The 72,089-nt window shown below is 42.2% G+C and overlaps 2 protein-coding genes and 1 long non-coding RNA gene across 3 annotated transcripts; all 3 read right to left on the bottom strand.

Moving 5' to 3' along the window:
* Window positions 1–35,055: 35,055 nt before the first annotated feature.
* LOC121553984 lies at window positions 35,056–37,072 on the bottom strand. The gene is made up of 4 exons (XM_041867400.2): window positions 36,986–37,072; window positions 36,285–36,614; window positions 35,605–35,774; window positions 35,056–35,265 (listed from the first exon to the last, which is right to left on the bottom strand). The coding sequence occupies exons 1-4, from the start codon at window positions 37,047–37,049 to the stop codon at window positions 35,104–35,106; spliced, it is 726 nt and encodes a 241-aa protein (XP_041723334.2). The 5' UTR covers window positions 37,050–37,072; the 3' UTR covers window positions 35,056–35,103.
* Window positions 37,073–43,461: 6,389 nt separating this feature from the next.
* On the bottom strand, window positions 43,462–45,533 carry LOC123486129. The gene is made up of 4 exons (XM_045217344.1): window positions 45,447–45,533; window positions 44,746–45,075; window positions 44,066–44,235; window positions 43,462–43,726 (listed from the first exon to the last, which is right to left on the bottom strand). The coding sequence occupies exons 1-4, from the start codon at window positions 45,508–45,510 to the stop codon at window positions 43,565–43,567; spliced, it is 726 nt and encodes a 241-aa protein (XP_045073279.1). The 5' UTR covers window positions 45,511–45,533; the 3' UTR covers window positions 43,462–43,564.
* Window positions 45,534–52,371: 6,838 nt separating this feature from the next.
* Window positions 52,372–56,291, bottom strand: LOC123486131. Its single transcript, XR_006659259.1, has 3 exons — window positions 56,169–56,291; window positions 53,680–53,744; window positions 52,372–53,236 (listed from the first exon to the last, which is right to left on the bottom strand). It is a non-coding gene; the product is annotated as an uncharacterized LOC123486131 (long non-coding RNA).
* Between the last annotated feature and the right edge of the window lie 15,798 nt (window positions 56,292–72,089).

The following is a 72,089-nucleotide window of genomic DNA, read 5'->3' as shown; positions in this document are numbered from 1 at the left end:
TACCAAAAAGACAGTGAATTGTCCTGAGTGGCCGAGTTGTAATTTTGACTTAAATCTACTTGAAAATCTAGCAATGATCAACAACCAATTTGAAGAATTTTGAAAAGAATAAATGGGCAAAGTTGCACAATCCAGGTGTGGAAAGCTATTGGAGACTTACCCAGAAAGACTCACAGCTGTAATCACTGCCAAATGTGTTTCTACAAAGTATTGACTCAGAGGTGTGAATACTTATGTAAATGTTGTATTTCTTTATTTCATTTTCAATAATTTAGCAAACATGTCTAAAAACATGTTTTCACTTTGTCATTATGGGGATTGTGTGTAGATGGGTGAGAATTGTTGTTGTTGAAATCAGGCTGTAACACAACAAAATGTGGAATAAGTAAAGGGGTATGAATAATTCCTGAAGGAACTGTATATTAACTTTTCTATTCATTTAACAAATATCCAGGTAGAAACCTTCCCAGTCAATGGTAGAAACAAACTAATTGTAGAGTATGCTACAATTAGTAGCGGCTCAGGGCGGCAGGTAGCTTAGTGGTTAAGAGCGTTGTGCCAGTAACCGAAAGGTCGCTGGTTCTAATCCCTGAGCCGACTAGATGAAAAATCTGTCGATGTGCCCTTGAGCAAGGCACTTAACCCTAATTGCTCATGTAAGTCGCTCTGGATAAGAGCGTCTGCTAAATGACTAAAATGTAAATGTAAAGACCGTAGCCCCCTTCAAAAGGTTGTCCACTGTGCGTAAAATGTGATTGACATTCTGACTTGAAAGAAATATTGCAATGCAATGCCACCCCTTTCACTTGGCACCTATGCAGCACTTGCACTAGAGAAAAATATTCAGTAGCTGCCAGGGCATTTTTGCAGTTAATAAATTGCTTTCCTGCAGTCAAAATACCAAATCGCCCTCTAGTGGCCTCATGGGTCTCTTATGACCGAAAATAGCTTCTGGAAATCAGGACAGGGATTACTCACCTCGTACTGGACGAAGATTTTTTCTTTAACGAGTCAGACGCAAAGGATTTTCTTCAGACACCCGACAAGGCACAAATCCCTGTCATTCGCATGAGAAAGAGACAAAGATATCGGAGACCTAGGACAGGGTGCCTTGTAAGGATCCTACGGCGAGTGGGTAATCTGCCTCTACCATCAGTCCTATTAGCCAGGGTAATCTGCCTCTACCATCAGTCCTATTAGCCAGGGTAATCTGCCTCTACCATCAGTCCTATTAGCCAATGTACAATCATTGGATAACAAAATAGACTAAACTACGATTACGGATATCCTAACAACGGGACATTAAAAACTGTAATATCTTATGTTTCACAAGTCGTGGCTGAACGACGACATGGATAACATACAGCTGGCAGGATATACGCTGCATCGGCAAGATAGAACAGCTGCCTCCGGTAAAACAAGGGGTGGAGGTCTGTGTATATTTGTAAACAACAGCTGGTGCACAAATCTAATATTAAGAAAGTCTCAAGGTTTTGCTCGCCTGAGGTAGAGTATCTAATGAAAAGCTGTAGACCACTATTTACCATGAGAGTTTTCATCTATATTTTTCGTAGCTGTCTATTTACCACCACAAACTGATGCTGGCACTAAGACCGCACTCAATGAGATGTATAAAGCCATAAGCAAACAGGTAAACGCTCATCCAGAGGCGGCGCGCCTTCTTCTTCAATGAGGTTTAACGGCGGTTGGCATCCAATTTGTTGCATTACCGCCACCTACTAGACTGGAGTACAACTCCCTTATCTTCCTTGAAAAATAATATAAAACAAAGCAAACACTACACTCACAATTTCAAAACTATTACTAATAATTAACCCCACCCTTCTCCACTATTTAAATATACTCACTCCTACCTCATGCCCTCAACCTTAAATTATGTGACATCACCACTTAACACTCCCTGTAACTCTTCTGCTGTCAAGTCTCCCACACTCAAATATCTCTCTGCAGCTGCCACCACAACCTCAAATTTCTTCAATTTACGTTCCATCCCTGCAGTACAATTAATAACCATTGCTATAAATGCTAAAAATCCAATCTTACTGAAACATATATCACTTGCTTGCCTATCCCACTGTACTGGTACATATCTCCTACTCTCACCACTCTCACCACTCCCCCCGCCAACCCCTCTTCCTCTACTTTCTTCACTGCCTCCGCATATGACAACTTCTTCTCTACTCTTACCCTGGAAACCTCAACCTGCTTCTCTCGCACTGGACATCTCTGATCCCCAGCCCCATGGCCACCCCTACAATTAGCACATACCACCACTTTCCCCACTGCTTCACACTCCTTTGTCTCATGCCCTTCTACACACTTCTCACACCTTGGAATCTCCCTCCTACATACTGCTGCCACATGCCCATAATTTTGGATAACTTATATATCCTAACTTCACTTTGTCAGGCAAAGACTCAACTTCAAAACAAAAGAACAGACAATGACTCTTCTGTTTCCCCACGAGCATCACACACACCGGGAATCTTCTCCTTCAGTTGATCCACTTTTACATTTACTGCTACCCCAGTAATCACTCCTTTCAATGGCGCCCTTTTCTTGAGAATGAAACTATTCACACTTCTTTCCCCCATTTGTTTAACTCTGAGCGCCTTCTCCCTCTGCCCAACAGAAACACAAACAATTATCACTAGACCACTTCTGGTTACCCTCCACTATACCCAACACTTTTTTCACCCATCTTGAAACCACAAATTGATAAGCCAAAAGGCAAGGATCCACTTTTTCCACAAACTTCACTCCCACTGTCACAGACTCATCTTTATCCTGACCCTCTGTGCAAGCCTCTGGCTCCGAGCACTCCACCACACCTACCACCTCCGATACTTTACCCTCATTCACTTCCATTTCTCCTCCTGTCTTCAGCTCACTTTGTTTACATTTCCTACCACTCTTCTTTAACAAACCTTCTCCCTTTTTCCCGCCATTTTTTTACAGACTCAAACTCGCAGTCTTCCTCCCTCTCTCTCTTAGACCTTCTCTGCCTCTCTTTTTCCCTCCATTCCTCCTCATTCATCCAAGTATACGTCTCCTTATGATAATACTGCATTTCTCCCAACCAATATCTGTTTCTTGCCTCCTCAAAGGACTCAATTTTCCCCCTCCTTTCCCTTCCGGCATCTATTCTATACTCTGGACTTGTGTCGACATCTTGGCCTGTCTTCCATCGCCCCCTTCGCCTATCCCCTACCTTCCGTCCATGCAGACTGCTAGCGGAAGCACAATTATGTTTCTTCCAGAGTGACAGAATCACAAACAAAATAAAAAAGTGAGGAATCCCCATGCATTTAAAAAGACAAATATCATAATACAACATCATATACTAGCTAGCTAGCTAGCTATATTACTTCTCATCAACCCCTGGGATAATTAGCAAACGTATTTAGATACAGGCGGCGCGCCTAGTGGCCGGGGACTTTAATGCAGGGAAACTTAAATCCGTTTGACCTAATTTCTACCAGCATGTTAAATGTGCAACCAGAGGAAAAAAACTCTAGACCACCTTTACTCCACACACAGAGACGTGTACAAAGCTCTCCCTCTCCCTCTATTTGGCTAATCTGACCATAACTCTATCCTCCTGATTCCTGCTTACAAGCAAAAAACTAAAACAGGAAGCACCAGTGACTCGGTCAATAAAGAAGTGGTCAGATGACGCAGATGCTAAGCTGCAGGACTGTTTCTCTAGCACAGACTGACTGGAATATGTTCCGGGATTCTTCCGATGGCATTGAGGAGTACACCACAGACGGATTACCAGGACGTGTACTCCGAGCATGCGCTGACCAACTGGTAAGTGTCTTCACTGACATTTTCAACCTGTCCCTGACTGAGTCTGTAATACCAACATGTTTCAATCAGACCACAATAGTCCCTGTGCCCAAGAACACTAAGGTAACCTGCCTAAATGACTACCGACCCATAGCACTCACGTCTGCAGCCATGAAGTGCTTTGAAAGGCTGGTCATGGCTCACATCAACACATTATCCCAGAAACTCTAGACCCACTCCAATTTGCATACCGCCCCAACAGATCCACAGATGATGCAATCTCTATTGCACTCCACACTGCCCTTTCCCACCTGGACAACAGGAACACCTACATGAGAATGCTATTCATTGACTACAGCTCAACGTTCAACACCATGGTGCCCTCAATGCTCATCACTAAGCTAAGGACCCTGGGACTAAACACCTCCCTCTGCATCTGGATCCTGGACTTCCTGACGGGCCGCCCCCAGGTGGTAAGGGTAATTGTTTTCTAAAATAATAATTGCTTGACAAAAATGTAATGTAATACAATGGCAATCCGGGTTATAGGTAACAATCCTTCGCATGAATTGCCGACATTATTACGCATATTCATTGATAATGATGGAAATTAAGATATGCAAGATATTTGAATAGATATATATTTTTAATAGCTATATATATACAGTGGGGAGAACAAGTATTTAATACACTGCCGATTTTGCAGGTTTTCCTACTTACAAAGCATGTAGAGGTCTGTAATTTTTATCATAGGTACACTTCAACTGTGAGAGACGTAATCTAAAAAATCCAGAAAATCACATTGTATGATTTTTAAGTAATTAATTTGCATTTTATTGCATGACATAAGTATTTGATCACCTACCAACCAGTAAGAATTCCGGCTCTCACAGACCTGTTAGTTTTTCTTTAGGAAGCCCTCCGGTTCTCCACTCATTACCTGTATTAACTGCACCTGTTTGAACTCGTTACCTGTATAAAAGACACCTGTCCACACACTCAATCAAACAGACTCCAACCTCTCCACAATGGCCAAGACCAGAGAGCTGTGTAAGGACATCAGGGATAAAATTGTAGACCTGCACAAGGCTGGGATGGGCTACAGGACAATAGGCAAGCAGCTTGGTGAGAAGGCAACAACTGTTGGCGCAATTATTAGAAAATGGAAGAAGTTCAAGATGACGGTCAATCACCCTCGGTCTGGGGCTCCATGCAAGATCTCACCTCGTGGTGCATCAATGATCATGAGGAAGGTGAGGATCAGCCCAGAACTACACGGCAGGACATGGTCAATGACCTGAAGAGAGCTGGGACCACAGTCTCAAAGAAAACCATTAGTAACACACTACGCCGTCATGGATTAAAATCCTGCAGCGCACACAAGGTCCCCCTGCTCAAGCCAGCGCATGTCCAGGCCCGTCTGAAGTTTGCCAATGACCATCTGGATGATCCAGAGGAGGAATGGGAGAAGGTCATGTGGTCTGATGAGACAAAAATAGAGCTTTTTGGTCTAAACTCCACTCGCCGTGTTTGGAGGAAGAAGAAGGATGAGTACAACCCCAAGAACACCATCCCAACCGGGAAGCATGGAGGTGGAAACATCATTCTTTGGGGATGCTTTTCTGCAAAGGGGACAGGACGACTGCACTGTATTGAGGGGAGGATGGATGGAGCCATGTATCGCGAGATCTTGGCCAACAACCTCCTTCCCTCAGTAAGAGCATTGAAGATGGGTCGTGGCTGGGTCTTCCAGCATGACAACGACCCGAAACACACAGCCAGGGCAACTAAGGAGTGGCTGTGTAAGCCTAGCCAGTCTCCAGACCTGAACCCAATAGAACATCTTTGGAGGGAGCTGAAAGTCCGTATTGCCCAGCGACAGCCCCGAAACATGAAGGATCTGGAGAAGGTCTGTATGGAGGAGTGGGCCAAAATCCCTGCTGCAGTGTGTGCAAACCTGGTCAAGACCTACAGGAAACATATGATCTCTGTAATTGCAAACTAAGGTTTCTGTACCAAATATTAAGTTCTACTTTTCTGATGTATCAAATACTTATGTCATGCAATAAAATGCTAATGAATTACTTAAAAATCATACAACGTGATTTTATGGATTTTTGTTTTAGATTCTGTCTCTCACAGTTGAAGTGTACCTATGATAAAAATTACAGACCTCTACATGCTTTGTAAGTAGGAAAACCTGCAAAATCGGCAGTGTATCAAATACTTGTTCTCCCTACTGTATATATATATATATATTTATATTTACACTCCGGACTCCGACATTGCTCATCCTAATATTTCTATATTTCTTAATTCCACTCTTTTACTTTTAGATTCGTGTGTATTGTTGTGTATCGTTAGATATTACTGCACTGTTGGAGCTAGGAGCACAAGCATTTCGCTACACACGCAATAACATCTGCTAAACATGTGTATGCGACCAATACAATTTGATTTGATTTAAACAGTAGTGATTGTGTAGTGTACAGTGGCGGCTGGTGAAAAATATTCTCGGTGGGGCTGTGCCATACTTTTTTTTTCCTGTAACCATCGCGATATATTTTAACACAAACTGCAGGACAGCAGTGCTCAGTGAAACATTCAGTAATTATTTAATGCCAATATTAAAAAGTTGAGGCATTCTTACACAAAAACATATTACACAAACCCAAGCCTTTCATTTGCATTTAAAGTGAACTTTTCACCATTGGTAGTAAACAGGCAACGCAACAGGCATGCTGTCAGAACAGAGTGGAAAGTGGACAATAACATGAAATTATTATAAAGTTTATAGGAAATCTTACACTGTATAAAAAGGATGTATAATATAGAAATGGATATCAAGTGGATGAACTCAAACCTTTGACTGGAAGAATAGCATACAGTATTTTATGATCATACTAAATGTGACTAATTGTTAATGTGCTCCAGAACTGCAACAATGAATTGATACAAAACAACATATATACAGTAATATTAGCAAAGACACTATTAAGACTTTCTAGAGTACCATATATAACTGGATTTTTTATGCTAAGGTCAACTATATACAAAGAAACATGCGGCCAGAGCTGCTCTGTGTGTGTGTGTCTGTCATCTTATTTGTACAGGAATTTTGCCCGTCTGTCCTTCTGAGTGGCAAACCTCTCAATGACCCTTTGATTAAAGTCAGGAATGTCCCTGACAAGTTTCTTCTCCATGGAGAGCATGGCCAGAGCGTTCAGGCGATCCTGTGTCATGCTGTTTCTCAGGAAGGTCTTGATCCTTTTCAGTGTAGAGAAGCACCTTTCTGACTCAGCAGTTGTCATGGGTGTGGTGATGAGGATCTTGAGGAGGCTGGCAGTCTCTGTGAAAGTGCTCTGAAGGTTGTTCTCCATGAAGAACTGGTACAGGGGCACTGCACCACTACAAGCCTTGAACTCACTGTTCTCATAAATGAGGGACAGTTCGGTTTTGAGCTTGGCCTTGTTCAACATGGGGTACGCCTCCACGGTTGTTTCAAGCGCTGTATCGGGGAACTTCACACTGTGTTGTGGGAACAACTCTCCGTGCAATAGTGTTGCGCTGATGAGGTGCTGGGTGAAGGAGAACCTCTCTTTGGCATGACTCAGGATGGTATCACATACCTGTAAAAGATACATCATCAGCTTTAATTTGCAATTAAGCTATTTTGATGCAAGTGATCCTGACTGACACATGCCTATGTCCAACTCAAGTATATGATTACCAAGGTGCTGATTGTTCAGGGTTTTGGCTACATACTACCAGGCCTGAAAAAAGTTCTAGGGGGAAACACTGACAATTACATCACAACTTACCTCTATAGCCAACCTCTGTTGTTCTCCTGGTCCCAGCATCCTCCGTCGCTTGATGGGCTGTTGCTGCTCGTCAGATGCGCTGTCCCCACACAAAGAGGGAATTGAGGCCCTGGGTCCAAAAAATAAAGTTTAATTTGATAACTTGCAATCAGACTTCTTAACTCACTGTAATTCCCCCTCAACACACAACCAGTGACTTTTATATATATATATATATATATATATATAGACAGACAGACAGATAGTGTGTATATACACACAAACTATGTCTAGTAACTGCTTTTAACCTGTGATGTACATAATTAACTGATGTTATTAAGTTTTAAAGCCTTTTTCTATTACATTTGTGAGAGGGATGCAACATCATTTTGTTCTGCTGTGCACTTAGCAATAAAGTTAATCTTCAATAACAACTAGGCCTCTTCTAGAAATTGACCTGGTGGACACCTGAATAATTATTACAAACTGTGTAGTACTTTCCTGCATTATTATCAACGTCTGATTGTGTCTTCTCTTTCCTTTTAAAATACTAAAACAAATATAATTGTGACGGCTCTATGATAATCACTCACTTTGATGACCAGACACATTTAGGCTTTTAAACTGTTGTAAGTGAACTATTCATCTTTCTAACAACATCTTTATCAGCCAATAGTAAATATAGTTATTTACCTGATTGTTAGCATGCTGTCTGTGAACCTCTGGACAAGTGCTTTAATGAAGACAGGGTCAATGTTCCTCTTCTGCAGCTGGCTGAAAAGCATGTCCACATTTGGCATGATCTTGTGGAACAGTGCCAGGAAAAAACAGAAAGCCTCGTCTTCGAGCATCCTCACAAAGCCCCCCGCCTCTCTGACAGTCGGGGCATCAAAGTTCCCAGAGTCTCTGATGGTCTGGAAACACGTTAGGAGGTCATCCCTGTACTCGTACACAGTGTTTACAGCGCGACTGTGGAAGTTCCACCGTGTTGTAGAGGCTCTGGGGAGTCTATGCGCAACCACTTCGTCAAGCACGGTGGTTCGCTTGGGAGACCTGGAGAAGAAAGCAGAAAATCCTGCAAGGTTGGAAAAGAAAGTGCCGATCCTGGGGATGCGTGAAGTAGCCTGCTGCATGATGAGGTTCAGCTGATGTGCATAGCAGTGGACGTAGTGCGCATTTTCGTACACATCCACTATTTTACGCTGCACTCCGCCGGTGGCTCCCCTCATCACACTTGCTCCGTCGTAAGCCTGGGCAATAAGTTTGGCCTTTTGTCCATGTGAGAGTATGGTGCTGAGCCTCTCCAGCAGCGCTGTAGCGATGGTGTCGGCGGTTGCGTTCTCGATCAAAATGAACTCGAAAAAACGCTCTTGGACGTTACTTTTAGCATCGATGTAGCGTATCACAAGCACCAACTGGCAGTGGGTGGAAACGTCCAGTCGTCTCGTCAGCTTGAATGGCGATAAAATCAGCACTCTTTACTTCCTCCAGGATGTAATCCTTAAGCACTGACAGCATACAGTCCAACAGCTCGTTCTGTATCGTCTTTGACATGCCCTTAAAAACGGTAGCTGTCTTCAGGTGCTCCTCCAGCACACTGTCGAGGGAGGCAACAAAATCCACTAAGCCCCGGAAAATGCCGGGGTTGTCCGAGGAGTCAGTCTCCTCGTGCCCACGCAAGGCCAACTCAAAAGCCCCACAGAACTTCACACAATCGATAATTTTGGATAGAATGTGCCTGTTTTTATCCACCTCCTCATTGTGTTTCCTCACCGCAATCCTGTGGCCGTCATCCAGCTGCGTAGCAATGTTCACCCTTCCTAATACAGCTAGCTTTACAGAGTTGTCCATGTGTGCCCTGGTGTTCTCATGTTTCTTTACCTTCTCTGACAGGTGCTTCATATCCCTCACTCCGGTACCTGTCCATGCTGAATCTGACCCCGTCGTTTTAAAAAGCAAGCACGGAAAGCAAAATAAAGCATTAGCATCAGTGCACCCAGCTAGCCAAGCCTTCCTGGTGTACCAGCTACGGGAGAAGCCGCGCATATACTGCTTCCCTTTCTCGCTAGCCTGCTGTCTGATTGAGAGGTCAGGTTGATCTGGGCCCAGCTCTTTCACCCGAACTTTCTCTGACAAAGTTCTCCTCTCAAACGGATCTTGGAGGAGAGATTTCACCGAGTTAGGGTTGGGTTTGGAGGAGTAACGCTTTGCGCCGCCATTGTCGTCTAGTAAAAATGGCGCCACTGGAGCCCGGTCCTTATTTTATCAGGGGCGAGCTTGGGGCGATAAAATAATCGCCCTCCTTGGATTCGAATTAAAATCGCTGATTAGCTACATTTTATGTCATACATTCATATCTTAAATTAGCAATTGGCTTAACTGCTACGTAGACCCGCCTCCTCGGGGCACTTTCTGTATCGCCCAGAGCTGACGAGGCGTTTGACAGGCAGAGGAAAGGTTGCGAATATGATTTTCTATCATATCTTACACATATTACTGTGTGCATTCCATATTTCAAACACACAAATATTGACATACTGATGTTTTTATTATTATTATTATTATTATTTATTTATTTTTTATTTATTTTTTTTTTTTAAGGGGGCGGCGCCCTAGCGCCCTCTATCGGCCAGCCGCCACTGGTAGTGTATTAAGATTATGTCTTTGTTAAATGTTTTTCATGAAGAAATGGAATGTTGGTTATGTTAGTATCAAAAGACAATGTTCACATACAATAGACAGGAAGTGTGTTGTAAACTGGTGATTGGCCAGAAGAGGGAGCCCATCTTGTTGCATTGTTTATAAATAGGGGTACACGAAGAAGAGCGGGCAGAGCAGCCATTAGAATTGGAGGACACTGCTCTCCAGACCTCGCGAGTCTGTCACTCATCCTGAAGCTTGTGATCTGAATAAACCTTATGATCAACGTTCCGTATGAGCAGACTCCTTTTGTTCATCAGCAATAATTGCCACCACTCACTCGATACGACAAATGGCGAGCTAGCCAGGAGTGGTTCTGCAATCCTTCTTTGCTGCATTTGGAGTCACCAAGCTAACTCAAGCTAACTTCGGTCTGGAGTCATGACCCGACTAAACACAGCTAAGTTGTTAGTTTTGTTACTGCTTGTGTACACTGGAGGAATGTACCATTATGACCGTGCCTCAGGTGGTGTTTTTGCTGATGACTGGGGTCTGGCTAATCATTATACAAATTTTAAAAATAGCGCAAAAGTGGTTAGAGTTTAGGGATTGTTTATAGAGATGTGTTGCTTGAATAGTAAGTCAAGAACAGTCGGGGCCAAGATATGTATACAATTTTAGAGCATTGCAGGTTTAGATAAGCCCTCGTGACGAACGGGGCGACCACAGGGTGGGCCAAAATCCTGGCAACGCATTATGAGTTTCAGGTCAGTCTGGGACTGGGGTTGGTGGGACATTTTCTTGGGGATGGCTTGCTCAGCTTCTGTCCGACGGGATATTTGCATTGGGGGGGATCGCTCGTAGAAATAGCCATACCCACGGCAGAATAAATTTAGGACAAACGAAACAGTACTCAATTAAAGACGCAATGCGGGGTTTGTTACATGTTGTAGGCCGCAGTTGGCTAAAGGCTAATGCTAATGCTAAATGCTGAATGTGTGTGGTGTCACAGTGTACCTAAAGCTACGGCTAAATGCTAATTGCTAAATGCTAATTGTGTTGCGTGCTACATGATAACTTTAACCTTAGAGGTCCACTGCGATGGATTCAAGCCTCTTAAACTTGTTTGTATGTGGTGGAACTGAAAGTTCTACGCAAATGTGAGCTCTGTTATGTGTAATTGTGTGAGTATAAGGTATAAAATAGTGACGCTGTAGCGTAATGTTATCGTTCTATTGTGTGGTAAGCATGGGCTTAAGGGGATGTGCGCATGCGCTTGATTTTACAGGGCTAAAACTACGACATGCGGTCGCGCTGAGCCTACAAAACAAAATGGTGGCTTAAGGTCATAGGTTTTTGGGGTTTCCCTTCAGGGGTGGAATAGCTACAGATAAAGAGAAGGTGGTCACGAATCTTTTAAATCGTTAAAGTAACTGTTATTCGAACGTTAAACTATTTGTTGAGATGTAGTAAATTTATAAATTAAATATATGTTGACGGAGTATAATTAATTGAATTAAATGACGGATTAAAATAAAATTAAAATGTTTTGAGCGATCTATTTATTCCTGGGTTCAGTTTTGTAGCAAATGTGAGTGGGGAATATTGAATGTGGATAACTTGGTTAAGTGTATAAACTTTAAATGCTTGTCTGTACCGTTTTCTTCCCTTGTTATATGAGGCTATAGAACGGAGCAAAGGAGAGAGAGGGGGGCTAACGTGTGACTGACGTGCGTCACGTGACAAGGTGTGACGAGGCAGAGTCAGACGATCGGATCAGATATCAGGCTAGTTCACAAAATATTTGATGACAATTTCACATAGGCTTGGCAAATACTATTTCATTAAAAATTGCATTTTGAGGCTCTGTGCATAACTGGGGTTTGATTGGAATTGGGTTGGGAATCAGGTACTGACATTATTCGGCAATTAAGATACTTGGGTGCATATTAAACAATGGAATTTATAAAAATCAAAGGGTTGTAAGGTTATAAGGCTTTGTTTTTGGGGGATTGCTTTGAAGTTGACTAACTACATTTACTTGCATTTGATGGGTTGTGGTAAGATAGCCAACACTAATTGATAAATTGGTGACATAGGAATAAAAATTGGTTTTAAATTATTCATAATTTTTAATTGGTTTTTTAATTGGTTTTTTATTTTTAATTAAATGGTTTTTGAATAAAACATTTAATTGAATTTTTTAATATTCATATTTTGGGTGATTTATTTAAAAAAAAAAAAATTTTTTTTTTTTTTTTTGGAGTTGTTAGGTTTATATTAATAATTAGAGGGGGGGAAGCCTTAGGCTATACAGTCTAAAATAAAATAATTCACGATAAAGGAATATAAAAGAGTAGTTACAATGGGGAGAAAGGACAGCAAGGCTAGAGGAAGGTGATTACACCGATTGATATAGGGGTAAAATAGTAATCCTTTAATTAAAGTAGGGTTAGAAAGTAGTGTTAGAAAAACTAATGGCAGAAGTTAGTACACCTTTCTCACATACGGATTCAGCAAAAAGTACAGCTTAGGGATGTTTATCCTCAGCTTTCAGTGATCATCCAGCAGGGTGATTGTTACATCAGAGATGAAGACGAATAATAGATAGAGGACAAGCAGAAACGACGATGAAGATGAATTCAAAACTCCAGAAGGAAGAAAATGTGATGTATGGAAGAGAAGAGTGAGGTTAAAGAGGATGAGGATGATGAAGATGAGTGATGATGAAGAGGTCATGCATGGGTGGATATGACTCTGTGATCAGAAGGAAGTTGGCAAGAGGAAAAAGAAGAAGGATACACGAGATTTGATCTCTGATGGAAGTTGAAGATGAAGAAAGCGATGAAGATTTGGAGATTAAGGGTGCTTTATGTTCAAGAGGATTTTATCCTACAATGACTAGCAAAGAAGAAATAGAGATATAGACTGATGCTAATCATGCCTGGATAAAGCAAATAGTTTAGAAGTAACACAGCTGAAGATACAGAAGAGGAGAAACTGCTGAGAAAAGGATCCCAAGAATTGGAGAAGAAGAAAGAACAGGACGAAGAAACTCTGAGAACTCAATCATACAACGGGTGGAGAAGAGAAGCTTTGGTTATGAAGAATCAGAGTGAACCAAATCAACAATCACTGTTACAGCTTCAACTGAACAATATCAAATGCAATTGTACCAGCCAAGGGGGTATCAGCTGTTCTATATCCAAAGCCAGTTTCTGGACAGACACAGAATTGAAGAGGACGAGAAGAAATAGGAGGAGGAAGATTTCAGCTACACTTCCAGCAACTTTCAGAAGACTGTTATAATTGTGGACAGATTGGGTACTTTACCTGTTAATGCAACAAGTCAGGAGGAAAAACAGAGAACATTTTTAAGGAAGATACAGGGGCAATTCAAGATCACCTGTTCTCCAGGTGAATCCTAAGAATTCTAGAGTGCTTAGAAGATCCGGAAGGGGGGTATCAGCTGAGAGCATCGATTAGAGAAGAAGAGAAAATAGCTAACAGTTGAAACAACCGACCATTAGAAGTGATAGTGAATAGGGGAAAACGTATCTGTGTTCAGCCTAAAGAGGTTAAACATCTCACTAATTGATAACTAATTAGGATAGGGATTTGAGGTAGTAAAACAGTTAATTACTCTTAAGGTACTAATATTAGAAGATACTGTTATTGCAGTGTTGGGAAGAGATGCATTGTTTAAATTGAATTGTACAATAAGATGTACACTAGACAACTGTCTATTAGACAATCTGTCTGAAAAGTTAAAAGGGGTGACTGTTTATTCTGGGTTACATTCTTACACTAAGAGATTTCAGGCTAGGCTAAAAGGTGTTTAGTCGTTTGCCAAGTCTGTGTGTAATGAGTCAGAAGCAGGTGGGGAACTTTCCCAATCACATATTCTAAAAATTTGGTGGTAAAGGGATGTGTGAATAAATCAGTGGAAAATGTTTTTAAAAGGTTAGGAGAGAAAAGATTACATTAAAATAAGTTAGGAGGACTAGGTTGAAGGAACTCTAAGACAGTAAGCTAAGTTTCAAAGTTAGTAGTAAGAGAGAGAGAGAACAGTAGTGAATGACACTTTAGAGTAGGAAGATCAAGGTAATTATAGGTGTATTTTGTGTAATCAAAAGTTTGAAAGTCAGGGATTATAGAGAGGACTGAGATTTGGGGAAAAAGTGACACTAGTGGTGATAGATGGAAGTACAAGCAAAGACAACTTTTTTCTTTGGGGAAAAACTAGGAGTAACTAAGGACATTAACACTTCAGTCTATTATAACAACAGTGAGAAGCAATTTAACTCTTTCAACATTGATAGGTATTAAAGCCATAAATATATCGCATTTGGTTATAAGGGAACCAATACAGCACCAATGTTAGGGAAAGAATACTTATTAGGGTTAGGATGGGGACGTTCCTCCCATATGGAGAGATAATTATGGAGAATAAGTATTGTTATCAGGACCAGATGTAGAAGCGGTGTCCCCTAGTCAAAGGAGGGATAGTTTGTACAACGATATGAAGTGGAAGAGGTTAGGAGTGACTGTTCACTTATTTGGCGTAATGTTACAGCGAAAGGTCTGGGAGAATATATGTATACTTATCTAGGGCAAGCATTAGAAGTTGTTCCGGTTAAGAATGATTGGTTAAAAGGCTATGTAATTCGTAAAGTGACGCTTATGATGGAAGATTTCAAATCTGTTGAAGTTTCACAGTCACCAAGGGAGTTCAGGAAGAATATGTTACAGTAGTCACTCCAACAGTGAATAATACACATAGGATAATGGGAACTTTTGCACTAGAAGTAATTAGGGTTGATACAGCAATTAAGTCAACTACTTTAATGGTAACTTTGGAAGGGATTAGTGATACGATGGCAATAGCAAATGTAGGGAGTATGACATCGACAACTTTTCTGAAAATAAATGGGGAATTTTAGACTCATGGGTTATGTTACGGATGGAGAGTGCTGTCAATGATAGTACGAATAGGGTTAAAATAGGAGAACAGATAGTAGTAGAGAGAATATAGATTCATCATGGAGGACAGGATGAGGTCTTTGATTTTAATGACAGACAGGGAGAGGTATCTGATCAGTACCGCTCGTTCTTCTGTTGTGGAAATTAGAGATAGATTAACTCATTCTGTAAGATCAGTGAGGAATCTTGAGGGTCCATGTCTGTTGAGAATTCCAGCACCAGACATGTTAGACGGTCGCGCGGCCTCTATCAGGTATGGGTCAGTCTTATGCTTTGTCATGGCTGTGGTATCAGCAACAGTCATTGACAGATAAAGTAATGTCGTTGTCAGAACAGTGGTTTAAGCCTAGGTTTAAGTGTTCTTGGTTAAATGAATTACCCTATGGGAATTGTTAAATGGGAAAGGAAAATCAGGTAACAACGGAACCCTGAAGTATTCAGGTGAAACATTGAGGGCTAAAAGTTGTTTTTGTTCTAATAAAACATATGAGGTAAAGGGTATGTTTATGGGAATATCAGATTGTGATGATTATATGATGACTTTGGATAAGCATGACCTTAAGGGTAGTAATGAGAAATATGTTACTTTTTATGTACCAGTTAGTAGGAACAGCAGGACTTTGATGGTTAAAAGATTAGCTTTTGACTGACAATGTGACTATTGGGAATTTTAGAGATATTTGGTGGGTTTGTGATGATAAAACGTATATATTCTTACCCTATGGATGGATAGGAGGTTGTTAATGTCAACGTTGAAGCTTCCATATGAGGCTTTTACTATTAAAAGAGGAGTAGCACCGAACACAGATCAATCTGAAACTAGAGTTCAAAATAGGATGAAAAGGGACATGTCATAGGCTTCAAGCCTATCATTGAAGGATAAGTCTAAGGGAGAAGGGGGGACTTTATTCATGGTATGGTGTAACATTTGGGAAGATCATATTGATAAATATTAGTTATACTTTGAGTCCAGATAGTTCAGATAATATCACTGGGGTTATAGATGCATTGAAGGAAATAAGGGATGCATTTGGAAGACTTGGTTGCAAAATCAGTTAGGCCCAGTAGGGGCAGTGATGGGTCAGATTTTAGTTTCAGCTTTGATAACACTGTGTGATGTTTGTAATTTGTTACTGACCTTTGAGAAAGCTATGATATTGAGATAGGTTGGAGAATGATGCCTGGAGACAACACTCAGATGCCGGTGTTGACTGTTCCTGATCTGGATAAAGATGGACAAGTGGAACTGATGGATAAATATCATTTTGGATTATTTGATGATTTTTCAAATTTTTTTTTTTCAATATTAGGGTGATGTTGGTATGATTTATGAATCAAAGGGGGGAATAGGTTTATGTGATTCATGCATCATTTATATATCAGTTTATACTCTTAGTTGATATTCATGTTTAATTTGAAAGTGTTTGTTTTGCAAAAGATACTGTTTGGTCGTTTCTTTTCTTCCAGAAGCATTTGGGGGAACATGTGACTCAAACAAGGACAATATGAAGGGACAATATGAAACAATATGACTGGAGGAGATGAAACAAGGAGGGTGTGGCCGATTCCATCATCAACAGTCCATTGGAAGAGGAGACTACGGGGAGATGAAGTGTAGTGGACTACATTCCAGTGTTTGCAATGAAATATAGACATGTGTAATACATAATTGTGTCATATTCTTAGGTATTAATTTTTGTAGAATGATGTTTGATGTTATTGAATACATGTGAGGATCTTAGATGTTTTTGTTTATTTCGGTGAATGCTTAGGGACAGAAAGTTTAGGCAGGGAGAGTTCCACTTTAAGGTCCAATGGGTTGACCAGCCTTAGAATGGATGTTTTTGGATAGTTGGTGACGCCCTCTTGTTTCTCGCTTCCGCATTGTCTCCGTGCTGCTGTGCTGTTTGCTGCTACTTGGCTACCTGCCAAACTATTCACGTTTTACTTTTAATAAACGTTTAATCAATCTCTGTGTTCAACAAATTTACCAACTTTTTAGTTTTGTCCTCACTCATCTTTTTCGTTAAACTTTTTTCACCCCGGACGTTTTATCCCGAGACAGAAGAGTCATTTTCCTGTGCGTTTTTGCTGCCAACTTTACTTTATTTTCCTTTTTTCCATCGCAACTTTTTTCCCTCATTCAACTTTTTCACTCCGGACGCTTTATCTGGACATGGTTCGTCAACATCTTCAACAGCGAAGCTAAGTAGTAACATTAACATGATGTCTTCTAATTGCAGTCGCTGTACTCATAATATACAGGAGAACGATCGCCTTACGGCGAGAATAGCTGTGCTACAAGCCCAGCTTCAGACGCAATCGTTAGGCAAGGGTAATTTCAGTGTAGGAAAGGAAGAAACAGCGTCTGTGCCACCAGTAAGTACAGATAGTAACGTTAGTATAAATCCCCCCGCACAGTCCCCGCGGCCGGACAACTTTCTCATGGCTTCTGGAGGGAAATACTGTTGGAATGCTCAACCGGTGTCGCTCATTCAGCCGACAGAAACTTTCAACCGGTTTTCCCCATTATGTAGCGAGTCGGAGTCTGAGTCTGAGTCTTCTCTTGTCTCTACTCCTCCCGTTACGGGGTCTGAGACGCCGAAGGCTCCCACCATTAGCTCTGACAAATTGAAAACCCTAGTCATTGGCGACTCCTTTACCCGCAGTATTAGACTTAAAACGAATCACCCAGCGATCATACACTGTTTACCAGGGGGCAGGGCTACCGACGTTAAGGCTAATCTAAAGATGGTGCTGGCTAAAGCTAAAACTGGCGAGTGTAGAGAATATAGAGATATTGTTATCCACGTCGGCACCAACGATGTTAGGATGAAACAGTCAGAGGTCACCAAGTGCAACATAGCTTCAGCGTGTAAATCAGCTAGAAAGATGTGTCGGCATCGAGTAATTGTCTCTGGCCCCTCCCAGTTAGGGGGAGTGACGGCTCTACAGCAGAGTCTCAGCACTCAATCGCTGGTTGAAAACTGTTTTCTGCCCCTCCCAAAAGATAGAATTTGTAGATAATTGGCCCTCTTTCTGGGACTCACCCACAAACAGGATCAAGCCTGACCTGCTGATGAGGGACGGACTCCATCCTAGCTGGAGGGGTGCTCTCATCTTATCTACCAACATAGATAGGGCTCTAACTCCTCTAGCCCCACAGTGAAATAGGGTGCAGGCCAGGCAGCAGGCTGTTAGCCAACCTGCCAGCTTAGTGGAGTCTGCCAATAGCACAGTCAGTGTAGTCAGCTCAGCCATACCCATTGAGACTGTGTCTGTGCCTCGACCTAGGTTGGGCAAAACTAAACATGGCGGTGTTCACCTTAGCAATCTTATTAGGATAAAGACCTCCTCCATTCCTGCCATTATTGAAAGAGATCGTGATACCTCACATCTCAAAATAGGGTTACTTAATGTTAGATCCCTCACTTCAAAGGCAGTCATAGTCAATGAACTAATCACTGATCATAATCTTGATGTGATTGGCCTGACTGAAACATGGCTTAAGCCTGACGAATTTGCTGTGTTAAATGAGGCCTCACCTCCTGGTTACACTAGTGACCATATTCCCCGTGCATCCCGCAAAGGCGGAGGTGTTGCTAACATTTACGATAGCAAATTTCAATTCTACAAAAAAAAATGGCGTTTTTCGTCTTTTGAGCTTCTAGTCATGAAATCTATGCAGCCTACTCAATCACTTTTTATAGCTACTGTTTACAGGCCTCCTGGGCCATGTACAGCGTTCCTCTCTGAGTTTCCTGAATTCCTATCAGACCTTGTAGTCATAGCAGATCATATTCTAATTTTTTGGTGATTTTAATATTCACATGGAGAAGTCCACAGACCCACTCCAAAAGTCTTTCGGAGCCATCATCGACTCAGTGGGTTTTGTCCAACATGTCTCTGGACCTACTCACTGCCACAGTCATACTCTGGACCTAGTTTTGTCCCATTGAATAAATGTTGTAGATCTTAATGTTTTTCCACAAAATCCTGGACTATCGGACCACCATTTTATTACGTTTGCAATCGCAACAAATAATCTGCTCAGACCCCAACCAAGGAGCATCAAAAGTCGTGCTATAAATTCTCAGACAACACAAAAATTCCTTGATGCCCTTCCAGACTCCTTCTGCCTACCCAAGGACGTCAGAGGACAAAAATCAGTTAACCACTTAACTGAGGAACTCAATTTAACCTTGCGCAATACCCTAGATGCAGTTGCACCCTAAAAACGAAAAACATTTGTCATAAGAAACTAGCTCCCTGGTATACAGAAAATACCCGAGCTTTGAAGCAAGCTTCAGGAAATTGGAACGGAAATGGCGCCACACCAAACTGGAAGTCTTCCGACTAGCTTGGAAAGACAGTACCGTGCAGTACCGAAGAGCCCTCACTGCTGCTCGATCATCCTACTTTTCCAACTTAATCGAGGAAAATAAGAACAATCCAAAATTTCTTTTTGATACTGTTGCAAAGCTAACTAAAAAGCAGCATTCCCCAAGAGAGGATGGCTTTCACTTCAGCAGTAATAAATTCATGAACTTCTTTGAGGAAAAGATCATGACCATTAGAAAGCAAATTACGGACTCCTCTTTGAATCCGCGTATTCCTCCAGGGCTTAGATGTCCTGGATCTGCACAGCTCTGCGAGGGCCTGGGATCGGGAGAGACACTTAAGTGTTTTAGTACTATATCTCTTGACACAATGATGAAAATAATCATGGCCTCTAAACCTTCAAGCTGCATACTGGATCCTATTCCTACTAAACTGCTGAAGGAGCTGCTTCCCTGTGCTTGGCCCTCCTATGTTGAACATAATAAACAGCTCTCTATCCACCGGATGTGTACCAAACTCACTAAAAGTGGCAGTGATAAAGCCTCTCTTGAAAAGCCAAACCTTGACCCGGAAAATATAAAAAACTATCGGCCTATATCGAATCTTCCATTCCTCTCAAAAATTTTTAGAAAAAGCTGTTGCGCAGCAACTCACTGCCTTTCTGAAGACAAACAATGTATACAAAATGCTTCAGTCTGGTTTTAGACCCCATCATAGCACTGAGACTGCACTTGTGAAGGTGGTAAATGACCTTTTAATGGCGTCAGACCGAGGCTCTGCATCTGTCCTCGTGCTACTAGACCTTAGTGCTGCCTTTGACACTATCGATCACCACATTCTTTTGGAGAGACTGGAAACCCAAATTGGTCTACACGGACAAGTTCTGGCCTGGTTTAGATCTTACCTGTCGGAAAGATATCAGTTTGTCTCTGTGAATGGTCTGTCCTCCGACAAATCAACTGTACATTTCGGTGTTCCTCAAGGTTCCGTTTTAGGACCACTATTGTTTTCACTATATATTTTACCTCTTGGGGATGTTATTCGAAAACATAATGTTAACTTTCACTGCTATGCGGATGACACACAGCTGTACATTTCAATGAAACATGGTGAAGCCCCAAAATTGCCCTCGCTAGAAGCCTGTGTTTCAGACATAAGGAAGTGGATGGCTGAAAACTTTCTACTTTTAAACTCGGACAAAACAGAGATGCTTGTTCTAGGTCCCAAGAAACAAAGAGATCTTCTGTTAAATCTGACAATTCATCTTGATGGTTGTAAAGTCGTCTCAAATAAAACTGTGAAGGACCTCGAGCGTTACTCTTGACCCTGATCTCTCTTTTGACGAACATATCAAGACTGTTTCAAGGACAGCTTTTTTCCATCTACGTAACATTGCAAAAATCAGAAATTTTCTGTCCAAAAATGATGCAGAAAAATTAATCCATGCATTTGTTACTTCTAGGTTAGACTACTGCAATGCTCTACTTTCCGGCTACCCGGATAAAGCACTAAATAAACTTCAGTTAGTGCTAAATACGGCTGCTAGAATCCTGACTAGAACCAAGAAATTTGATCATATTACTCCAGTGCTAGCTTCCCCTACACTGGCTTCCTGTTAAGGCAAGGGCTGATTTCAAGGTTTTACTGTTAACCTATAAAGCGTTACATGGGCTTGCTCCTACCTATCTTTCCGAGTTGGTCCTGCCGTACATACCAATACGTACGCTACGGTCACAAGACGCAGGCCTCCTAATTGTCCCTAGAATTTCTAAGCAAACAGCGGGAGGCAGGGCTTTCTCCTATAGATCTCCATTTTTATGGAACAGTTTGCCTACCCATGTGAGAGACGCAGACTCGGTCTCAACCTTTAAGTCTTTACTGAAGACTTATCTCTTCAGTAGGTCATATGATTGAGTGTAGTCTGGCCCAGGAGTGTGAAGGTGAACGGAAAGGCTCTGGAGCAACGAACAGCCCTTGCTGTCTCTGCCAGGTCGGTTCCCCTCTCTCCACTGGGGTTCTCTGCCTCTAACCCTGTTACAGGGGCTGAGTCACTGGCTTGCTGGTGCTCTTTCATGCCGTCCCTAGGAGGGGTGCGTCACTTGAGTGGGTTGAGTTACTGACGTGATCTTCCTGTCTGGGTTGGCGCCCCCCCTTGGTTTGTGCTGTGGTGGAGACCTCTGTGGGCTATACTCGGCCTTGTCTCAGGATTGTAAGTTGGTGGTTGAGGATATCCCTCTGGTGGTGCGGGGGGCTGTGCTTTGGCAGAGTGGGTGGGGTTATATCCTTCCTGTTTGGCCCTGTCCGGGGTTTCTTCGGATGGGGCCACAGTGTCTCCGGACCGCTCCTGTCTCAGCCTCCAGTATTTATGCTGCAGTAGTTTATGTGTCGGGGGCTGGGGTTAGTTGGTTATACCTGGAGTACTTCTCCTGTTTTATCCAGTGTCCTGTGTGAATTTAAGTATGCTCTCTCTAATTCTCTCGTTCTCTCTTTCTCTCTGAGAACCTGAGCCCTAGGACCATACGTCAGGACTACCGGGCATGCTGACACCTTGCTGTCCCCAGTCCGCCTGGCCTTGCTGCTATTCCAGTTTCAACTGTTCTGCCTGCGTGTTACGAAACCCCTACCTGTCCCAGACCTGCTGTTTTCAACTCTTAATGATCGGCTATGAAAAGCCAACTGAGAGACCTGAGCCCTAGGACCATACGTCGGGACTACCGGCCGTGGTGACTCCTTGCTGTCCCCAGTCCGCCTGGCCTTGCTGCTATTCCAGTTTCAACTGTTCTGCCTGCGGTTATGGAACCCCTACCTGTCCCAGACCTGCTGTTTTCAACTCTTAATGATCGGCTATGAAAAGCCAACTGAGATTTATTCCTGATTATTATTTGACCATGCTTGTCACTTATGAACATTTTTGAACATCTTGGCATGGTTCTGTTATAATCTCCACCCGGCACAGCCAGAAGAGGACTGGCCACCCCTCATAGCCTGGTTCCTCTCTAGGTTTCTTCCTAGGTTTTGGCCTTTCTAGGGAGTTTTTCCTAGCCACCGTGCTTCTACACCTGCATTACTAGCTGTTTGGGGTTTTAGGCGGGGTTTCTGTACAGCACTTCGAGATATTAGCTGATGTAAGAAGGGCTATATAAAATAAAATTGATTGATTGATTGATTGATAGGATTTTGTTTGCAGGGGCTTACATGTGTATTTAATTGCATCATAGTTTCAAATGCATTTACATGGTTAATGAGTTTATCTGGAGTACCGACGGTGGTTGCCTGGGGCAGAGGGACCGTGAGAGAATTTTACTGTCTTGATTGATGGATGGATATCTGAAAAGATGGCTGCCGGACAGTTTTTCGCTCTTACACTCCATAGAGATTTGTTCATATTTCATAGTAATGTATTCACACTTCATAAACAGTTATTTCATAAGAAAGGTATTTACACTCTAGAGAAGAATGTTTTTGGTTTAATGTTAAAGATACTCAATAAGATAAATGGTTACTAGTCATAATCCTATTGTTGTCGAGACTTTTTAGTTTTGTCTCGAAGGGGGGAATATGTAGTGTATTAAGATTATGTCTTTGTTAAATGTTTTTCATGAAGAAATGGAATGTTGGTTATGTTAGTATCAAAAGACAATGTTCACATACAATAGACAGGAAGTGTGTTGTAAACTGGTGATTGGCCAGAAGAGGGAGCCCATCTTGTTGCATTGTTTATAAATAGGGGTACACGAAGAAGAGCGGGCAGAGCAGCCATTAGAATTGGAGGACACTGCTCTCCAGACCTCGCGAGTCTGTCACTCATCCTGAAGCTTGTGATCTGAATAAACCTTATGATCAACGTTCCGTATGAGCAGATTCCTTTTGTTCATCAGCAATAATTGCCACCACTCACTCGATACGACAATTGTGTCACACCCTGGCCGAGGAGGGCTGCGACTAAACTCAGTTCAGTAACAGGGGCGTCAATAGATCAACACAAACAATTTAAAATAGGCTACTAAAATCATTCAAATCCAGATTAAAAGGAAAATGCAGTTTAGCGCTATTTGAGGGTTACTTTAGGACCATGCGGACACCTGGGAGAAGGAGGGAAGGCTGGCTAGCTTTAGGGAGAGCAGAGATCTGTATATAATGCCGAGATGCTCATGTCTCCACCCTAACAATGGGAGTCGATGTCCCAAAGCCAGGAAGGCAGGCGACAAAATAAACCCATAGAAACGCGTTGGGCTTATTTTGTACAGATTTTGGCAAGAGGGAAACCTCTCGCTTTGCCTCTTCCTCTCTGTGGAGAGCACAGGAGGTTGTCAAGGTGTAGTGGAATGGAATGGCATCTAACACATGGAAACCATGTGTTTGATGTATTTGATACCATTTTGCTCCAGCCATTACCACGAGCCCGTCCTCCCCAATTAAGGTGCCACCAACCTCCTATGGTGGAGAGCGCATTGATGCAGCTGCAGGGAACAGTAGGACTTTATCTCAACACATTGCAGAGGTAAAGATGGCTGTAGTAGATTGCTTTGGCTAGGTAACTGCTGTTTGACTTGACATGAAACTAAACTAGCGTTTTAATCCCGGTGCTGAACTTCTAATACTAATTCTTGTATTATGTGTTTGTAGAATGTTAAGTCAAATAAAATAAAATGGTATTGGTCGCGCACACATACTTTGCACATCTTATTGCGGGTGTAGTGAAATGCTCCAACAGTGAAATAATAGCTAACAATGCAAAACAATACACATATGTATATGATGGTGTGTATAAAAATTATGGACAGTATATGAATATAAAAGGTGTGTACAGCAGAGGTGGCTGGTGGTAGGAGCTATAGGAGGACAGGCTCATTGTATAGGCTGGAATGGAATCAATAGAATGGAGTCAAATACATTTCCATGTGTATGGTACCATTCCATTGATAGCATTCCAGCCATTACAATGAGCCTGTCCTATAGCTCCTCCCACCAGCCTCCTCTGGTGTACAGAAATAGTTATGATGAGCATATAACTACTAGAATACAGTATGGAGTCAATTCAGCAGTTTTCCAAATTGCATTTTAGAGTTTATTTTAAATTGTGTATTATGCAGTAAATTAGCTTATTTTTATTTATTTTAATCCTTGGGGTGGAGGAAGCATTTCAACATTATCTTTAACTTAAATCATTATCTCATCAAGGTATTACTTCACAGCAAACACCGCCACTTCCCTCTCATCTGCATCTTCTCCTGCGCGGCCACACCTCAAACAAAGAAAACAACAGTTACAAACGGAGCCAATCACATAGAAAGCCAATCACATTGCTCCATGAATCAATCCATTAGGAACACTCAATTAGGGTAAAAGCATGCACAGTAATTAAGGGCATTTGTCACACCTGTGACAGTTTTTATATGGAGAAAGTTACCCCAACAATATCTGGGCTGCATTCAGTAAGTTGTTCTGAAACGTTAAATTGAATGGAAACGGTGCTGTACTGAACGACCAGAAAAACGGGGAGGGGTTGGGTTGTGGGCTGGGGAACGTTGTCAACATGGCCAATGCAGTTTAAATATGTCACTCATTGCTTCAAGCCACACCTTGCCACACCCACCAATTGAGAGCAATCGTACTGTACCTCAGTCTGTTCAAGAACGTACAAGAACATTCAGTACATTTACATTTACATTTTAGTCATTTAGCAGACGCTCTTATCCAGAGCAACTTACAAATTGGTGCATTCACCTTATGATAGCCAGTGTGACAACCACAAGGATTAATTTTATACTATCCCAGGTATTCCTTAAAGAGGTAGGGTTTCAAGTGTCTCCGGAAGGTGGTCAAACCGTTCAGTACAAACCGTTCCGCTACGTAACAATGTTCAACCAAACTGAACGCACCTCTGATCAAACCGCATTTCTGTACAGACGCATCATTATGATGACATCATTTATAACAACATAGTCCTGCCCTTATTAATTACAGTAATCAACAGTTGCAGTAACTTGGAATTGTCACATTGGAAGTCCATAATTTGCTACCTTTGTTGTCAGTAAGGTATGTATTCTTATCATTTAAATAACTGAATGTGTTTTTGGTAATGCAAAATTGACAATGATATTCCATTCCATGCAGAGAAAGATAATGACAATTCATGATCCTTAAGGACGAACAGGAGGTTCCATTCTACCTCACAATGAGGCCCGTCACCGATTGGCTAATGGCAAAGAGGCACTTCATCGATGAGTGAGTGAAGCTTTGAGTATGATCTGCTATATAATATATCTATTTTATACATTTTATGATACACAAGACTTGACACATCAGTAAAGCTAGAAGGTGTATCAAATGTATTGTTGTTCCGTAGTTTTGATAGGCCTACATGATTGTTTGATGATACTCCTCTCACAGTAGGCCCTCCCTGGCCTAGTGTCTTCTGGCTTTTGTTTTTTTCCTTTCAATTAAGACCTTTTTCCTTTCAATTAATAGACAACCAGGTGAGGGGAGTTCCTTACTATTCAGTGACCTTAATTCATCAATCAAGTGCAAGGGAGGCCGAAAACAGGCAGAAACTCAGCCCTTCGTGGAATCATCACTGTCTTCGTCAGTGAGGGCATCAACGCCAAGGTGGCGGTGGAGATCAAGTGTTCTGGAAAATAAAGTTCATTCTTTTTTTATTGTTCAAACATGTATTCCAATTGTAAAATGATGCATCAACTAGGTGGACTCCAATTACATACTCTGCCAGAGACTCATCGAGTGCCTGTGTCTCCACCACAAGGCCGTGAACCTCGAGTTCTGCCATCTGTAATACGTAAGCAACAACATGATGGAGTTGAACATCTTCATTCAGACCCTTGGGTCAGAACCTTGAACACACAGGTTACGTATTTAATTAAGGCAACGACTTACGGAGCAGACATACTCCAGGTGTCAGAATCCCTCTGAGCCTGGCGCCATTGTGATGGGAACGATCCATTCGCTCAGATCCAAGACGTTCCTGAAGGCATTGCTGCAATAAAATATAGGATTTTGTTCCGTAGCTCTTTACACTCATGCCCGGCAACTTCTGTGAATGTTTTGTTGTCTGAGTGAGGAAAATGCTGGAAATTTAAGAGGACTATGCATTTTGAAGGATGAGAAATTGAGGATCATAATGAATACCACTTTGATGTCATACAAGCAAGCAAAACACCTGTGAGTCCAAATGTGCACTTAACATTTCCATATCATAAAACTCACGTCATACACAGTGTCAACGTTTATGATCACTATGTTTGATGTACAGTTACAAGACAACATGGCGCCATACCCTGGTTTATTCTGTTTGTCTATTGTGAAGAAAATGTTGGTTGTGAAGACTCCTTTCTATGCGCACCAAAATTATCATCTCTTTCCCTGAATTGCATTGTGAAAGCATAATACTAATATCATATTTTATAACGTCGCTAGTCATGTTGGCAATAGAACAAGCTTTCAAATGATGCCCACCTGACCCAAATTGCTATTTTATAATGGACCGTTTCTGGATTGCATAAACAACAACAGTAATTGTGTGATGGCGAGGACGCAGTGTTCCAAACACGACTACAAATGTGCTTGCTCTAGTTCCTCAATGGCACAGCTAGGAGAGCTCAAAAAGCACCTTATAATTGAAGACTCTTCTTTGAGTCATAAAAGTGCATTGAAATTACTTAGGAAACTGTGCACACTTTGGAGAGGTGTGTGGCCACTTGGAGACACCAGTTAGTCCTCTCACTCAAACCCTTGTAATTGTTTTGTTTTATGTTGCACCTACCCCATCATGTTACTGTTTGTATTCAGAGTATTTTCAGATTTAGTTAACATTTCTGCTTCTGCTATTGTTGTATCCTCACCTTTGGTCTAATAATTTTCCCATTATCTACAAACGTTTCCCTTTCAATTGCTACCATGCTTATGCATTTCATATTTCTTCTGTAAAGAAACATTTCAATTCAGCCTAATCCATATAGGCCAATTCCCACAAGTGTAAAAGGTTAATATACCACAACCACAATTTCCCATGTGTTTTGGAATTTAAGTATGGAGAGGGTTGAGGTACCTCAGCAAGTCCAGACCCTCTGACCCGATGCCTTGGCGGAAGCCCTTTGAGTCGTACACTCTGATCTACTTGGAGGCACCATCGAAGATTTGTAGAATATATTAAATACATGCGCATCTCATGAGACCTCAGGCACCAGCCATTTTGAATGACATGGAAATTAGTCTTAGGTCTTCAACGTGTCGCATATATCATTAAGTGGACACGCACCCAAACGATGTAAGGGTCCCCTTTCTCAGGATCAGCTCTCACACACTGAGGAAGAAGGACCTTGCTGTTTGTTTGAACATCCTGTTTGGGTTTAGAGTTTATAAGGATTTAAATACTTTCGCAAATAAATTACTAAATATGAATCAGGAGAGGGCAGTCATTTGAAAAGGTGGTAAATTAATTAAGTTCAGTCAACCTGCATTTCATACCTTCAGGTAACAAGACAGGACATGGATATGAAGTTTGTCTAACTGCGCAATCAGGATATGAATGCACACACGGAAAGTGTTTTCACCTATTGAGAGAAATTGTTACACTGTAAGTACATGGTGTACGAGGGGAGATGTTTGCGTTAGACATTACATTAATTTCTACACTTCTGATACATTTGTATACTCACATCCTTGGTCTCAATTTCTGCTGCTAGCTCCGTTTCTTCTTCTAGCTGGGCAAACCTTGTATCTATATATGGATCTGTTGAGCTGAAAAAGAAAAAGTGACAAACATAGCACTTGCATGGTTATGATTCAAAACGGTTAGACTTTTCATGACCAATGTTTGACATCAGTGACAGTAACACTACGTACATCGTTTGCAAACTCCCCTCCCCGGTCAGTGATGATGTTGTCCACAAGTCCAAAATCAAGAAGTTTGTTGATGACTATTGAAGTGAACTGGTTACCAGACACAGTTCTCTTCTCAAAAGGGCATATGAGATCAATGCCCAGGATAGACCATGCCTGTCTAACTTTGATAGGATGCACCAAAGGGGCCCTAGCCTAGCATTTGGTTTGGTACAGCAGCGGTTAATATAAGCCTCGCTGTGTGCCAATCCGACCTATACAACATGTTACAGTTTTTTTGTTTGTCATCTCCACCTGCCATGCATATGAATGTGACGAGACTGACAGCTTCTCTGATCCAAGCGAATTAATTTATCAGGATCATTATTATAATGGCTTTATCCAAACAATTGGCAATAGAAACTAAGGTAAAACAAATGAAAATGCACATAGTTTGCTGTCATTTCAGCTACTTGATGTGATTGCTGTAACACTGAATAACCGCGATACGGATTGAATTGGCTAGCTAGCAAAGCAGAAGTAACGTTAGCTTGTGATTACTTGTGAGAGAGAAAGATAGAAAGTTAGCACTTACCTAGTAGATCGTTTCCTTCAGCAGATGTTCCCAGGTACTGTTTTGAGATAGCTGTCTTCAACAAATACATGCACTGTCAATCGAAAAAGTAGCGCCAAGACTTTGCAATCGCATACAAAACTCCTCACATCAACCCTCAGCACTTTGAAGTGCGAGTCCGGATTGGCAGATGTAGCAAATGCACGCACCCACATAAATGTTTTTCGAGGTCTAGGGAGGGTATGAGAGAGAGACATCCGCACGAGCTCAGCCAACCACACAAAGAGATGCGCGTGCTATGAGAAATTTTACAACATGATGTCACAATCAGAACAATCAGAACTATCAGAACGACGCTGTCCACAACCAAGCTTAAAGAGGGAGTGAAGAGCTTCAACCTCCTTGGGTTCGACAGTTCTTTGTTTGAGTCCAAGGCCACTTGACGGCCAACCGCCCAGTGATCCCAGACTCTCAGCATGCTTATAGAGAAGGGCACTTAACATGTACTGCACTGACACGAATGACTGATGATTGGTTGAAAGAAATTGATAATAATAAGATTGTGGGAACTGTGCTGTTAGATTTCAGTGCAGCCTTTGATATTATTGACCATAACCTGTTGTATAGGGAAAACGTATGTGTTATGGCTTTTCAACCTCTGCCGTATTGTGGATTCAGAGCTATCTAATAGAACTCATAGGGTTTTCTTTAACGGAAGCTTCTCTAATGTCAAACATGTCAAGTGTGGTGTACCGCAGGGCAGCTCTCTAGGCCCTCTTTTCTATTTTTACCAATGACCTGCCACTGGCATTAAAACAAAGCATGCGTGTCCATGTATGCTGATGATTCAACCATATACACATCAGCAACCACAGCTAATGAAGTCACTGAAACCCTTAACAAAGAGTTGCAGTCTGTTTTGGAATGGGTGGCCAGTAATAAACTAGTCCTGAACATCTCTAAAACCTAAGAGCATTGTATTTGGTACAAATCATTCCCTAAGTTCTAGACCTCAGCTGAATCTGGTAATGAATGGTGTGGCTGTTGAACAAGTTGAGGAGGTTAAATTACTTGGTGTTACCTTACATTATAAACTGTCATGGTCAAGCCATATTTACTGAACAAAAACAATTTCAAAGATTTTACTGAGTTGCAGTTCATATAAGGAATTCTGTCAATTGAAATAAATTAATTGGGCCCTAATCTATGGATTTCACATGAATGGGGATACAGATATGCATTTGAGAGAAATAAGCTTTTTGTGCATATGGAACATTTCTGTGATCTTTTATTTCAGCTCATGTTTCATGGGACCAACACTTTACATGTTGCATTTATATTTTTGTTCAGTGTAGATTCAATGGTTGAAAAGATGGGGAGAGTTCTGTCTGTAATAAAGAGATGCTTTGCGTTTTTGACACCACACTCCACAGAGCAAGTCCTGCATGCTCCAGTTTTATCTTATCTTGATTATTGTCCAGTCATATGGTCAAGTGCTACAAAGAAAGACCTAGTTAAGCTGCAGATGGCCCAGAACAGAGCATCACGTTTTGCACTTCATTGTAAATAGAGGGTTAATAAACTCAGCCAAAAAATAAACGTCCTGTCACTGTCAACTGCGTTTATTTTCAGCAAACTTAACATGTGTAAATATTTGTATGAACATAACAAGATTCAACAACTGAGACATAAAATGAACAAGTTTCACAGACATGTGACTAACAGAAATGGAATAATGTGTCCCTGAACAAAGGGGGGGTCAAAATCAAAAGTAACAGTCAGTATCTGGTGTGGCCACCAGCTGCATTAAGTACTGCAGTGCATCTCCTCCTCATGGACTGCACCAGATTTGCCCGTTCTTGCTGTGAGATTCTTGCTGTGAGTTACCCCACTCTTCCACCAAGGCACCTGCAAGTTCCTGGACATTTCTGGAGGGAATGGCCCTAGCCCTCACCCTCCGATTCAACAGGTCCCAGATGTGCTCAATGGGATTGAGATCCGGGCTCTTCGCTGGCCATGGCAGAACACTGACATTCCTGTCTTGCAGGAAATCACGCACAGAACGAGCAGTATGGCTGTTGGCATTGTCATGCTGGAGGGTCATGTCAGGATGAGCCTGTGTAGTATCTGAGGTTTTCATATTGTTGGTTAGATGAACTTTGCTCTGCTTTGCTGAAACATCTGGAAAGTGTTACTATAGGGGCCCCCTAAGACAGAGGACATTGGGATATGTGGAGGACAGGGATTGGTCTATTCAAAACACGCCATCTTATGTTACATAGGATATATACCATGTTTGAACAAAGGAAGGGGAGAGTGATCATATTTGAGATTGGGTTTGTTGCTCTCCAGATTCTGCAGAAGTCTGTAAATTGATGCTGAAATCTTTGATATAATAAACCATTATAATCAAGTACAGTGTCAGCGGATTTCTTATCAACACATCATCGCAGCATTGTTCGGCCACCACACCTGCAGGAAGGGTACCACATGAGGGAGGAGGATGTCTTCCCTGTAACACACAGCGTTGAGATTGCCTGCAATGACAACAAGCTCAGTCCGATGATGCTGTGACACACCGCCCCAGACCATGACGGACCGTCCACCTCCAAATCGATCCCACTCCAGAGTACAGGCCTCGGTGTAACGCTCATTCCCTCGACGATAAACGCGAATCCGACCATCACCCCTGGTGAGACAAAACCGCGACTCGTCAGTGAAGAGCACTTTTTGCCAGTCCTGTCTGGTCCAGCGACGGTGGGTTTGTGCCCATAGGCGACGTTGTTGCCGGTGATGTCTGGTGAGGACCTGCCTTACAACAGGCCTACAAGCCCTCAGTCCAGCCTCTCTCAGCCTATTGCGGACAGTCTGAGCACTGATGGAGGGATTGTGCGTTCCTGGTGTAACTCGGGCAGTTGTTGTTGCCATCCTGTACCTGTCCCGCAGGTGTGATGTTCGGATGTACCGATCCTGTGCAGGTGTTGTTACACGTGGTCTGCCACTGCGAGGACAATCAGCTGTCCGTCCTGTCTCCCTGTAGCGCTGTCTTAGGCGTCTCACAGTATTGACATTGCAATTTATTGCCCTGGCCACATCTGCAGTCCTCATGCCTCCTTGCAGCATGCCTAAGGCACGTTCACGCAGATGAGCAGGGACCCTGGGCATCTTTCTTTTGGTGTTTTTCAGAGCCAGTAGAAAGGCCTCTTTAGTGTCCTAAGTTTTCATAACTGTGACCTTAGTTGCCTACCATCGGTAAGCTGTTAGTGTCTTAACGACCGTTCCACAGGTGCATTAATTGTTTATAGTTCATTGAACAAGCATGGGAAACAGTGTTTAAACCCATTACAATGAAGATCTGTGAAGTTATTTGAATTTTTACTAATTATCTTTGAAAGACAGGGTCCTGAAAAAGGGACGTTTCTTTTTTTGCTCAGTTTATATACAGTTGAAGTCGGAAGTTTACATACACTTTGGTTGGAGTCATAAAAAACTTGTTTTTCAACCACTCCACAAATTTCTTGTTAACAAACTATAGTTTTGGCAAGTCAGTTAGGACATCTACTTTGTGCATTACACAAGTAATTTTTCCAACAATTGTTTACAGACAGATTATTTCACTTATAATTCACTGTATCACAATTCCAGTGGGTCAGAAGTTTACATATACTAAGTTGACTGTGCCTTTAAACAGCTTGGAAAATTCCAGAAAATTATGTAATGGGAAACAGTGTTTAAACCCTTTACAATGAAGATCTGTGAAGCTATTTGGACTTTTTACGAATTATCTTTGAAAGACAGGGTCCTGAAAAAGGGATATTTCTTTTTTTGCTGAGTTTACTAATACTATGCATGCCAGTCTCTCTTGGCTATGAGTTGAGGAAACACTGACTGCATCACTTCTTGTTTTTAGAAGAAACAATGTTGGAAATTCCAAATTGTTTGCATAGTCAACTTACACACAGCACAAACACACACTTACCCCAACAGACATGCCACCAGGGGTCTTTTCACAGTCCCCAGGTCCAGAACATGGAAACGTACAGTATTATACAGAGCCATGAGTGCATGGAACTCCCTTCCATCTTATAAAGCGCAAGTGAACAGCAAAAAACGAATAAAGCAACACCTCACAGCACAATGCCTCTCCCCGATGTGACCTACTAGTTGTGTGTATGTACTGACATAACTGATAGATGCACACACACACCACGTTAATGTTTTTAAATGTATGTAAATTGTAAAGTATTTTGTCTGTAATGTATTTTTCGTTATCTGTCGGACCCGAGTAAAAGTAGCTGTCGCCGTTGGATTCAGCTAAAGGGGATCCTAATAAATCAAATCAAATAGGACAGTGGAGAACGAATTTCAATATTAAAACAATTTTGCAAATGTCGAGAGACAGACAGCAACGTTCGTACACCCCCCCCCCCGTTGTTGCAAACCAAATGTTAGGCTATAGGCAAGGAGAAATAATGTCTAGATGCTTTTTACAGTGGCGATCAAGTTAATTAATTGGCTGGCTGGGCTGATGGGACAGTGGATGTGCAGGGATTTCTCAGATGGAACAGAAAACAAGATGCCCATTTTTGCGTCATAGGTCTCACCGTGCTAAACCGGTTCTTTAGTATGGCTTAGAGCGGGTGTCAACCAATCACAATGCTTGTTTTGACCAACCCGTTTTAGAAGACACAATACCACCTCAGCCTTAAGTATTCTGATTAAGAATACGATTTATACATTCAGAAAAAGTTTTACTTTTAAGACACACTTCTCTCTCAACGTGTCTCTCCAAAATAAATAACTAGTAGAGTGTGTGAGAATAGGGGTACAGCCTGCGCTCCATATTCATATGCTCTGTGTGTTTGGTCACTCACTGTGGTTGGTTTCTGAAAATGATAGGCGTGTTAAAGAGAAGCACATATGTTCCCCTAGGGTGTTGGGTATGGTTTCGCATGTGTCTGCTGCCACCACATCAGAAGCCACTGTCACCAGCAGCACACTGAGGTCTGGTTTACAGGGTAAGTGTCTGTGTGACACTTATAGAGTACTTGACTTATGGTTATGATTGTAGAATATAGTATGTCAAAAACAACTTAATCATGTTGCTCATGTATATTGAAACTATTTATTGACAAGAGTAGCTTAAAAGTGATTAGATAGAAACATATAATATATTATAAGTAAGCCATATAACTGAACATCACCAATGTGTACCACATACATATATACAACATAAATACACATGTTGAATATCACATGACTTTATAAATTATCTATTACAATTTTGATTAAAAGGCAGTAAACAGTGAGAATTATATTTGCCTCCCTCAAAAAAATACCTTACACATTAACAGGTATTCAAAGTGAAAATACCTGTTAGGAAGGCCTCCTGTAGCTCAGTTGGTAGAGCATGGCGCTTGCAATGCCAGGGTCGTGGGTTCGATTCCCACGGGGGGCCAGTATGAAAAATGTATGCACTAACTGTAAGTCGCTCTGGATAAGTGAGAGTGCTAAATGACTAAAATGTAAAACAGTGACTTGTAGAGTAAGACGAATACTACATCACTTGGTAAAAATGAATCATTGTTTTTCCAACCACAAGACGCACTCATTACTCCGCATCAGTATGAAAACAATGTACTCAGACCAATAGTAACAAACATAATTGATTTGGTTAAAGCTACTCTTTCAACTAAAATAATACAGTATGTAAAAATGGCTTATGTCCTTGTTTTTACTTTGACGCTCTTTTGACACTGTGGCAGACACCATGCACAGAAACAGCTTCCTGAGTGGTTGGACGGAAAGTACTGTAGTTGAGTCTTCCAGTGACCTAAAAACACTACAGCCTACAGCATTGTTTAGAGCTGAAACCAATATAAATCTTATGACCTGATGTACTGTTATTGAAAAAAATTGTAAGACGAAGACTTTCCATAGAAATTTTTATTAAAAACACGCATGCACGGTGTGGCGACACACACGCACGCACACACAAACAACCATACAACCACTAAGTATTGCGCAGAGGATAGAATTGTGAAATATAGCTAGATAGGCTTTTCAATTCTGAGAAAGCAAAGAAGCAATATTCAGAGAAAGCATTTGAAGATGCTACTCAGTAGTCCTACGTCCTCCTTTGGTAGACACAGAATAGGGGTCTGATTCTACCTGCTGTGTGGCTGGTGGAGGAAAGCGATTCTTGCGCATGTCTACATAGATCGAGTCAGGAAAGACCTGGGGTGTGTATCCTCCCTGGTTACAGCACCTCTTCACCTGTGAAACAGGAATGTTGCTTCATTCATATCTTCTAATGCGCTACAATCAATCAATAATTTTTACTAATTCAACCACTTTAATTATTCTTGGACATTGATTTCAAAAATAATGCATCTGAATTGCCCTTTGTCCATTTCAGTCACTACGATGACTGGCATTGAAAGGACATTGTGTTTTGACAGAGTTTAGAACAAAATGTAGATCTGCATACTGTTATTATGCTCCCAAAGTGTTTAGTAGGACTAGGACAACTTGTTAATAAAGGACAATGTTTTGAAAGAGTTAGACAGATACATGTGATTGACCCATCACCCGGGCAACCTTCAGCACACTCACCTGTGGAGCGACCCAGATGAGGAAGATGACAGCACACAGCAGGATGGTCAAGATGCTGGTGATGATAATGATGTTTACCCAGCCAGATAAGCACGGCTTCTCGTCGGCTGGGTGAAAGGGGGTCAGCGTTACCGCAGTAGCTGTAGGGCATGGCAGCTGTAGGGCATTGTCTATGTAAGACATTACCAAATGGGGAAATCTAATCAGTATGCTGCAGCACTCACACAGAATAACTATCAGAGACAGAATTTTACAAAAGAAAAGCCACTGAAGAACAGTGTTTCTCGGCTTATTTGTATCTGGACTAGCAGGCTATGGTTGTTTAGATTGAAACTAACACTTGAGAGCTAACTAAATAGGTCTGGAATACCTCAGGGACCGCTGCCAGTCCATGAACCACAGATTGATCAACACTAGTCTGGATTCTAGATTACACTATTTTTGTCAGCATGTGAAATTGACTGTCCATTTAGAAGAGGCAGGTAGCTTAGTGGTTAAGAGCATTGTGCCAGTAACCGAAAGGTCACTGGTTCTAATCCCTGAGCCGACTAGGTAAAAAATCTGTCAATGTGCCCTTGAGCAAGGCACTTAACCCTAATTGCTCTGGATAAGAGCGTCTGCTAAATGACTAAAATGTAAGAGTAAAACACATCACATCAAAAGTGTAAACATACACCTACCATTCACCACAACCAGAGTAGAGCCTCTGCCTTGGTTGATAACATTTTCAAACGTGGATTTGTTGACTTTTTTGTAAACACACCAGTAGACTCCTGTGTCCTCTATGGTCAGGTTAATGATGGTGATGGTCAGTTGGTCCATAGGTCCCTCAGTCTTCACTCTGTCCCAGTAGCCTTTCCTGGTGGTCATCTTGGAGTCACGTTGGTGGTAATACAACACCTCCCTGTCCCTGTCCAGCCCAACATACAGGTACATTCCATCCTGGTCTTTTAGAGTGGTGGAGCAATTCATGGTAAACTGCGCCCCTGTATTCACCCAGAGGATAGTTTCTATAGAAAAGAGGTGAACGAAAAGGTAAACCATGATTCGGAGATGCAGTGTAATACATAGATTAAGATTTTGCTACTCAAAACAAAACATCATAGCTGAAAGGCTGAACCCGTTTTCCCCCCAGAAAGGGTTAAACACCAAAAACAAAGCTCAAATTGTATTTTATCTACATATATATCTACATACATAGTAGGGCACTATACCCTACTATGTCATTTTAGTCTCCAAATGTTTAATACCCATCTGAAAAAACAGGTGCAAACTTTGCACATAGTGTAAACTTTGCTCCTGGTGCAAAAAGGTTTAACAGAGCCCAAACCGGTGATTCTACATTCAATTATGTGAGAAAAAACACAGTTTGTCTTATTACCTGCTGCTGTGGTTGATGCACTGAGACAGATCAACAGTAGATACCAGCGCAGTAACATATCCATCACTTAACCCCTGGGTACTGCTGTCTCTCTGTCGTTATGACTTTTAAAGACAGAGGAAGTGGCATCAAAGCCACTTCTCAACAACCACTCCCTCCTCAACCATCAGTACTGAACATTATACACAATCTAAACAACAATCCTTAATTGAATTCTATTTTTGAGATATGTGTAATCATCTTATCATAGCGTCAATGGGTGTATTGTCGTAGCCTACAAAAGTACTGCACTTTGTCTTGGGAAATGATTAATATTCAACTCATTCTGTCATTAAGCAGGGTGCCATTTCCTGTAATATCACCATATGACCACTGGATCATTTTCACTTTTCAATACTACCTTTATTTATCTTTTTGCTGTTACATTACCCAACTTGACACACATCACAGGCTGGGAGCAGCCCCTGGAGATCTAGGGTAAAAGGGCCTTGCTGAAGGGCACAACAGTGGAAAGTAGCTCATGGGATATTGAAGCCAGCAACACTCTGGCTGCCAGTTCACTCAGTTATTGAGGAGAGAAAGCCCTCTAGTGTCAAGCCATAACAAAACAGAAGGCAGAAAGAAACAAAGGTTTTATACCATTCCTCAGAAGAGTGTATTCATATAAGGTTATTAACAAGTAATCAATTAGATTTTAACTAACAAGACTGTTTTCTCCCTCAAAAGATGTAACCTGCTTGCCTGATGACTCAAACTGAATTATTCTGCTGCTGTATCATTCGCTACATACTTCAGTCTGAGACTGCCATCATTGAAGTAATTTGTGATGATGTCAAAATGAGAGGTGTTGTACAAAACAAAGTCATCAGCGATAGGATAATCTCTAACCAATCAGAGTATCAAAGCCAATTATGAATTTTCAAAACGGTGCTTTACTCACATGTGTTCTAACTCTGGCCCAACCCATCGTTTTTTAGGACCTATCAGATGGTCTAGAATGGATTTCCATTCTAGAATTCGTAGGGGGTGTACTCAGATCCAGATTCATTGTGGAGAAGAAACTAACGTCAGTGGGCGTGGCGTAGCGGTTGGCCGGAGCAAAGACATGGCATCCACTTTGTTAATATTTTTTAAATCCAAAACCAAAGTAACACAACAAGAGCTAATAATGCTGCTGAACAGACATTAACCATATGCCTGTAGTGTTAGAGTCCTGATGCATCCCAGTTTCTGTGCCGAGAGCACCATCTCTTTATTAGTAGCACAATCAGAATTCCCCAGATTAGAAGATGACAACACACAGCAGGGTGGTGGAGATGCTGGTGAAGATGCTGACCATCACAGAAGGTAGTGGGCGAAAACGCCAGATGGGCACGGCTTCTTGACGGCTGGGTGAAAGGGGGTCAGCATTTCCGCAGTAGCTGGAGGACATGGAAGCTGTAGGGAGACGTCAACGATTGGGAAAATCCGATCAGTGTGCTTTGGGACTCATACAAAATAACTCTATCAGACACACAATTGTACCAATAATAACCAATAAAGGACAGTGTTTCTTAACTGTTTTTTATCCAGGACCAGCAGGCTTTGGTTACTTATTTGAAACTAGCACGAGAACTTACTAAATCACCCTGGAACACCTCAGGGACCGCTGCCAGTTTATGAACCACAGATTGAGAAACACTAGTCTGGATTCTAGATTACAAGCAATTTTTTCTACATGTGAAATTACTGTCCATTAAGAAGAGTAAAACACATCACATCTACTATTATTAACATACACCTACCATTCACCACTACCAGAGTGGAGCCTCTTCCTTGGTTGATATCATTTTCGAACTATGCTTTGTTGACTTTTGCGTAAACACATCAGCAGACACCTGTGATGGTAATGGTCAGTTGGTCCACAGGTCCCTCAGTCTTCACTCTGTCCCAGTAGCGTTTCCTGGGGGTTTACGCTAGTAATAATACAGCACCTCCCGGTCCCTGTCCAGTCCAACATACAGGTACATTCAATCCTGGTCTTTTAGGGAGGTAGAGCAATTCATGGTAACCTGCTCCCCTGTCTTCACCCGGAGAATGGTTTCTATAGAAAAGAGGTGGAAGAAACAGAAACCATGATTCGGTGCAATGTAATACACAGATTTCTTACTAAAAACAAAACTTCATAGTTGAACTTTAACGTCTGCACCCCAGAAAGGTTTAAATACCTTCTAAAAGCGAGCATTATTATATATTTTTTATTTTTGTTGGGAAGTAATATATGTGACTCTGTCACTTTTAATTCAGCTAATCACTTTCCGAAAAGATGTTCAACTAAATTGATACTTCATGGTTCAAATAAATTAAAATATTATTTTAAAAAATATTATTTTTTTGCAGAATAACATTTGTGTTGAGGGCCAGCGTGGCCGAGGTGTTGTTGCCTACTCTCACCACCTGGGGTCAGCCCATCAGGAAGTCCAGGATCCAGTTGCAGAGGGAGTTGTTCAATCCAAGTGTCCTGAACTTGTAATCTGTAGATCTGTTGGGGTGGTATGCAAACTGGAGTGGGTCTAGGGCACGGTTCCCATACTGGAGGCCCGCGGGACGAATTTGGCCTGCGGGTGGTTTTATTTGGCCCCCTACGTTTTCTGAGAAAAAATAAAAATCTATATATACACAGTGCATTCGGAAAGTATTCAGACCCCGTTACTTTTTCCACATTTTGTTATGTTACAGCCTTTTAATTTTTTTTTACAAATCTATTAAAAATAAAACATGGAGAGCAACACGCCATCTTATGTTACATAGGATATATACCATGTTTGAACAAAGGAAGGGGAGAGTGATCATATTTGAGATTGGGTTTGTTGCTCTCCAGATTCTGCAGAAGTCTGTAAATTGATGCTGAAATCTTTGATATAATAAACCATTATAATCAAGTACAGTGTCAGCGGATTTCTTATCAACACATCATCGCAGCATTGTTCGGCCACCACACCTGCAGGAAGGGTACCACATGAGGTAGGAGGATGTCTTCCCTGTAACGCACAGCGTTGAGATTGCCTGCAATGACAACAAGCTCAGTCCGATGATGCTGTGACACACCGCCCCAGACCATGACGGACCGTCCACCTCCAAATCGATCCCACTCCAGAGTACAGGCCTCGGTGTAACGCTCATTCCCTCGACGATAAACGCGAATCCGACCATCACCCCTGGTGAGACAAAACCGCGACTCGTCAGTGAAGAGCACTTTTTGCCAGTCCTGTCTGGTCCAGCGACGGTGAGTTTGTGCCCATAGGCGACGTTGTTGCCGGTGATGTCTGGTGAGGACCTGCCTTACAACAGGCCTACAAGCCCTCAGTCCAGCCTCTCTCAGCCTATTGCGGACAGTCTGAGCACTGATGGAGGGATTGTGCGTTCCTGGTGTAACTCGGGCAGTTGTTGTTGCCATCCTGTACCTGTCCCGCAGGTGTGATGTTCGGATGTACCGATCCTGTGCAGGTGTTGTTACACGTGGTCTGCCACTGCGAGGACAATCAGCTGTCCGTCCTGTCTCCCTGTAGCGCTGTCTTAGGCGTCTCACAGTATTGACATTGCAATTTATTGCCCTGGCCACATCTGCAGTCCTCATGCCTCCTTGCAGCATGCCTAAGGCACGTTCACGCAGATGAGCAGGGACCCTGGGCATCTTTCTTTTGGTGTTTTTCAGAGCCAGTAGAAAGGCCTCTTTAGTGTCCTAAGTTTTCATAACTGTGACCTTAGTTGCCTACCATCGGTAAGCTGTTAGTGTCTTAACGACCGTTCCACAGGTGCATTAATTGTTTATAGTTCATTGAACAAGCATGGGAAACAGTGTTTAAACCCATTACAATGAAGATCTGTGAAGTTATTTGAATTTTTACTAATTATCTTTGAAAGACAGGGTCCTGAAAAAGGGACGTTTCTTTTTTTGCTCAGTTTATATACAGTTGAAGTCGGAAGTTTACATACACTTTGGTTGGAGTCATAAAAAACTTGTTTTTCAACCACTCCACAAATTTCTTGTTAACAAACTATAGTTTTGGCAAGTCGGTTAGGACATCTACTTTGTGCATGACACAAGTAATTTTTCCAACAATTGTTTACAGACAGATTATTTCACTTATAATTCACTGTATCACAATTCCAGTGGGTCAGAAGTTTACATATACTAAGTTGACTGTGCCTTTAAACAGCTTGGAAAATTCCAGAAAATGATGTAATGGGAAACAGTGTTTAAACCCTTTACAATGAAGATCTGTGAAGCTATTTGGACTTTTTACGAATTATCTTTGAAAGACAGGGTCCTGAAAAAGGGATATTTCTTTTTTTGCTGAGTTTACTAATACTATGCATGCCAGTCTCTCTTGGCTATGAGTTGAGGAAACACTGACTGCATCACTTCTTGTTTTTAGAAGAAACAATGTTGGAAATTCCAAATTGTTTGCATAGTCAACTTACACACAGCACAAACACACACTTACCCCAACAGACATGCCACCAGGGGTCTTTTCACAGTCCCCAGGTCCAGAACATGGAAACGTACAGTATTATACAGAGCCATGAGTGCATGGAACTCCCTTCCATCTTATATAGCGCAAGTGAACAGCAAAAAACGAATAAAGCAACACCTCATAGCACAATGCCTCTCCCCGATGTGACCTACTAGTTGTGTGTATGTACTGACATAACTGATAGATGCACACACACACCACGTTAATGTTTTTAAATGTATGTAAATTGTAAAGTATTTTGTCTGTAATGTATTTTTCGTTATCTGTCGGACCCGAGTAAAAGTAGCTGTCGCCGTTGGATTCAGCTAAAGGGGATCCTAATAAATCAAATCAAATAGGACAGTGGAGAACGAATTTTGCAAATGTCGAGAGACAGACAGCAACGTTTGTACACCCCCCCGTTGTTGCAAACCAGATGTTAGGCTATAAGCAAGGAGAAATAATGTCTAGATGCTTTTTACAGTGGCGATCAAGTTAATTAATTGGCTGGCTGGGCTGATGGGACAGTGGATGTGCAGGGATTTCTCAGATGGAACAGAAAACAAGATGCCAATTTTTGCGTCATAGGTCTCACCGTGCTAAACCGGTTCTTTAGTATGGCTTAGAGCGGGTGTCAACCAATCACAATGCTTGTTTTGACCAACCCGTTTTAGAAGACACAATACCACCTCAGAATACGATTTATACATTCAGAAAAAGTTTTACTTTTAAGACACACTTCTCTCTCAACGTGTCTCTCCAAAATAAATAACTAGTAGTGTGTGAGAATAGGGGTACAGCCTGCGCTCCATATTCATATGCTCTGTGTGTTTGGTCACTCACTGTGGTTGGTTTCTGAAAATGATAGGCGTGTTAAAGAGAAGCACATATGTTCCCCTAGGGTGTTGGGTATGGTTTCGCATGTGTCTGCTGCCACCACATTAGAAGCCACTGTCACCAGCAGCACACTGAGGTCTGGTTTACAGGGTAAGTGTCTGTGTGACACTTATAGAGTACTTGACTTATGGTTATGATTGTAGAATATAGTATGTCAAAAACAACTTAATCATGTTGCTCATGTATATTGAAACTATTTATTGACAAGAGTAGCTTAAAAGTGATAAGATAGAAACATATAATATATTATAAGTAAGCCATATAACTGAACATCACCAATGTGTACCACATACATATATACAACATAAATACACATGTTGAATATCACATGACTTTATAAATTATCTATTACAATTTTGATTAAAAGGCAGTAAACAGTGAGAATTATATTTGTCTCCCTCAAAAAAATACCTTACACATTAACAGGTATTCAAAGTGAAAATACCTGTTAGGAAGGCCTCCTGTAGCTCAGTTGGTAGAGCATGGCGCTTGCAATGCCAGGGTCGTGGGTTTGATTCCCACGGGGGGCCAGTATGAAAAATGTATGCACTAACTGTAAGTCGCTCTGGATAAGTGAGAGTGCTAAATGACTAAAATGTAAAATAGTGACTTGTAGAGTAAGACGAATACTACATCACTTGGTAAAAATGAATCATTGTTTTTCCAACCACCAGACGCACTCATTACTCCGCATCAGTATGAAAACAATGTACTCAGACCAATAGTAACAAACATAATTGATTTGGTTAAAGCTACTCTTTCAACTAAAATAATACAGTATGTAAAAATGGCTTATGTCCTTGTTTTTACTTTGACGCTCTTTTGACACTGTGGCAGACACCATGCACAGAAACAGCTTCCTGAGTGGTTGGACGGAAAGTACTGTAGTTGAGTCGTCCAGTGACCTAAAAACACTACAGCCTACAGCATTGTTTAGAGCTGAAACCAATATAAATCTTATGACCTGATGTACTGTTATTGAAAAAAATTGTAAGACGAAGACTTTCCATAGAAATTTTAATTAAAAACACGCATGCACGGTGTGGCGACACACACGCACGCACACACAAACAACCATACAACCACTAAGTATTGCGCCGAGGATAGAATTGTGAAATATAGCTAGACAGGCTTTTCAATTCTGAGAAAGCAAAGAAGCAATATTCAGAGAAAGCATTTGAAGATGCTACTCAGTAGTCCTACGTCCTCCTTTGGTAGACACAGAATAGGGGTCTGATTCTACCTGCTGTGTGGCTGGTGGAGGAAAGCGATTCTTGCGCATGTCTACATAGATCGAGTCAGGAAAGACCTGGGGTGTGTATCCTCCCTGGTTACAGCACCTCTTCACCTGTGAAACAGGAATGTTGCTTCATTCATATCTTCTAATGCACTACAATCAATCAATAATTTTTACTAATTCAACCACTTTAATTATTCTTGGACATTGATTTCAAAAATAATGCATCTGAATTGCCCTTTGTCCATTTCAGTCACTACGATGACTGGCATTGAAAGGACATTGTGTTTTGACAGAGTTTAGAACAAAATGTAGATCTGCATAGTGTTATTATGCTCCCAAAGTGTTTAGTAGGACTAGGACAACTTGTTAATAAAGGACAATGTTTTGAAAGAGTTAGACAGATACATGTGATTGACCCATCACCCGGGCAACCTTCAGCACACTCACCTGTGGAGCGACCCAGATGAGGAAGATGACAGCACACAGCAGGATGGTCAAGATGCTGGTGATGATAATGATGTTTACCCAGCCAGATAAGCACGGCTTCTCGTCGGCTGGGTGAAAGGGGGTCAGCGTTACCGCAGTAGCTGTAGGGCATGGCAGCTGTAGGGCATTGTCTATGTAAGACATTACCAAATGGGGAAATCTAATCAGTATGCTGCAGCACTCACACAGAATAACTATCAGAGACAGAATTTTACAAAAGAAAAGCCACTGAAGAACAGTGTTTCTCAGCTCATTTGTATCTGGACTAGCAGGCTATGGTTGTTTAGATTGAAACTAACACTTGAGAGCTAACTAAATAGGTCTGGAATACCTCAGGGACCGCTGCCAGTCCATGAACCACAGATTGATCAACACTAGTCTGGATTCTAGATTACACTATTTTTGTCAGCATGTGAAATTGACTGTCCATTTAGAAGAGGCAGGTAGCTTAGTGGTTAAGAGCATTGTGCCAGTAACCGAAAGGTCACTGGTTCTAATCCCCGAGCTGACTAGGTAAAAAATCTGTTGATGTGCCCTTGAGCAAGGCACTTAACCCTAATTGCTCTGGATAAGAGCGTCTGCTAAATGACTAAAATGTAAGAGTAAAACACATCACATCAAAAGTGTAAACATACACCTACCATTCACCACAACCAGAGTAGAGCCTCTGCCTTGGTTGATAACATTTTCAAACGTGGATTTGTTGACTTTTTTGTAAACACACCAGTAGACTCCTGTGTCCTCTATGGTCAGGTTAATGATGGTGATGGTCAGTTGGTCCATAGGTCCCTCAGTCTTCACTCTGTCCCAGTAGCCTTTCCTGGTGGTCATCTTGGAGTCACGTTGGTGGTAATACAACACCTCCCTGTCCCTGTCCAGCCCAACATACAGGTACATTCCATCCTGGTCTTTTAGAGTGGTGGAGCAATTCATGGTAAACTGCGCCCCTGTATTCACCCAGAGGATAGTTTCTATAGAAAAGAGGTGAACGAAAAGGTAAACCATGATTCGGAGATGCAGTGTAATACATAGATTAAGATTTTGCTACTCAAAACAAAACATCATAGCTGAAAGGCTGAACCCGTTTTCCCCCCAGAAAGGGTTAAACACCAAAAACAAAGCTCAAATTGTATTTTATCTACATATATATCTACATACATAGTAGGGCACTATACCCTACTATGTCATTTTAGTCTCCAAATGTTTAATACCCATCTGAAAAAACAGGTGCAAACTTTGCACATAGTGTAAACTTTGCTCCTGGTGCAAAAAGGCTTAACAGAGCCCAAACCGGTGATTCTACATTCAATTATGTGAGAAAAAACACAGTTTGTCTTATTACCTGCTGCTGTGGTTGATGCACTGAGACAGATCAACAGTAGATACCAGCGCAGTAACATATCCATCACTTAACCCCTGGGTACTGCTGTCTCTCTGTCGTTATGACTTTTAAAGACAGAGGAAGTGGCATTAAAGCCACTTCTCAACAACCACTCCCTCCTCAACCATCAGTACTGAACATTATACACAATCTAAACAACAATCCTTAATTGAATTCTATTTTTGAGATATGTGTAATCATCTTATCATAGCGTCAATGGGTGTATTGTCGTAGCCTACAAAAGTACTGCACTTTCTCTTGGGAAATGATTAATATTCAACTAATTCTGTCATTCAGCAGGGTGCCATTTCCTGTAATATCACCATATGACCACTGGATCATTTTCACTTTTCAATACTACCTTTATTTATCTTTTTGCTGTTACATTACCCAACTTGACACACATCACAGGCTGGGAGCAGCCCCTGGAGATCTAGGGTAAAAGGGCCTTGCTGAAGGGCACAACAGTGGAAAGTAGCTCATGGGATATTGAAGCCAGCAACACTCTGGCTGCCAGTTCACTCAGTTATTGAGGAGAGAAAGCCCTCTAGTGTCAAGCCATAACAAAACAGAAGGCAGAAAGAAACAAAGGTTTTATACCATTCCTCAGAAGAGTGTATTCATATAAGGTTATTAACAAGTAATCAATTAGATTTTTAACTAACAAGACTGTTTTCTCCCTCAAAAGATGTAACCTGCTTGCCTGATGACTCAAACTGAATTATTCTGCTGCTGTATCATTCGCTACATACTTCAGTCTGAGACTGCCATCATTGAAGTAATTTGTGATGATGTCAAAATGAGAGGTGTTGTACAAAACAAAGTCATCAGCGATAGGATAATCTCTAACCAATCAGAGTATCAAAGCCAATTATGAATTTTCAAAACGGTGCTTTACTCACATGTGTTCTAACTCTGGCCCAACCCATCGTTTTTTAGGACCTATCAGATGGTCTAGAATGGATTTCCATTCTAGAATTCGTAGGGGGTGTACTCAGATCCAGATTCATTGTGGAGAAGAAACTAACGTCAGTGGGCGTGGCGTAGCGGTTGGCCGGAGCAAAGACATGGCATCCACTTTGTTAATATTTTTTTAATCCAAAACCAAAGTAACACAACAAGAGCTAATAATGCTGCTGAACAGACATGAACCATATGCCTGTAGTGTTAGAGTCCTGATGCATCCCAGTTTCTGTGCCGAGAGCACCATCTCTTTATTAGTAGCACAATCAGAATTCCCCAGATTAGAAGATGACAACACACAGCAGGGTGGTGGAGATGCTGGTGAAGATGCTGACCATCACAGAAGGTAGTGGGCGAAAACGCCAGATGGGCACGGCTTCTTGACGGCTGGGTGAAAGGGGGTCAGCATTGCCGCAGTAGCTGGAGGACATGGAAGCTGTAGGGAGACGTCAACGATTGGGAAAATCCGATCAGTGTGCTTTGGGACTCATACAAAATAACTCTATCAGACACACAATTGTACCAATAATAACCAATAAAGGACAGTGTTTCTTAACTGTTTTTTATCCAGGACCAGCAGGCTTTGGTTACTTATTTGAAACTAGCACGAGAACTTACTAAATCACCCTGGAACACCTCAGGGACCGCTGCCAGTTTATGAACCACAGATTGAGAAACACTAGTCTGGATTCTAGATTACAAGCAATTTTTTCTACATGTGAAATTACTGTCCATTAAGAAGAGTAAAACACATCACATCTACTATTATTAACATACACCTACCATTCACCACTACCAGAGTGGAGCCTCTTCCTTGGTTGATATCATTTTCGAACTAGGCTTTGTTGACTTTTGCATAAACACATCAGCAGACACCTGTGATGGTAATGGTCAGTTGGTCCACAGGTCCCTCAGTCTTCACTCTGTCCCAGTAGCGTTTCCTGGGGGTTTACGCTAGTAATAATACAGCACCTCCCGGTCCCTGTCCAGTCCAACATACAGGTACATTCAATCCTGGTCTTTTAGGGAGGTAGAGCAATTCATGGTAACCTGCTCCCCTGTCTTCACCCGGAGAATGGTTTCTATAGAAAAGAGGTGGAAGAAACAGAAACCATGATTCGGTGCAATCTAATACACAGATTTCTTACTAAAAACAAAACTTCATAGTTGAACTTTAACGTCTGCACCCCAGAAAGGTTTAAATACCTTCTAAAAGCGAGCATTATTATATATTTTTATTTTTGTTGGGAAGTAATATATGTGACTCTGTCACTTTTAATTCAGCTAATCACTTTCCGAAAAGATGTTCAACTAAATTGATACTTCATGGTTCAAATAAATTAAAATATTATTTTAAAAAATATTATTTTTTTGCAGAATAACATTTGTGTTGAGGGCCAGCGTGGCCGAGGTGTTGTTGCCTACTCTCACCACCTGGGGTCAGCCCATCAGGAAGTCCAGGATCCAGTTGCAGAGGGAGTTGTTCAATCCAAGTGTCCTGAACTTGTAATCTGTAGATCTGTTGGGGTGGTATGCAAACTGGAGTGGGTCTAGGGCACGGTTCCCATACTGGAGGCCCGCGGGACGAATTTGGCCTGCGGGTGGTTTTATTTGGCCCCCTACGTTTTCTGAGAAAAAATTAACATCTATATATACACAGTGCATTCGGAAAGTATTCAGACCCCGTTACTTTTCCCACATTTTGTTATGTTACAGCCTTTAAAAAAATGTTTACAAATCTATTAAAAATAAAACATGGAAATATCACATTTACATAAGTATTCAGACCTTTTACTCAATACCTTGTTGAAGCACCAGCCTCGAGTCACTCCTAGATTGTCTTGGCTGTGTGCTTAGGGTCGTTGTCCTGTTGGAAGGTGAACTTTCACCCTAGTTTGAGGTCCTGAGTGCTCTGGAGCAGGTTTTGATCAAGGATCTCTCTGTACTTTGCTCCGTTCATCTTTGCCTCGATCCTGACTAGTCTCCCAGTCCCTGCCGCTGAAAAACATCCCCACAGCATGATGCTGCCACCACCATGCGTCACCGTAGGGATGGTGCCAGGTTTCCTCCAGACGTGACGCTTGGCATTCAGGCCAAAGAGTTCAATCTTGGTTTCATCAGACCAAAGAATCTTGTTTCTGAGAGTGGTCTGAGAGTCTTTACGTGCCTTTTGGCAAAATCCAAGTGAGCTTGTTTCTGAGAGTGGTCTGAGAGTCTTTACGTGCCTTTTGGCAAACTCCAAGTGGGCTGTCATGTGCCTTTTACTGAGGAGTGGCTTCCGTCTGGCCACTACCATAAAGGCCTGATTGGTGGAGTGCTGCAGAGATGGTTGTCCTTCTGGAAGGTTCTCCCATCTCCACAGAGGAACTCTAGAGCTTTGTCAGAGTGACCATCGGGTTCTTGGTCACCTCCCTGACCAAGGCCCTTCTCCCCCGATTGCTCAATTTGGCCATGTGGCCAGCTCTAGGAAGGGTCTTGGTGGTTCCAAACTTCTTCCATTTAAGAATGATGGAGGCCTCTGTGTTCTTGGGGACCTTCAATGCTGCAAACATTTGTTGGTACCCTTCCCCAGATCTGTGCCTCGACACAATCCTGTCTAAGAGCTCTACGGACAATTCCATCAACCTCATGGCTTGGTTTTTGCTCTGACATGCACTGTCAACTGTGGGACCTTATATAGACAGGTGTGTGCCTTTCCAAATCATGTCCAATCAATTGAATTTACCACAGGTGGACTCCAATCAAGTTGTAGAGACATCTCAAGGATGATCAATGGAAACAGGATGCACCTGAGCTCAATTTCAAGTCTCATAGCAAAGGGTATGAATACTTATGTAAATACAGTATTTCTGTTTTTAAGTCTTTATACATTTGAAACATTTCTAAAAACTTGTTTTCGCTTTGTCATTATGGTGTATTGTGTGTAGATTTCTGAGGATTTTTCATTTTTTTATCCATTTTAGAATAAGGCTGTAACGTAACAACATTTGGAAAAAGTCAAGGGGTCTGAATACTTTCCGATGGCGCTGTAGATCTGAATTTTCCACCAGCAGATAGCGCAAGACAAGAAGAAAGGAGACAGAGGAAGGACAAAAACATAAACATCTGTGATAGGAGCGACAGGCTGACTTCTGGTAATAAGAGTGGTTATATGTTACATTCAGTGCCAAAGATGATAAAACACAAAGTCAAGTCAAAGGTTACATTCCAAATGGCGCCCTATTCCCTCTGGTCACCATTTCCGGAGGTCTACGTCACCGGCTTTCTAGGTGTCACTGACATAGATCATAACTACCAACCCTGGACCGTCTTGTCTCATTACGCACACCTGGTTCCCATTCACCCTGATTAGTATGTGTATATATGTGCCCTCTGTTCCCCATTGTCCTTGTCCATTATTGTCCCATGTCCGTTGGTCTCATGAGTACCGTGTATTGTGCTCTTGTTTTTTCTGGGTCTCGTCCCATGTATTGTGTAGAGGTTACACCTCGCTCTTTTGTTTGGGTTACATCCCTTTGATATATATATATACAGTGGGGAGAACAAGTATTTGATACACTGCCAATTTTGCAGGTTTTCCTACTTACAAAGCATGTAGAGGTCTGTAATTTTTATCATATGTACACTTCAACTGCGAGAGACGTAATCTAAAACAAAAATCCAGAAAATCACATTGTATGATTTTTAAGTCATTAATTCGCATTTTATTGAATGACATAAGTATTTGATACATCAGAAAAGCAGAACTTTATATTTGGTACAGAAACCTTTGTTTGCAATTACGTTTCTTGTAGGTCTTGACCAGGTTTGCACACACTGCAGGAGGGATTTTGGCCCACTCCTCCATACAGACCTCCAGATCCTTCAGGTTTCGGGGCTGTCGCTGGGCAATATGGACTTTCAGCTCCCTCCAAAGATTTTCTATTGGGTTCAGGTCTGGAGACTGGCTAGGCCACTCCAGGACCTTGAGATGCTTCTTACGGAGCCACTCCTTAGTTGCCCTGGCTGTGTGTTTCGGGTCGTTGTCATGCTGGAAGACCCAGCCACGACCCATCTTCAATGCTCTTACTGAGGGAAGGAGGTTGTTGGCCAAGATCTCGCGATACATGGCCCCATCCATCCTCCCCTCAATACGGTGCAGTCATCCTGTCCCCTTTGCAGAAAAGCATCCCCAAAGAATGATGCTTCCACCTCCATGCTTCACGGTTTGGATGGTGTTCTCTGGGTTGTACTCATCCTTCTTCTTCCTCCAAACACGGCGAGTGGAGTTTAGACCAAAAAGCTCTACTTTTGTCTAATCAGACCACATGACCTTCTCCCATTCCTCCTCTGGATCATCCAGATGGTCATTGGCAAACTTCAGACGGGCCTGGACATGCGCTGGCTTGAGCAGGGGGACCTTGCGTGCACTGCAGGATTTTTATCCATGACGGCGTAGTGTGTTACTAATGGTTTTCTTTGAGACTGTGGTCCCAGCTCTCTTCAGGTCATTGACCAGGTCCTGCCGTGTAGTTCTGGGCTGATCCCTCACCTTCCTCATGATCATTGATGCCCCACGAGGTGAGATCTTGCATGGAGCCCCAGACCGAGGGTGATTGACCATCATCTTGAACTTATTCCATTTTCTAATAATTGCGCCAACAGTTGTTGCCTTCTCACCAAGCTGCTTGCCTATTGTCCTGTAGCCCATCCCAGCCTTGTGCAGGTCTACAATTTTATCCCTGATGTCCTTACACAGCTCTCTGGTCTTGGCCATTGTGGAGAGGTTGGAGTCTGTTTGATTGAGTGTGTGGACAGGTGTCTTTTATACAGGTAACGAGTTCAAACAGGTGCAGTTAATACAGGTAATGAGTGGAGAACCGGAGGGCTTCTTAAAGAAAAACGAACAGGTCTGTGAGAGCCGGAATTCTTACTGGTTGGTAGGTGATCAAATACTTATGTCATGCAATAAAATGCAAATTAATTACTTAAAAATCATACAATGTGATTTTCTGGATTTTTGTTTTAGATTACGTCTCTCACAGTTGAAGTGTACCTATGATAAAAATTACAGACTTCTACATGCTTTGTAAGTAGGAAAACCTGCAAAATCGGCAGTGTTTCAAATACTTGTTCTCCCCACTGTATGTTTGTTTTGGGCTACGTCCCTGTCGTTTCCCATGACGTACCTTGTGTTGGTTGGAGTAAATAAAACCCCTAATACGTATTCCTGTGCCTGTCTTCTAATAATTATACAACGTGACAAAGATTATAAAACACAAAGTCAAGTCAAAGGTTACTGTCACGCCCTGACTCAGGGGACGGCGGCGCACAATTGGCCCAGCGTCGTCCAGGGTAGGGGAGGGAATGGCCGGCAGGGAGGTAGCTCAGTTGGTAGAGCATGGCGTTTGCAACGCCAGGGTTGTGGGTTCGATTCCCATGGGGTAAGAAAATAAAAAAGAATAATGTATGCACTAACTGTAAGTCGCTCTGGATAAGAGCGTCTGCTAAATGACGTAAATGTAAATGTAAATGGGACGTTTATTTGTAGAGTCAGGGTGTGTATATTCCTTGTTATGTTATGTTTTCTATGTTAGTGTCTAGATCGTGTAGATCTATGTTGGCCAGGGTGGTTCCCAATCAGAGGCAGCTGTAGCTCGTTGTCTCTGATTGGGGACCATACTTAGGCAGCCTGTTTGGCACCAGTCTGTGTGGGATCTTGTTCCGTATAGGTATGTTATTAGTCTACCTTGGACTTCACGTATCGTTTGTTTGTTGTTTTGTTCGTGTTCAGTACGTTAATAAATATATACGCTTATCACGCTGCGCCTTGGTCCGTCTCATCCGTTAACGATCGTGACAGTTACATTCCAAATGGCACCCTATTCCCTCTAGTCAAAAGTAGTGCACTATATAGGGAATTGGGTGCCATTTGGGACTCAAACAAAGAGAAGAGAAACAATGTGGTGGGGACTCACATTCTTCCCATAGATATTGTAGTAGAATCAAAGCCCAGGGAGAATAGTGGCAGGCACAGTAGTATCTATTTAAACAACAATTATCTTTCATGTTTACAGTTTCATTCCATTGCACTTCCTGGAGGTGAGCCCTGAGCAAGATATAGATATAGATATGAACGTTCCACCAGCAGATAGCGCAAGACAAGGAGAAAGGAGAAAGAGGAAGTACAAAAACATAAACAGCTGTGGTAGGAGCGACAGGCTGACTTCTGGTAATAAGAGTGGTTATATGTTACATTCCAGGCCAAAAATTATAAAACACAAAGTCAAGTCAAAGGTTGCATTCCAAATGGCACCCTATTCCCTCTGGTCAAAAGTAGTGCACTATATAGGGAATTGGGTGCCATTTGGGACTTAAACAAAGAGAATAGAAACAATGTGGTGGGGACACACATTCGTCCCATATATTGAATGTTCGCACAACCTTAGTATAGAACAGTGTGTAAAGTTAGTGATTAGATGGTCTGGTGTTACAGTATAATAATAACAACCACTATGGTAGAATCTACAGTATTAGAAACTTGGAATGTTTACCCATGCACCTTGTAGTATAGTGTGAACAGTGATCAGATTACCTGATTATGAAGAAACAAATGCCTCAATCAGAATGACCTGAGTGCCAAAGTGACTGTCATCGGACACTTAACAGGAAACAGTCCATCAAAGGATAGTGATGGTGACAAGCCCCTTTTTGATCGTCAAGGAAACAGTCCCTTCAAGAGACTGCCAGTTAATGAATCAGTTACTAGAGACTGGAATGCTGATCCTGTGGACTGTCCCTGTTTAGACCTGGAGAGAGGGAGAGGGAGGGAAGGAGGGAGAGAGAGTGAAATAGAGTGAAAGAGAAAAAGACAGACAGACACACAAACAGACAGAGAAGGTGAGAGAGAGAAAGATAGAGAGAATGAGAGAGAAAGAGCATATTGTTACAAAATAATAGAAAGTAAAAACAGGAGAGACACCACTAATCATTACAAGGAACAAGGACAGCATGTAAACTTCAAGATAATCAATCATTTAAAAAAACATGTCCCCCATGAAGCTATGATGCTGAATAAAAAGAGAGCTATTATAAATACAGTAGATGTAGATACAATATATTTTAGATAGATATATTCATTATATATGTACAATATCAATATAGATATATTCATTATAGATGTACAATATAAATATAGATATATTCATTATAGATGTACAGTAGAGATATATTAGATGTAGATACAACATACAGTAAGAATAACTTTTCCTTCTGCCTCCTCATCGTGATGCCTGTCTGTTGGATGGCCACTGTGACCTATAACCGACAAGGACAAGTCAGAAGCTGATCTGTGACATATTGTGGAGGAATGTCATCTAACATTTAAATATCCAGAGGAGCATTGCATCCTCCAAAGTTCAGTGAAATTAAGAGTTGGGCAGAAAGAGAAAAGTTAGTCAAGAGACTTGCAAGACAGCAAGTGTTCCCTCAGTGCAGATAGGCCCATATTTCACCCAACATTACATAATAGTATGACCCCAAATAAATAATCTCACTTCACCACAGCCACGCAGCTAAACTACCTTAGTTAGGACAGGGGTGAGCCAACCTCCATTTTATACTCCACTTGTGACGGACGAAACACTTCCCTTTGACTTACATTCAATCACCCTAGTAGTCATGTTTAATAGGATAGCTAAGACAGATACTGTGTGTACAGCATATCAGATATTACACAGAGACATAAGGGCCCAATGCAAACAAAGTATCTCCCTCTGGAGCTACAGTAAAGAGGAACAGAGAGAGGATGTGGTTAGTGAGGAGATTTGGAAGGGTGACAACAGACAGACATGTGTTCCGGGTGAGTGGCCACTGTTTCACAGTTTTACTGACTAAGGCTGAGTGGCTAGTTTCACAAACCAAAAGCATGTGAATGCTAGCCTGGTCAAATGTCTGTTTGTGCTACTCTTGCAAAGTCCATAGATCATTGTCAAGACAAAGATGCTAGGCATGACGATGAGTGACGAGTTGGCATGATAGCCCAAACAGACTGGCAGTTTGGCTATGTGAATGCATTATGAAGTGTTGTTTTTGTCTTGTAATCATTTGTTGAGTTATAATTTTTATCAAATATTCCAAATATGAGGTAGGTCATTATAAAGTATATGTACTGCTTTTACAGGGAATTCTGTGAACTGTCTAGGAAAGATGGGAAACCATAATCCCAAGGTGACAAATTAAAATTACATATTTTAATAAATACTGAATATTGAAGGACATACTCATTAATGGCAAAGTGGACTGCCTTCGAGCCCCCGTGAAAGAATTACACAAAACCAACTATTACAATTTAGCTTAAAACAAACTATACTGAACAAAAATATAAACGCAACATGTAAAGTCTTGGTCCCATGTTTCATGAGCTGAAATAAAAGATCCCAGAAATGTTCCATATGCACAAAAAGCTTATTTCTCTCAAATGTTGTGCACACATATGTTTACATGCGGTTAGTGAGCATTTCTCCTTTGCCAAAATAATCCATCCACCTGACAGGTGTGGCATATCAAGAAGCTGATTAAACAGCATGATCATTACACAGGTGCACCTTGTAATGGGGACAGTAAAAGGCCACTCTAAAATGTGCAATTTTGTCACACATCACAATGCAACAGAGTTTTGAGGGAGCATGCATTTGGCATGTTGACTGCAGGAATTTCCATCAGAGCTGTTGCCAGAGAATTTAATGTTCACTTCTCTACCATAACACACCTCCAACGTTGTTTTAGAGAATTTGGCAGTACGTCCAACCGGCCTCACAATCGCAGACAACATGTAACCATGACAGCCCAGGACATCTACAGCTTCCTCACCTGCTTGATCATCTGAGACCAGCCAACCGGACAGCTGATGAAATGTAGGAGTATTTCTGTCTGTAATAAAGCCCTTTTTTGGGGAAAAACTCATTCTGATTGGCTGGTCCTGGCTCCCCAGTGGGTGGGCCTGGCTCACAAGTGGGGGGGCCTATTCCCTCCCAGGCTCACCCATGGCTACGCCCCTGCCTCGTCATGTGAAATCCATAGATTAGGGCCTAATTAATTTATTTCAATTTATTTCAACTGATTTCCTTATATGAACTGTAACTTAGTAAAATCCTTGAAATATTTGCATGTTGCGTTTATATTTTTGTTCAGTATACATAAAAAAGCTATTCAGTAAACCAAAAGCGATGTTGATGAACAATAAATAGCCTACTATTGCAGTTATCCATTAACAGATAATAGTATTATTGACTTGGATTGAGCATCAACTACACTGTTTTTCATGGTTAGTATAAGCCTATGCCACACATGGCTGAAAGCCACTGATCATATAGTAAAGATGTCTTCTGATGTTTAACTACTGTACATGAAGACTGGCTGAGCCTGGGGTATTTTCACTATGATGTTTGACTACTGAGGTACTTGGCAGTGCAACTTTAAGGTACGCATCCCCCATTCAGAGCCAAAATGGATGGCTGCCAACTGCCAAAGCATGCAGTCCCACTATACAGGTTCATCTAGCACCAACTAGCATGGCAAACAGAGATCCATGATATTCAACAAAGCTTCATGCAATGATATCTGTTCATGGAGGAGTTACACGCACTTTGAGAGATCACACACATCTGATCAGCCAGGCCCATGTAGCACACAGGCTGTCATCAGTTTGTACTGTATGAGTATGACAATTAATGTACTTACGTTGGGTGGTGCGCCTCTTAAATATCAGCAACGCACCAAGGAGTCCAATGGTCAGAGATCCTATGACCCCAACCTGGGCAAGCCACTTGGTGGTGGAGTCAGAAGCAAAATCCTCTTTTGAATCTTCAACTGCAGGGAGAAAATAAATAATTTGCAAATTAAATGGGAAATTAATGTGTTCTTGAATTAAATACAGATAGTGCTATTCTATCTGTGACCATTTTTTACATTTTAGTAATTTAGCAGACGCTCTTATCCAGAGCGACTTACAGTTAGTGAGTGCATACATTTTCATACTGCCCCCCGTGGGAAACGAACCCACAACCCTGGTGTTGCAAGCGCCTGATAAAAGAAATGTGTGAGTAAGATATGACTAAAATGTTACACCCTCAGTTAAACTAATAATGTATAGCTAATTAGTATACTAGTGCTTAGAGAATTAATCAAATGTGTTTATATCCCAGCAACAGAGTATAGACTGGTTCCCAAAACATACAGGGAGGGGGAGTGGAAGGCTTGCAGGATATTGTAAGAATGTGATAACTGAAGTTTGCAGCCTGCCTGAGCAAGGAGTAGGAAAATATAAGAACAGTGTGTGTGTGTGTGTGTGTGTGTGTGTGTGTGTGTGTGTGTGTGTGTGTGTGTGTGTGTGTGTGTGTTTGTGTGTGTGTGTGTGTGAGACATGATGGTCAGGAGAGCAGTTTTCCAGTGGAAAACTACAGCCCACCTAAAGAGGGGAGGGATTTATTTCTCTGATGTGTGCATAAAAATATTGTACGGCCATTTTGTTTTAGAACGTTCTCATGAATAAAGCCTGATGATTGTATGCTGGGCTGCTTGGTCTGATTATTAGAGATTTACAACCTCTGGGATACAGAGTAATAAGTTCATTTTTGAAACATTGGGATAGAAATTCACGTAACAGCTTGGTCCTTCGAGCCGGATCTCAACACCCGTTGTCTGTCGTCCCAGGGAGCCCCGAAACCGTGCACGGGCGGATCTAGGATCCGTGGGATAAAGTCCTGACCTCTAAGATTGAGGGTTAATCCAGGCCGGGGGTGAACTGGTTCACGACAGGAACGGTGACGAGATCCAACCAAATTGAGTCCCAGCAACAAGAATAAGGTCAGTAATCTTTATTCATTGTATTTTGGGGGAATTGAACTGTAACCTGCAGTAAGGATTTATGGAGTTTAAATTTGCTGTAGTGACGTTCCGTCAATAATCCATAAAGGGATCGACATCCCGGTATCCCGTTTTTAGACGTTTATCTAGAGAAAACCCGATGTGCCAGTATTCTATATAAATATAAGACGAGTGGGGGGGGGTGTAAGATCAAAAAAAGGGGGGGGTCCGAAATAGACTCCGGGTAGAGAGGCCATTACCGAACATAAACTAGCCTTGTGTTGAGACAATATGAAAGAGGGTTGTCAAAAGTACACCAGGAGGAATTAAAATAGCATGTGTGAGAAATAGAATATTATAAGTCACAAACAACTGTAGATTAGCAGTAACTCTATCCGTTCCATGAAACTGGAGCCGTAATTTGTCTTAGTACAAACTCCAAGTCATGAAACTGGAGCCGTAATTTGTCTAAGTACAAACTCCACGTCATGAAATTGGGGCCGTAATTTGTCTAAGTACAAACTCCAAATTGCCGGTAGTGTTAACCAATAATCTTGCGTGAGACTTAATATTTGCTCAAAAGTCACATCTAAGAATAAATTCCAAAAACAGGGACCAAAATAGGTCGTGTGAGGAAGTAAGTAATTATAATTGACTATTTTGAGGAACAAACATATAAGAAATTAATTAAAGAAAGCAAAATTGTAAAATTATTTAATACCTAACAACTCAGTTAAAGTGACAAAAACAATTATTAGAGAGTTGGAAGTAATCTAAATTCAAATAAAGGTAAGATTCAGGAATTTGGTAAAAGCCATAAAGTAATTATTCAAAGTTTTGGGTATAGGACGATCAAAGAGTCCTGCCAATATGGGAAGCAAACCCTCCAAGGAGGTCCCGGGGTCAACAGGAGATGAGAGATTTATGGAATCCAGGGATAGAAGAAATCTCCATTATGTAACCAGGTGGAGGGAGAGGTATGGTTTTGAGGGACGTCTGGACGCAGATAAACTCGAATCCATGCTTAAACAGATACATAAGGTGTGTAAAGAAGAAAGAAGCAGTGAGAGAGAGAGAGGTCTAAGACAGAACCCACAGCTCCCCCTGTAGAAAGGTCTAGATCAAGACTATACACCTCCCTGGCAGATCAGGCCTGGAGGAATAAATCCAGACGATGAGGTGGTAGTGGGGAGGGGAAGGGTGCCACAGCAGGCTGCCATTTTGGAGTTTCCACCCCCTTACCAGAACCAAGGGGAAGCTGAGGGAGCACAGAGGGGGGTTGAGGATAAGGCAAAGGAAGATAGTACAGTTGAGGTTCTAAGGAAATGTTTGGAATAACAGCAGCAACCCAATTGGTCATTGCAGAAATTAGGAAGAGAGAGAGAGAGACGGAAAGAGAAGGCTAAGAAAGAAACTAGAGTACTAGGGTACAATAGGGGGGTTAAGGGACCGAAGGGTGGAAGACCCAGGTCCCTGAGGAGACTTGAACCCCACAACAAAGGTCCAGTTAGGAGCTGAGCTCAGGAGGGAGTCATTATGAGTCAGGAGATGAGAGAGTGGGGTGGGGGGGGGCAGTACCCAATTGATAGCCTTACCTAATCTATTGGCAGGGAATTAAGGGGCCCCAGCAACCTTAGATGTACAGTGGGGAAAGAAAGTATTTAGTCAGCCACCAATTGTGCAAGTTCTCCCACTTAAAAAGATGAGAGAGGCCTGTAATTTTCATCACAGGTACACGTCAACTATGACAGACAAAATGAGGAAAAAAAATCCAGAAAATCACATTGTAGGATTTTTAATGAATTTATTTGCAAATTATGGTGGAAAATAAGTATTTGGTCAATAACAAAAGTTTCTCAATACTTTGTTATATACCCTTTGTTGGCAATGACACAGGTCAAACGTTTTCTGTAAGTCTTCACAAGGTTTTCACACACTGTTGCTGGTATTTTGGCCCATTCCTCCATGCAGATCTCCTCTAGAGCAGTGATGTTTTGGGGCTGTCGCTGGGCAACACGGACTTTCAACTCCCTCCAAAGATTTTCTATGGGGTTGAGATCTGGAGACTGGCTAGGCCACTCCAGGACCTTGAAATGCTTCTTACGAAGCCACTCCTTCGTTGCCCGGGCGGTGTGTTTGGGATCATTGTCATGCTGAAAGACCCAGCCACGTTTCATCTTCAATGCCCTTGCTGATAGAAGGAGGTTTTCACTCAAAATCTCACGATACATGGCCCCATTCATTCTTTCCTTTACACTAATCAGTCGTCCTGGTCCCTTTGCAGAACAAAAGCCCCAAAGCATGATGTTTCCACCCCCATGCTTCACAGTAGGTATAGTGTTCTTTGGATGCAACTCAGCATTCTTTGTCCTCCAAACACGACGAGTTGAGTTTTTACCAAAAAGTTATATTTTGGTTTCATCTGACCATATGACATTCTCCCAATCCTCTTCTGGATCATCCAAATGCACTCTAGCAAACTTCAGACGGGCCTGGACATGTACTGGCTTAAGCAGGGGGACACGTCTTGCACTGCAGGATTTGAGTCCCTGGCGGCGTAGTGTGTTACTGATGGTAGGCTTTGTTACTTTGGTCCCAGCTCTCTGCAGGTCATTCACTAGGTCCCCCATGTGGTTCTGGGATTTTTGCTCACCGTTCTTGTGATCATTTTGACCCCACGCGGTGAGATCTTGCGTGGAGCCCCAGATCGAGGGAGATTATCAGTGGTCTTGTATGTCTTCCATTTCCTAATAATTGCTCCCACAGTTGATTTCTTCAAACCAAGCTGCTTACCTATTGCAGATTCAGTCTTCCCAGCCTGGTGCAGGTCTACAATTTTGTTTCTGGTGTCCTTTGACAGCTCTTTGGTCTTGGCCATAGTGGAGTTTGGAGTGTGACTGTTTGAGGTTGTGGACAGGTGTCTTTTATACTGATAACAAGTTCAAACAGGTGCCATTAATACAGGTAACGAGTGGAGGACAAAGGAGCCTCTTAAAGAAGAAGTTACAGGTATGTGAGAGCCAGAAATCTTGCTTGTTTGTAGGTGACCAAATACTTATTTTCCACCATAATTTGCAAAGAAATTCATAAAAAATCCTACAATGTGATTTTCTGGATTTCGTTTTCTCATTTTGTCTGTCATAATTGACGTGTACCTATGATGAAAATTACAGGCCTCTCTCATCTTTTTAAGTGGGAGAACTTGCACAATTGGTGGCTGACTAAATACTTTTTTTCCCCACTGTATACAGTAATAATAATAATAATATGCCATTTAGCAGACAGGCCATGAACACAGAGGACGTGGCCCGAGCGGTAGAAGGAATGACCCACCCCAAAACAGGAATAGTAAGGTTTGGGCTGCCGTTAGAGGGCAATGGGTTTCAGGGGATGCCCAGAGGACACTTTTGCCATGGGCCGATCACGGAGAGTATGTTGGGAAAATAACTGAATTGTGTAATAGCCTCAGAGAGACATGCAATCCATCATGAGCAGAATAACAGACAGGACAGAGCCAATAAAGAGCAGAAAGGAGCAGAGTACCTAATGGCCACTCTTGGGGAAATAGCGGGTAAAGGCAGGGAAAAGTGAAGGCTACAGCGGGGGAGGTCGGTGCTTCAACTGTAACAAAGGAGGGTGAGGCCCCATGCAGCTACTGTGGTAAGACAGGCCATAACTCTTTTCAATGCAAACCCAAAGGAAAAGGAAAGAAAGAAAAAAAAAAAAGAGAGAAGCCTAACAGACGTCTATTTCCCAGCTTTGAGCTTGAGGAAGAGGAAGGTAAGGCGTGACTAGTCCTTGAGGGAGAAAGAGTAGACTCTGGTGAGGGGAAGGCTAAGGAACCCTTTCATCCAAATTGTGAGGTGTTTGAATTGGCTACTATTGACTTAGCACTTCAACAGGAACAAAAACCTTATTTGACATTGACAGTAATGGGTAATACAATTAAATTCCTTTGTGATACGGGAGCCTGCAGGACAGCAATCTGTGCAACAGACAAGCCAGATGGAGTCAGGATTGATGGGGAGAAAATCATAGTGCGATCTGCCTCTGGTCATCAATTTATTGAAAGGTTATCAGCCCCAATAACCCTAAAACATTACATTTACATTTACGTCATTTAGCAGACGCTCTTATCCAGAGCGACTTACAAATTGGTGCATTCACCCTATAGCCAGTGGGATAACCACTTTACATTATTATTTTTTTTTTTTTTATTTTTATTTTTTTTTGGGGGGGTAGAAGGATTACTTTATTCTATCCCAGGTATTCCTTAAAGAGGTGGGGTTTCAAATGTCTCCGGAAGGTGGTGAGTGACTCCACTGTCCTGGCGTCGTGAGGGAGCTTGTTCCACCATTGGGGTGCCAGAGCAGCGAACAGTTTCGACTGGGCTGAGCGGGAACTATGCTTCCGCAGAGGAAGGGGAGCCAGCAGGCCAGAGGTGGATGAATGCAATGCCCTCGTTTGGGTGTAGGGACTGATCAGAGCCTGAAGGTACGGAGGTGCCGTTCCCCTCACTGCTCCATAGGCAAGCACCATGGTCTTGTAACGGATGCGAGCTTCAACTGGAAGCCAGTGGAGTGTGCGGAGGAGGGGGGTGACGTGAGAGAACTTGGGAAGGTTGAACACCAGACGGGCTGCGGCATTCTGGATGAGTTGTAGGGGTTTAATGGCACAGGCAGGGAGGCCAGCCAACAGCGAGTTGCAGTAATCCAGACGGGAGATGACAAGTGCCTGGATTAGGACCTGTGCCGCTTCCTGTGTAAGGCAGGGTCGTACTCTACGAATGTTGTAGAGCATGAACCTGCAGGATCGGGTCACCGCCTTGATGTTAGCGGAGAACGACAGGGTGTTGTCCAGGGTCACGCCAAGGCTCTTCGCACTCTGGGAGGAGGACACAACGGAGTTGTCAACCGTGATGGCGAGATCATGGAACGGGCAGTCCTTCCCCGGGAGGAAGAGCAGCTCCGTCTTGCCAGGGTTCAGCTTGAGTTGGTGATCCGTCATCCATACTGATATGTCTGCCAGACATGCAGAGATGCGATTCGCCACCTGGTTATCAGAAGGGGGAAAGGAGAAGATTAGTTGTGTATCGTCAGCGTAGCAATGATAGGAGAGGCCATGTGAGGATATGACAGAGCTAAGTGACTTGGTGTATAGGGAGAAAAGGAGAGGGCCTAGAACTGAGCCCTGGGGGACACCAGTGGTGAGAGCACGTGGTGCGGAGACAGCTTCTCGCCACGCCACTTGGTAGGAGCGACCGGTCAGGTAGGACGCAATCCAGGAGTGAGCCGCGCCGGAGATGCCCAGCTCGGAGAGGGTGGAGAGGAGGATCTGATGGTTCACAGTATCAAAGGCAGCAGACAGGTCTAGAAGGACAAGAGCAGAGGAGAGAGAGTTAGCTTTAGCAGTGCGGAGAGCCTCCGTGACACAGAGAAGAGCAGTCTCAGTTGAATGACCAGTCCTGAAACCTGACTGGTTTGGATCAAGAAGGTCATTCTGAGAGAGATAGCAAGAGAGTTGGCTAAAGACGGCACGCTCAATAGTTTTGGAAAGAAAAGAAAGAAGGGATACTGGTCTGTAGTTGTTGACATCAGTGGGATCGAGTGTTGGTTTTTTGAGAAGGGGTGCAACTCTCGCTCTCTTGAAGACGGAAGGGACATAGCCAGCGGTCAAGGATGAGTTGATCAGCGAGGTGAGGTAGGGGAGAAGGTCACCGGAGATGGTCTGGAGAAGAGAGGAGGGGATGGGGTCAAGCGGGCAGGTTGTTGGGCGGCCTGCAGTCACTAGTCGCAAGATTTTATCTGGAGAGAGAGGGGAGAAAGAAGTCAAAGCATAGGGTAGGGCAGTGTGAGCAGGACCAGCAGTGTCATTAGACTTAACAAACGAGGATCGGATGTCGTCAACCTTCTTTTCAAAGTGGTTGACCAATCAGGAGGACATGACCAATCAGGAGGAGAGGCAACCATACCCATCCTGATATCTAAGCTGTGTCCGGTAAATTTACTAGGACGTGATGTAATGACTAAATTGAATGTGGCCGTCATTTCCACTGAGAGGGGAATGAAAGTACACATAGTCAGAGACAATATGGTGGTCTGTGGGGAAGGGGAGCCATGTTATTGGTATAGTCAAGATTTGTTAAGGGGGGGAATAACCTTGATGGAACTTGCTGATGATGTAGTACCAGGCCCCACTAAAATGTCCCCCGATGACCTACACTGTACTCTCTGGTATAACCAACACCCAGGTCCAGATGCAATCTATGAGGAAGCATTATTTAAAACCACAGAAAGGACTATAGCCTTGAAATGGTTTAACTATGACAACACCCACGCAGCAGTGGAGGTGGAACTAGGGCCACAAAGTTCAGGGAAAGATGGAGCCCACATGTGTCCCTAGCAAAGGAGCCAGCAGAGGACTGGAAAGACATGGGCCAGTGGGTATCCAAGGGTAAGAGGATCACTGATTGGGTCAATATTGTGAGTGGCGATCAACACAGCCCATCCACAGATAGGTATCGTCAGAAATTGAATTGGAGAGCCAATTCAGTTCCCGGAGTACATTTAGATGAGAATAGCAGATGCTGAGGAGAGGAATACCTGTTGACAGAACAACAGGAGTCAGACTTAAAAGAAGTTCCAGAGCATTTGTGGTCCCGGGGTCCAGCAGACATAGGATTAATAAAAGGGGTAATTCCAGTACAGGTGATACCCAAATCCAATCATAGGCCATATCAGAAGCAATACCCTATGAAACCAGAAGCAATAAAAGGTTTGCAGTTTACCAAGAGCAGATTGGGAGGGACCTTGAGGGAGGGCCAATTCTCGAGGAGATAGTGAGGCCAGAAACAAAGGTGCAGTGTCCTGGAAATCACAGTTTTTTTCAGTTCTGCTGGGAGTATATTTGATGATGGGGTTTTGTGTTGAATTAGAGGCTAGAGACTTCATAAAATAATTATATATTAACTTGCTCACCCAAACGTAGACATATGTCATGGGTGAGACATAATTAATATAATATTGTACAAAGCCAATTTAGGGTTTCCATTAAGGAACGTCAATCACTACATTGGATATTAATACTATGGAGATAAATTCAATATATGCTGGTCAACTACGGCATGTGTTTGGTGTTATTTGTAGCCTACTTAGAAAGGACAGTTACCTGTATCTGCTCTATTCTAAACAATGACAGATTGGGGGTTTCATAAGAGGTGGCTATAATTTTAGTTGATAACAGAGGTAATTAGATTTGAGAAATGTTGAATTGCATTGTTTAAGCAAGAATGGTATTAAATTCATGCTTTGTAGTTATGTTAAGTTTGGAAATTCCCAGCCAGGCAGGTAAAGATTAAAAATTAAAAAATTAAAATTAAAAGGCAGGTCAGAAAAAACATTCAAAATGGCTGCCAGAGGTGAGAAACACAACTGCAGAGGCAGAATGTTCTGGTAAGAAGATATTATGACTGCAATGAATCATGATAAGAGGGAGCATTAGAGACAGATTGGAGACTATCAGCTCTGATTTGTTGTCATGAGAATTTCTATCTCTAATACTAAGCTTTGAATAATTCCTAGAGGTTGTAAGACTAGTTAATTAAGAATTAAACAGCTTCTCCAGTGTCTAAGAAATCAGCCATTTTTATTCATGAGAGCTCTCGCGCTCAAAACACACACAGCCTTTTTATATGCCTTCACACAAAGGAACTTTGCTCTGCCCACCTTTAGGCATCCTGTAACTTTCCACAGTATAGTTTTCAGCAGTTTCTAAGTCCCCTCTTACTATGGTATGTTGGCCTCCAACAGTTTCTACCCATATTCCCAGTTAGTGGTTTCATTGTCTTTATAACTCTAACACAGTTATACACAGTTTCGGGGTGGAACAATTTTAGTAATTACCCTAAACATACAAATGTTCCTATCATTTGTCAACTAGCGCATGAGTAGTTACAACTCCACTATCATTATTTCATTATTAACCTTGTAATTTCCTATAGTCTCATCAGATGACAAGCAGACTAGGTTAAGCAAACATTGAAGATCTTCTGGATTCATGTTGAAACGCATGGATTGTTTTTTACCCAAACCAAGACATTCATTTTCTTTTTTTCCAAGTTTCAAGGAAGATGCTCAGTCAGATTGGTCTGATCTAGGGCAGTGTTAGGATTATTTGATCTACTCCACTCTTGTGATATTGTTCTCTCATTATAAGGCTGACTTTTATTGTGCTCACACGTGATAAAGACGTCGTAAAAAGGCCTATGCTAATAAAAGTAGACTAGATTGAGGCCGAATTGTAGCTCAGCTGGTAGAGCACGGCGCTTGTAACGCCAGGGTAGTGGGTTTAATCCCCGGGACCACCCATACACAAAAATGTATGCACGCATGACTGTAAGTCGCTTTGGATAAAAGCGTCTGCTAAATGGCATATTATTATTATCAGGGTCTGGATGAGGTAATAAGGGAGACTGGCAGGTTTTGGACTTGGCCCTGCTTTCACAAAGGATGACATCAAAAACATCATTCATACAAACTGTGTATACCGACCACGATGGCAGAACGTACCTGCTGAACGTACAAACAGGATCTCAAATGATGCCTTCCCTTCCTGGACTCCATTGGTGTTGTGCACTGTGCATGAGTAGTTTGTGGAACCACTTTATGTAGCCTTCAGAACTGTTCGTTTACTGGAGAGGCTAAACAGTTCGTCGTCGGTCTCTTTGGCCACCAGTTCAGCACTCTCTGTGCAGTTTGTGCCAAACTCGTCAAACCACCAGATCAACCCTTTCTGGTGCCCGCCTGTAGAGTTGCAGAAAATGGTCACATTCGTGTTCTGTTTGATGCTGTTCTCAGGACTGGAACTCATGGTTGGAGATTTGTACATAGCTGGAAGAGAGAGAGGAAGATACATTATATTATATACATGTGTGTGCTGTTCGCAACAGTAGTTAACAACGTCAGTGGGTAAACATTGTTAAGACAGACTCTGCACCTTTTCAACATCAATTCAATGGTTATAACTTGGAATGAGATTACTGTAGGAGTGTTTTTTAATAAACTTGAATGACCTTTCTTTTATCACTCACATATTCTAATTGAGTCTGTGTACATTATTTGTAAACACTGATTGCATGCCATGGGCAGAATGGCATTATGGAGGCTAGTTGTGGACGTTGTACTACTGTGTATCATTTGAGCACTGTCATTCTGAAACAGAAAGTAAACAACGCTCCTGCTGTGCTGTACAATCACACACTTACAAATAGATCTGAACTCCCCCTGAACATATTCCAGAATAAACATCCTTATCAACTTTATATCATAACTGTATGAAATTGTGTGTATGTGACAACAATGGAAGTTCAATAGAACTTCATTCCAACGCATTTCGGCATGTGGGCATCCAATCAAATCAAATCAAATGTTGTTTGTCACATACACGTGTTTAGCAGATGTTATTGCAGGTGTAGCGAAATGCTTGTGCTTCTAGCTCCGACAGTGCAGTAATATCTAACAAGTAATATCGAACAATTTCACAATATATACCTAATACACACAATCTAAGTAAGGGATGGAATTAAGAATATATACATATATGGACGAGCAATGACAGAGCAGCATGGACTAAGATACAGTCGAATATTATGGAATACAGTATATACATATGAGATGAGTAATGCAAGATATGTAAACATTATTAAAGTGACTAGTGTTCCATTTCTTAAAGTGGCCAGTGATTTCTAGTCTATGTTGATAATGTGCTAGTGATGGCTATTTAACAGTCTGATGGCCTTGAGATAGAAGCTGGAGGGCGGGTAGTGTGCCCCCGGTAATGCATTGGGTAGACCGCACCACCCTCTGGAGAGCCCTGCGGTTGCGGGCGGTGCAGTTGCCATACCAGGCGGTGATACAGCCCGACAGGATGCTCTCAATTGTGCATCTGTAAAAGTTTGTGAGGGTTTTAGCTGCCAAGCCACATTTCTTCAGCCGCCTGAGGTTGAAGAGGCTCTGTTGCGCCTTCTTCACCACACTGTCTGTGTGGGTGGACCATTTAAGTTTGTCAGTGATGTGTACGCCAAGGAACTTGAAGCTTTCTACCTTCTCCACTATGGTCCCGTCAATGTGGATAGGGGGGTGCACCCTCTGATGTTTCCTGAAGTCCACGATCATCTCCTTTGTTTTGTTGACATTGAGTGAGAGGTTATTTTCCTGGCACAACACTCCCAGAGCCCTCACCTCCTCCCTGTAGGCTGTCTCCTCATTGTTGGTAATCAAGCCTTCTACTGTTGTGTCGTCTACAAACTTGATGATTGAGTTGGAGGCGTGGGTGAACAGGGAGTACAGGAGTGGGCTGAGCATGCACTCTTATGGGGCCCCAGTGTTGAGGATCAGCGAAGTGTTGGTGTTGTTTCCTACCTTCACCACCTGGGGGCGGCCCGTCAGGAAATCCAGGACTCAGTTGCACAGGGCGGGGTTCAGACCCAGGGCCTCGAGCTTAATGATGAGCTTGGAGGGTACTATGGTGTTGAATGCTGAGCTATAGTCAATGAACAGTATTCTTACATAGGTATTCCTCTTGTCCAGATGGGATAGGGCAGAGTGCAGTGTGATGGCGATTGCATCGTCTGTGGATCTATTGGGGTGGTAAGCAAATTGAAGTGGGTCTAGGGTGACAGGTAAGGTAGAGGTGATATAATCATTGACTAGTCTCTCAAAGCACTTCATGATGACAGAGGTGAGTGCTATGGGGCGATAGTCATTTAGTTCAGCTACCTTTGCTTTCTTGGGTACAGGAACAATGGTGTTCATCTTGAAGCATTTGGGGACAGCAGATTGGGATAGGGAGAGTTTGAATAGGTCCGTAAACACACCAGCCAGCTGGTCTGCGCATGCTCTGAGGACGCAGCTAGGGATGCCGTCTGGGCCGGCAGCCTTGCGAGGGTTAACACGCTTAAATGTCTTACTCACGTCGGCCACGGAGAAGGAGCGCCCACAGTCCTTGGTAGTGGGCCTCGTTGGTGGCACTGTGTTATCCTCAAAGTGGGCGAAGAAGGTGTTTAGCTTGTCTGGAAGCAAGACGTGGCTGGTTTTCCTTTTGTAGTCCGTGATTGTCTGTAGACCCTGCCACATATGCCTCGTGTCTGAGCTGTTGAATTGCGACTCCACTTTGTCTCTATACTGCCGTTTTGCCTGTTTGATTGACTTGCGGAGTAATGGTTGAGGGTTTTAGCCGCGCGAGTACAACAGTCGATATGTTGATAGAACTTCGGCAGCCTAGTCCTCAAATCAGTCATAACACCCAGATGAAGGCTTTGATCCGAAACACATACAAATAAATAAGTTGTTGTATTGTATTGTATTCTTCTATTGCCCTCCAAGAGTGGCTGAATATCTCACATGTTCAGTTTGCTTCTTTCATGAACCTGTGTTGAAAGGTGTTTATCTTTTTGTAATCACACTTGGTTGAACTGTAGATCACAAACTGGCATCACCATTGTCTGTTTCCTCCATGCATTCATACGCCCCCTTGTCGGCCATCTTGGTATTTGTCAACAACAAGGACACATTCATATTCTTCTTGTTCCAGGATGACACGGCACATTTAAATCCAAGGGTTGAGTTATTTTCTTCTTTATGGTATTCCAACAAAGATGCATCCCCTCCCACTCTCTTCCAGGTCACTGTCAAGATGGTCACGTTCTGAACAGTTTTGACATTACACTCCAGGAGTGACTGCTGATCATGAACCCCATGGTATTCTTCTTTACACTCCAGTTTGACAAAAGCTATAAGTAAAATATCATTACAGAGAAAAATTGACATTAATACAAAAGATAATTACTGTTATAGTAGTCAGTTTTATCATAATGTGACCAATCTTACTGAACTTTTAGTAAAAAATAATATACAGTTCTCCCAAACCACAAAGTTAACAATCAGCTGAAAACAATACATCTATTTTTGTGTTTTTGTATATAACATTTTATAACCATTATTATGGAATTCATGGCACAACTTACTCTCAGAGGAATTTCCAGCTCTGATACAGGAAAAATGGATCACTAAAAACAGCAAGCTGGTAGCTGAAGTCATCTTTGGTTCCTGAGAAAGAAGAGAGAACTGTACAATGACAACACTTGTCACAGCAGTATGAGGTAAGACTATAGACTGCGTGAGGTAGGTCTTTAGACTGCCTGCCACTCACAATGGCTCTGGACTGTCATCCGAAAATAAAGACATTTAAAAGTTGCTAACAGAAACAAATCCAGATCGACTAAAGTCAAGTACTGAATAGGTCTTAACTAGCCCTCCTGTAGCTCAGTTGGTAGAGCATGGCGCTTGCAACGCCAGCGTTGTGGGTTCGATTCCCACAGGGGGCCAGCATGAAACATTTATGCACTCACTAACTCTGAATAAGAGCGTCTGCTAAATGACTAAAATGTAACTATACTGAATAAATATATAAACGCAACATGCAACCATTTCATTGAGTTACAGTTCATATGACGAAATCAGTCAATTTAAATACATTCATTAGGTTCTAATCTATGGATTTCACATGACTGGGAGTACAGATACAGTGGGGGAAAAAAGTATTTAGTCAGCCACCAATTGTGCAAGTTCTCCCACTTAAAAAGATGAGAGAGGCCTGTAATTTTCATCATAGGTACATGTCAACTATGACAGACAACATGATACTTTTTTTTTACAGAAAATCACATTGTAGGATTTTTAATGAATTTATTTGCAAATTATGGTGGAAAATAAGTATTTGGTCAATAACAAAAGTTACTCAATACTTTGTTATATACCCTTTGTTGGCAATGACACAGGTCAAACGTTTTCTGTAAGTCTTCACAAGGTTTTCACACACTGTTGCTGGTATTTTGGCCCATTCCTCCATGCAGATCTCCTCTAGAGCAGTGGTGGTTTGGGGCTGTCGCTGGGCAACACTGACTTTCAACTCCCTCCAAAGATTTTCTATGGGGTTGAGATCTGGAGACTGGCTAGGCCACTCCAGGACCTTGAAATGCTTCTTACGAAGCCACTCCTTCGTTGCCCGGGCGGTGTGTTTGGGATCATTGTCATGCTGAAAGACCCAGCCACGTTTCATCTTCAATGCCCTTGCTGATGGAAGGAGGTTTTCACTCAAAATCTCACGATACATGGCCCCATTCATTCTTTCCTTTACACGGATCAGTCGTCCTGGTCCCTTTGCAGAAAAACAGCCCAAAAGCATGATGTTTCCACCCCCATGCTTCACAGTAGGTATGGTGTTCTTTGGATGCAAATCAGCATTCTTTGTCCTCCAAACACGACGAGTTGAGTTTTTACCAAAAAGTTATATTTTGGTTTCATCTGACCATATGACATTCTCCCAATCCTCTTCTGGATCATCCAAATGCACTCTAGCAATCTTCAGACGGGCCTGGACATGTACTGGCTTAAGCAGGGGGACACGTCTGGCACTGCAGGATTTGAGTCCCTGGCGGCGTAGTGTGTTACTGATGGTAGGCTTTGTTACTTTGGTCCCAGCTCTCTGCAGGTCATTCACTAGGTCCCCCCGTGTGGTTCTGGGATTTTTGCTCACCGTTCTTGTGATCATTTTGACCCCACGGGGTGAGATCTTGCGTGGAGCCCCAGATCGAGGGAGATTATCAGTGGTCTTGTATGTCTTCCATTTCCTAATAATTGCTCCCACAGTTGATTTCTTCAAACTAAGCTGCTTACCTATTGCAGATTCACTCTTCCCAGCCTGGTGCAGGTCTACAATTTGGTTTCTGGTGTCCTTTGACAGCTCTTTGGTCTTGGCCATAGTGGAGTTTGGAGTGTGACTGTTTGAGGTTGTGGACAGGTGTCTTTTATACTGATAACAAGTTCAAACAGGTGCCATTAATACAGGTAACGAGTGGAGGACAGAGGAGCCTCTTAAAGAAGAAGTTCGTAGGTCTGTGAGAGCCAGAAATCTTGCTTGTTTGTAGGTGACCAAATACTTATTTTCCACCATAATTTGCAAATAAATTCATAAAAAATCCTACAATGTGATTTTCTGGAGAAATAAAATCTCAATTTGTCTGTCATAGTTGACGTGTACCTATGATGAAAATTACAGGCCTCTCTCATCTTTTTAAGTGGGAGAACTTGCACAATTGGTGGCTTACTAAATACTTTTTTCCCCCACTGTATGCATCTGTTGATCACAGATACGTTTAAAAAGAAAATGGGCCTCACAATGGGCCTCATCACAGTATTTCTGTGCATTCAAATTGCCATCGATAAAATGCATTTGTGTTCGTTGTCCGTAGTTTATACCTGCCCATGCATAACCCCACAGCCACCATGGGGCACTCTGTTCACAACGCTGACATCAGCAAACCGCTCGCCAACACGACACAATACATGTGGTCTGCAGTTATGAGGCCGGTTGGTGGTATTGCCAAATTCCCTCAAACAAAATTTGAGAGAAAAATAATTTTTCTGGGATCTTATATTTCAGCTCATGAAACATGGGACCAACACTTTACATGTTGCGTTTATATTTCTGTTCAGTGTAAGTGCATTGTGAATGAGGGCCTAACATAGGCAAAACAGGCAACTGTCTGCTATTTAGGTATCTACTGGTCACCTCACATCTGGATTGTCAACATGCCTGTTTCAACTATTTATTGCAGACAAATGCAATAAAATGTGAACATTATACAAATAGACAAAAGAGCATAACATTTTACATTTTAGTCATTTAGCAGACACTCTTATCCAGAGTGACTTAACAGTTCATCTTAAGATACACTAT

The sequence above is a fragment of the Coregonus clupeaformis genome, unplaced genomic scaffold, assembly GCF_020615455.1.
Source record: "Coregonus clupeaformis isolate EN_2021a unplaced genomic scaffold, ASM2061545v1 scaf1019, whole genome shotgun sequence".
Lineage (NCBI taxonomy): Eukaryota > Metazoa > Chordata > Actinopteri > Salmoniformes > Salmonidae > Coregonus > Coregonus clupeaformis.
The sequence above is the reverse complement of the archived record's forward strand: the minus strand, read 5'-3'. Positions and strand labels throughout refer to the sequence as shown.

Coding starts and splice junctions, on each gene's coding strand:
- LOC121553984 (XM_041867400.2), bottom strand. CDS start 37,049: ATGGATATGTTACTGCGCTGGTATCTACTGTTGATCTGTCTCAGTGCA. Junction 36,615..36,985: donor TGCATCAACCACAGCAGCAG/GTAATAAGACAA, acceptor TCTTTTCTATAG/AAACTATCCTCTGGGTGAAT. Junction 35,775..36,284: donor TACTCTGGTTGTGGTGAATG/GTAGGTGTATGT, acceptor TGTCTTACATAG/ACAATGCCCTACAGCTGCCA.
- LOC123486129 (XM_045217344.1), bottom strand. CDS start 45,510: ATGGATATGTTACTGCGCTGGTATCTACTGTTGATCTGTCTCAGTGCA. Junction 44,236..44,745: donor TACTCTGGTTGTGGTGAATG/GTAGGTGTATGT, acceptor TGTCTTACATAG/ACAATGCCCTACAGCTGCCA. Junction 43,727..44,065: donor TCATCTGGGTCGCTCCACAG/GTGAGTGTGCTG, acceptor CCTGTTTCACAG/GTGAAGAGGTGCTGTAACCA.